This window comes from Nicotiana tomentosiformis, chromosome 6, assembly GCF_000390325.3.
Source record: "Nicotiana tomentosiformis chromosome 6, ASM39032v3, whole genome shotgun sequence".
Classification (NCBI taxonomy): domain Eukaryota; kingdom Viridiplantae; phylum Streptophyta; class Magnoliopsida; order Solanales; family Solanaceae; genus Nicotiana; species Nicotiana tomentosiformis.
In genome coordinates, this window is record NC_090817.1 from 92,147,531 (window position 1) to 92,219,619 (window position 72,089).

At 39.4% G+C, this 72,089-nt stretch overlaps 4 protein-coding genes across 4 annotated transcripts in view; 3 read left to right on the forward strand and 1 right to left on the reverse strand.

The window, feature by feature from the left end:
• Positions 1-17,864: 17,864 nt before the first annotated feature.
• Positions 17,865-19,670, reverse strand: LOC117273583 (cytochrome P450 89A2-like). Its single transcript, XM_033652758.2, has one exon. The coding sequence runs from the start codon at positions 19,507-19,509 to the stop codon at positions 17,995-17,997; it is 1,515 nt and encodes a 504-aa protein (XP_033508649.2). The 5' UTR covers positions 19,510-19,670; the 3' UTR covers positions 17,865-17,994.
• An 826-nt stretch (positions 19,671-20,496) lies between these two features.
• On the forward strand, positions 20,497-21,941 carry LOC138894978 (uncharacterized). Its single transcript, XM_070179689.1, has 3 exons — positions 20,497-20,841; positions 21,097-21,485; positions 21,575-21,941. Exons 1-2 carry the CDS (start codon positions 20,545-20,547, stop codon positions 21,262-21,264), a joined length of 465 nt encoding a protein of 154 aa, XP_070035790.1. The 5' UTR covers positions 20,497-20,544; the 3' UTR covers positions 21,265-21,485; positions 21,575-21,941.
• Positions 21,400-21,895, forward strand: LOC138894409 (uncharacterized). The gene is made up of 2 exons (XM_070179106.1): positions 21,400-21,411; positions 21,575-21,895. The coding sequence occupies exons 1-2, from the start codon at positions 21,400-21,402 to the stop codon at positions 21,893-21,895; spliced, it is 333 nt and encodes a 110-aa protein (XP_070035207.1).
• A 47,506-nt stretch (positions 21,942-69,447) lies between the features above and the next one.
• The window catches only part of LOC138894410 (uncharacterized), a 3,921-nt gene continuing 1,279 nt past the window's right edge, over positions 69,448-72,089 (forward strand). The window contains exons 1-4 of the mRNA XM_070179107.1: positions 69,448-69,727; positions 69,983-70,257; positions 70,811-71,194; positions 71,572-71,736. Of these exons, the coding sequence (XP_070035208.1) occupies positions 69,448-69,727; positions 69,983-70,257; positions 70,811-71,194; positions 71,572-71,736 (1,104 nt within the window). The remainder of the gene's footprint in view (positions 69,728-69,982; positions 70,258-70,810; positions 71,195-71,571; positions 71,737-72,089) is intronic.

Here is a 72,089-nt window from a genome sequence, read left to right on the forward strand (position 1 = left end):
AATTAGAAATTAGATAATTTCACAAACCTATTTTATTATTGACATGATTTATTGTATAGTATCTAAAATCTGTTGTAGTATAGCTGGAAGAAAGTTAATCGTACTACACGTCTAAACGTGGCAACATGTGTGGATACGCTAATTCCTTGATTAAACTGAGAGAAAAGGCAAGCACTATTTTAAATTGGTAATGTGACAAATCCCTATTTTGAAGGAAGATATTGGTCTATAGCTGGATGCACATGACTTTCATTTTCTACAGAAATGTTCAAATGTGTAGAGGTCAATGAAGGAATTGGGATAACCAGTTAACGCAAATGTGGGCATGCCAGGGAAACTATTGAAGGAAAGAATATTTAAAGCCTACTCAATTCCACTATTCTTACAATTATATATTATCTCTCGATATACTTAAATGGATCTCTCGAACGCTTACTAATCAATAAAACACGTGCAAATTAAATAGCACGCACCAAGTGACAATTGATGTTGTGGATAACACTCTTGTTTCCATGTCGTGAAGTCATGGCACTCGGTGGGATTTGCAAATCATTAGAATGTAGATGCTCCCTTCATTTCAGTTTATAACAACAACAAGATACACAGTCTTATCCCACACCGTGTGGTCTAGGAAAGGTAGTATGCATGCAGACCTTACCCCTCTCTTCATTTCAGTTTATTTGACATTATTTTCTTAATTACTAGTTCCTTCGAAAAGGAGTAATACATTTTTAATTTGGACACTCTAACTTTAATTTACGATTTTATTCTTAATGAGAATTTTTTATAAGCACACTATTAGAGTATCTGTGTTCGAACCAAACTCTATCAAGAATATTTTTTTTAATTAATCCAATGACCCAGGCTTTCACCTTATGTGGTGATGAGGGATCTAGCATTAATCCCTACCCTGTTTATTGTAAAATCAAGAAAAGATACAATAGCAGGGGAACATAAAACCAAAGCCTCCTGATAAATTATATAATTGGAAATCTACTACTAAGACATATCTAGTACATATAGCAAATCCATCAAAGAGCGCAAATCTGTTATATGTGCTTATATATCCAAAAAGAAAAAAAAAACAATTTCTCCACATTTGGGAAATAAAAGCAAATACAACTGCAGCAAGCTACCTTACAACAAAGAGCAGACTAGCTATCATCTCGCAACAAAGTGATTCTTGATAATTTTATGTCTTAGATTAGGCAACTGTATCCTGTCAAGTTTCTGCCACATTATTAGATTCCTTGTAGCAATGCCTAATAATAATATTGTGAGTTTATATGAGTTCTTGTGCCTCCTTGATGGTACTGTCGATGTGCCATTGTGATTTTAAATTATTATTTAACATATCAAAACTATCGTTTTGAGCCATATTCAAAGTATAATTCTATCATATCCATTTGAGTGACACCATTGAAGGCCTAATAAAGCAGCCTTAACTTCTGTCACGACCCAAAATCCATTGAAGGTCGTGATGGCGCCGGACACCACTGTCAGGAAAGCCAAAAATAAATACTTAATTTGGTTGTCATTATAATATTTTTAAAATCATATTTCCTTCAATTAAATAGTAAAAGATGGAATTTATAGAGTAAATAATAATATTTTTAACAATTCCAATACAGTGCAACCCATAATCGCCCCAAAACCGGGTGTCACAAGTGCATGAGTATCAACTAGGAATACAAAATAAAATACAACGTCCGTCCGGAATACAAATTGGACATGAAAAATATAAATACTCTAAGGGAGACTAAGTTGGCTGCGGGTCGTACTATGGAGTGCAGCTCACCTAAGTCTCTGCATGCCTACACGCCTCTGCTCTCACAAGGCCGCTAAACATAAATGCACCTGCACAAAATAATATGCAGCAAGTGTAGTATGAATACATAAATCAACGCGTACCCAGTAAGTATCCCGCATAACCTCGAAGAAGTAGTGACGAGGGGTCGACTTCGACACTTACTATGGACTATAAATAAAATGTCAATGATATAATTACGCATGGATTACATAAAACGGCTATAAGCTCAATATCATGAAATAAGTAAACAATTCTTGTGTTGATAAGAAATTTCTAAATTTATTTTCGTCATTTAACATTTTTTGTATCCCGGGCCAATGAAAGCAATATCAATTATTATCAATTCCAAAAATATATCATGCGCAAATCATGCTGAGGTCGTATGACCCGATCCAACATAATATTTCAATTGTGCACTGCCGAGGGTCGAACGACACGAACCATAGATGAATCTATCTGCTACTGAGGCGTTTGGCTCGCTCCACAAAAGAGAAAACACATTAAATAACCAATTCTAGATTTGTTAAGGGGAAATATTCCAAAATTTATAACATTTTCATTTAACGGTCAAGTAAATGAAGTTTAATTTTTTTACAATTCCTTTATCAAGTTTCTAAATGTCTTAAACAATTAAATTAACAAGTAGGGCGCAAACATCGCAAGTACAATATGATATAGGTCCTAAACTACCCGGACATAAGCATAATAGTAGGTACGCACGGACTCTCGTCACCTTGTGCATACTTAACCCCCACAAATAGAAACACATAATGATTTGATTCACCTATGGGGTTTATTCCCTCTTATAGGATTAGAAAGGAGACTTACCTCTCTCCGAAGTCCCATAACCGGCTCTAACGTCTTTCCAATAACTCAAGTCGATGCCCAATGCTCCAAAACTAGTTAATAAATGTGCGAATCCATAAATATATACTCTAATACTCCATATAATTCAGTTTATAACAATTCCTAACTCCGCTTGAAAAGCCGATAAAAATCACCTTCGGGCCCACGTACCCGAATTTCGAAAATATTCGAAGATAAACTTTACTCATAACACCACGAACTCAAATATATAATTTATTCCAAATTTCACGTCTAATTTCGTGGTGAAAATCCAAAAATACCAATTTCTAGGTTTTTCTTCAAAATCCCAAATTTTCACAAATTTTCAAGTCTAAATCCATATATAATTCAAGTATTTAACTTGCAATATGTGAGAATCACTTACCTTGACATAGATGGCGAAAATCTCCCTTCCAAGAGCTCCAAACATCGCCCAACCAAATGAAAAATGGAGGAAAATGGCCAAATCTCGTCTTTAAAACTTCACTAACCAGGTCCGCCCTTCTTCGCGATCGCGAAGGCCAAAGAAACACTGCCTCCAAATTTTCTCTTCACGTTCGCGACACTATGATCGCGTTCGCGTTGCCTTCTACGCATTCGCATTGCCTTCTACGCGTTTGCGTTGCCTTCTACGCCTTAGGCCTATCTCTTCCCTTCTTCTTCACGTTCGCGTCGCCTTGGCCGCGTTTGTGAAGGCCCACCCAGCTCTTGCCTTGCGTTCGCGTCCACTTGCTCGCATTCGTGAAGGACAACACAGCAGCCTCACAAATTTCCTCTACGCGAATGCGGGACTTCCTTCGTGTTCGTGAAGAAGGACACCAGACACCAGCAACAATAGTCCAAAACATCTCAAAATGATCTGAAACTACCCCGAAACACACCCGAGGCCTCTAGAACCCCGTCCAATCACACTAACCAGTCCCATAACATAACACATACCTGCTCGAGGCCTCAAATCATATCAAACAATATCAAAATCATGAGTCGCACCCCAATTCAAACTTAATGAACTTTAGAACTTCAAACTTCTACTTTCGATGCCGAAACCCATCAAATGACGTCCGATTGATCTCAAATTTCGCACACAAGTCACCTTCGACATTACGGACCTACTCCAACTTTCGGAATCAGAATCCAACTCCGATATCAAAAAGTCCACTCCAGGTCGGACTTCTTAAAAACCTTCAAATTTCTAACTTTCACCAAATGACCCCCGATATGGCCTACGGACCTTCAAATCCACATCCGGATGCGCCCCCAATACCATAATCACCTTACGAAGCTATTCCCAAACTTTAAATCCCAAACGAACATCGATAATATTGAAATATAATTCAACCCAAATTTATGAAAATCTTCCAAAATGCCAACTTCTACAATAGGTGCTGAAACGCTCCCAGGTCATCCAAAATCCGATCCGGATATACGCCCAAGTCCAACATCATCATACGAGCCTGTTGGAACCTTCAAGTCCCAGTTCCGAGGTCTTTTACTAAAAAATCATACTTTAGTCAATTCCTCCAACTTAAGGCTTTCGAAATTAGAATTCTTGTTGTGAACTTAATAGGGGGGGGGGGGTTGTGAACTTGTGATGGGATTAAGGGGGGCAATTGAGCTGCTAGTTCCCAGTTTGTTTAGATCATGTACCTGACATCTTTGGATAGAAACAAATAATGTTGACAGTAAAATGACAGATAACTAGGTTTATAACTGAAGAAACAAATATGATACATAACAATAGATACTCCAAGAAACCAAAGGCTAGCTTGTACTAGTAAATAATAAATAGAATTATGTACCTTACTACTTGATCATACTAAAGCTCCTAAGATACACTTCAATCTTTGACTAAAGAAAACAACATTATATATACTGTTTACAAGAGTGTGCTATCTCATGACAAACCACAATTTTTCTAACATTAAATCCTATGAGTCATTTGAAAGGCTTACTGTTCTAAATAGTAGCAATTGGAAAGAAAAGAGATACAAAAGATCCATTGATCCAATATATGGTATTCCTTATTTATTTGATAATGACACTTGACATTTTTCTGAGTTGTTAAGGTAGAATACATGGTTTAGACATTCATGCTTTAAAAGAAGTAATTGGAAGATGATGTAACTTATAGATTTACCCCATCATTGTTGTATTCTTCATATCTACTTATGTTTTATTATATTGTTTTATTGGACCTTTAGTAAGTGTCGATGTCGACCCCTCGTCACTACTTTTCCGGGTTTAGGCTAGACATTTATTGGGTACTCATTGATTAACGTACTCATGCTGCACTTCTACACTAAATGTGCAGGATCTGACAAGTTCATTCGATGATCACCTTGGCGCGTAGGTGCAGCTGTTGAGGAGACTTCATGTGAGCTGCATTCCAGGCTATGCATCGCGGTCCACCGAGCTGCATTCCAGGCTACGCATCGCGGTCCGCCGAGTCTCCATTGTACTAATTATTTTTTCTGTCTTATTACATTTAGGACAACTGTTGTATTATTTTTGTACTCCTTAGAAAAATGCTCATGTACTTATGACACCGAATTTTGGGGGTTCCTACGGGTCGTTGATGTAGTTGTGTAAATATTATCACTTACTTTGAAAATCTATTTCATATGATTTCATTAAGGAAAAGTTTTGATTTCAATTACTAAAATAGGTAAGTAAGTTGATAGATTACCGTTGGCTTGCCTGACGGCGGTGTTAGGCGCCATCACGACCTTTAGCAATTTTTGGGTTGTGATAGCTTGGGATCAGAGCGTTAGGTTCACTTAGGTCTCACGAGTCATGAGCAAGTCTAGTAGAGTCTTGAGGATCGGTACGAAGACATCTGTACTTATCTTCGAGAGGCTACAGGGCTATTAGGAGCACTTCCCTTCTTGATTTCCTCATCGTGCGGTTTGATTCAATTGAGGCTTGAGCCTTTATTTCCTTCATACTCAATCTTATAAGACACGAAGCACTTGCTGTCAATTGGACGTCGAGTAGTGGTATTGATACTGCAGACGTAGTGCCAGATATTTTCCCTGCGTGTTCGAATGAGTTATTATCGTCAATTTGCGGAAGGGTGTTCTATCCTTTCAGATCAGTATATGTACTTCCTATGGTTTTGAGGCTATGCATGGATTTCTAGGTTATTCATGAGTTGTTATCGCACCGTGTTGGTGTAATGGTAGAGTGCTTATGTATGGATAGCGGCAGTGAATGGCTCGGAATGAGGATTTCTCAGTATATGCTTTATAGGTTCAACATTTAATCTCAGCAAAAGAAAGGTAATCGGACGAGGGATGTTCAGGTTTTAGTTGATGGAGTAACGAGACTAGGTATCTTCGAGCGTGGTGGAATTTTCGTTGTGATTCGATGTCGTCGTCCTTGTTTGAACGCATTATGGTTTGTCGGCATTATGGTCTTCTTGAGTATTGCCTTCGGGGCAGGGTGTTGTGAAATGGTACCTGAGAAGCGGCTGTTAGAGATAGCGGGGTGTAGCGGTTTCGAAATTGAAGGAGTATTTCTAGTGTTGATGGCCCGAGAAAGATGATCTTCTAAGAGATTTAGAGTTGATAGCAATTCATTAGTTCCAGTGCTATAGGGTTGGATTTGATTTGAGGCAACATTGGGACAGTGAAGTATGAGGAAGGACACGGCGGAAGGTGTCTCGCAGCGGAGGAATTACTAGCAGGTCAAGTATGAGAAGCGGAGGTCGAGAAGTTACTTAAAGGAGATGGTTGACCAAAGTGGGAGTGTTAGAGTAGTATATGTATTATGTTGTAGGATAGCCACATATCTTGAGGAAGATTTGAGAGATTTGGGATGCATGGTAGAAAGTGACTAGGTCCACGGATTGTAATTTGAATGGTGATTACTGTGTGAAGAAAGATTGAATATGGTAGAAAGAAGTTTGCCTGAAATAAAGAGGGGTGTAAAGATTTGATTCTCATTTCGGATGCACCGTGGCTTTGATTTTGGAAGGTATTGTTGAACTTTCAGTGGACGCCAATGGGGAAGGAACATACTTATACAGCCGGTGGGCGAGCATGGGCTCAGGAAAGTTTACTGATTACGTGGTAGTTGTACCTAGTGTAGCGTCGTTGGAGTATGTCAGTAAGGAATTCCATAGGTGGGTTACTTCCTATGAGCAGGTTAGCAGTTGCGTGATGTTGATGAAGCTTCTACGAAGAATATTACTTGCTACCCGGTATGAGGTCGAATATGTGATTGAGACTGATTATTCAGAATGTTCATGAAAGGCTTAACAAGGGACTTCGAGGAATTTGGTGGGTTAATAGTATGTGATCATGGTAATTGAGAATGAGGAATCGTTATGGGCTCTACATTATGTGATGGTAGCTTAAAGCTAAGTGGGGGAGCCCCACCATCTACGATTGGATCGCGTGGTTGTCTGCTTGTGCGGTTTCTGGTTATCGGTGTATTGGTGGATTATTTATGACTAAGGAAAAGGAAATGTCAGGAGTAAGTCGAACAAGGAACTCGATGAATGTGTGTTATACTTTGCCTTATCGATTGAGGTGAAGGATTTGGGAAGACTGCGAGTCTATGTTTCTTATGGATGTAATGTACAAGGAAGAAAATTTAGCTGGTTACTTCTTTGAGAATGTGTTCATGTGCTAGCAGAGCATTGAAGTTTGGTGATATTCGGGATCAGGTCAGAGTGGGTGACTCTCAACAACGGTTCTAGTGGGTTCAAGAATTTAAGTGCAATGCCCAAGGATTTCGGGTTTGTCGTGTGGTTAAGGATCGAGTTTTCACAGTGGATTATGAATGGGACTTGGAACGTTTTTTGTTATCATCGGGTATGCAGTGCAGTATTGGAGGAAAGGAAAAAATAGCTTTGGATTCGCGGAAGGTCTTACAGAATGTGTGTACCCGTTGGAGATGTTATTGTGTGCATAAAGAGGGTATGCGATGGTTCATGAGTATTGAGACGATGTGGTCTCGTGATGCATGTCACTCGGGATGAGTGCAGATTGAGTTCGTTATGTTGCGAGTGGAGCTATTCTTATTTCTAAGACAAGTCAAGAGTAAATTGAAAGGAGTTGGGTTGGTTAGTAGTAGTTGAATCGACATGATTGTGGCAATGATCAGTCCCTTCGGTATATGAAGTTATACATGTGGTTTGGGACGTACGTGCGGCTTGACAGCCACCATAACTTGATTGATTTAGGAGGTATTTGATTCACATGGCCTTGTTGGGTAAATAGATTCCGGAAGAGTCATGGCGGTTTAGGTCACGACTTGAGGTTTGTATTTTCTGCGGTTTGGGAATTCGGTCGCGTGTTGCATCTGTTCTTCTGAAATGAGTTAAGTGAAAGGTTTCTAGCCAATGAAGTGTTTGTTCTACTGGTAATTCAGGGGTTATGATGAATTCTTATATTTTCTCGTAGCGGCATGATGGGTGTAGTGAGCAGCATGAGAATTTGAAAGTTGAGGATCAAGGTTGCGGTTCGGTGTTGATAAGAATGTTACGAGCTTGGATGAGCAGGGAAGAATTCAAATGTTTAGAGTGAGCTGGTGTTATCTTAGTATCGCCTGAGCATGGTGTTCTGTTGAAGAGGCATTGTGTATTGATTGGCGGATTGTGATTTGCCTAACAGAATTAGTACGGTTGGTGGTATGGATGTGCGGACTTTGCTACCTGAGCGGAAGGTCATGGGAGCGTACCCCACAGGGAGATTTGTATAAGTGTGGCATGTTAGTCACTTGATTGTTAAAGATTAAGACCAAGTGTGGAGGTTATGGTAACATCGCGAATGCGAGAGCTTATGACTGAGAGGCTCCCTATTCCTTGGGTTGTGGCCCTTGTGAGTTTGTTTCGGATTTGACGGTTGTTCTTATGTGTCATGAATAGGGCCATTGTGGATCTTTAGAAAGTTATTAGCCTAGTATGGTATGATCAGAATCGGTGTGAGATCCGTTGGTATGACTAACGTGAGTGTGTGCTTTACGTCAGGTCGAATGTTATTTCCGCCATCAGCTATTCTATGTAAATCTCTATTATTCCATGTGGGTTGTGAGACGGCTTGATTATTCGCACACGTGTTAATGTCCTATGTAGCTTGTGGTATTATGTGAGCAGGGTGGCACTCGAGATACAGGTCATTTATTGCACCTTAGTTGTGCTTGGGGTTCGTAACGTATGGCGCTATCCGTATCCCTAGGATTTGGTATTATGCACTTGGCGTGCTTGTGTTCGATATTCAGGCATTTCGTAAGTATAAGCATTACGGCTTGATATGTGTGTTTTATTCGTGATTGTTATGTGTGGATCAGGTGGGACGCAGCCACGGGCATGTTGTGTGGATCGGGTTGCACACCGCAATAGTGTCATGTCGGATCGAGTTGCACGCCGCAACAATGAAAGTTTGAGCATAGCTCCTTACACATATTTTGTGTGCCTTGTTTTCATCCCTGAGGTAGGTTCACAACATCTATTCGGCCGATTTATTCGTTACGTGGGCTTGGTAGTCCTTCTCCAGAGTTTGTTTTCCTTATGTATCGCATTCGAGTTGGAGCTTGTTGGCGCGTTATGGGCGTCATATAAGATTTTTGGCAGTGTCTGAGATGACTTATTTCCTGAGTAGCTTGTACTGAGTGAGACGAGGTTATTGGACCTGAAATTTGAGCAATCAGATTTATATAAGATTCATTAAAGAGAAAATATCGTTATTTAATTCAAAATGAGGTAATGGTTCTTGTCAGGAGGAGATACTCCATGAATTATTGATTCGGCAGATGGTTATGAGTTTCTACGCATCTCTTTTGTCGTGGCAACATTGCGAGAGTTGGAACAGGACTTACATGTGTCATGAGGTGTATTGTGGGCATCAGATTCGTGGAATCTCAGTTATTGTGGTCGGGGAATGTTATTATGGACAACGGACTTATGTGGAGCATGGTGTGATTTCGGCATAGATGCATGATCATGTTTTGGTACAGTATGTGGTGATTGGTACGGTGTCCGTGTGTTAGGATCAGGCCTTGTAAAGAAATTCGAAAGTCAGAACTTGGTTCTAAAGCTTGTTAGCTAAGGTTATAGGGAGAATTTTCAGTCTGGCTCGAGCTAATGTGTTCAACTGGAATGTGGTGGCACAGGTAGGTGCACGAGGTGTTAAATAGTGATTTTGGACAACTCACGAGAAGTCCTTAGCACATTCGAGGATGAACATATGTTTAAGTTGGGGAGAATGTAACGACCCGACCGGTCGTTTTGAGCTCTAGCGCGTTGTTCGGCGGTTTGAAGCCTAGAGTAGATTCACCTCAGGTATTATGATTTGTACGTGTAGTAGGAATCGAATCTTGGGAAGTTCGGAGTTGATTTGGAAAGAAAATTCTGATTTCGGAAGCTTTAAGTTGGAAGAATTGTCTAAGATTTGACTTTTAAGTAAACGACCTTGGAAACGGGATTCGAAGGTTCCAATAGGTTCGTATGATGATCGAACCCGGGTGCATTTCGACGCTTATTATGGGAGGTTGGTATTTCAAAAGTTTAAGAAATTCTTAAGTTTGATTTGAAGTGGATTTTAATATTATCGATGTCCGTTTGGGGTTCCAAGCCTTGGAATAACTTCGTTATGTCATTTATGACTTGAGTGCAAAATTTGAGGTCAATCAGACTTGATTTGCTAGGTTTCGGCATCGAATGTAGAAGTTTGAAGTTCTAAAGTTTATTAATCTTGAATTGAGGTGCGATTTGTAGTTTTAGTGTTGTTTGATGTGATTTGAAGGCCCGACTAAGTTTGTATTGTATTTTGGGTTGTGTTGGTATATTTGGTTAAGGACCCGAGTGCCTCAGGTGAATTTCGGATGGTTAACGAATTGATATTTTGGACCTAAGAAATGCTGAAGCTAGGCAGCAACTGGTGTGATCGCTTATGCGATGTCTTGGTCGTAGAAGCGACATCGCAGAAGCGAGGTCGAGCTTGCAGAAGCGGAATGGAAGGGGCAAGGCAGTGGTCACAGGTGCAAAGAAATTCCTGCACCTGCAGAATCGTAGAAACGAGAATTAAGACGCAGAAGTGGCGGATCCGCATATGCACGTTTGGCCATCGCAAAAGCGCCTGCGCAGAAGCGAAAATTCTTTTGCAGATGTGAGGTCTCAGCTGGGCAGTGTGCTCCGCAGATGCGTATTTTGGCTCGCAAAAGCGAGGCTGCAGATGCATAAATATGTCCGCAGAAGCGGAAACTGGGCAGAACATAAGGGGATCGAACTTGGTCATTTCGTCATTTTCATTTGGGATTTTTGGAGCTCAGTTCTTGGATGATTTAGAGGCGTTTTCATCATGTAACACAAGGTAAGTAATTTTCCACTTGTTGGGAGCATAATGTAAGGTTTATATGTGGATTTAAGGAGGAAAATTTAGGAAAATTGTGGGATTTTTGTAGAAGACCTAAAATTTATAATTTTGGATTTTGACCACGATTTTGGACATGTAATTAGGAATAAATCTTATATTTGAGTTTGTGGTGTCATGGGTAAAGTTATCTTCGAAAATATTTGGAATCCGGGCACGTGGGCCCGAAGGTTAGCTTTATCTACTTTTCGAGCAGAGTTGAAAATTGTTTAAATTGATTAATTATGGATATTAGAATATATTTTAATTGGTTGCACATTGTTTGAATAGTTTTGGATCGACAGGCTTGGGTTTGAGGTGTTAGAGATGCTTTGGAGCCGGTTATGAAACTTCGGAGCGAGGTAAGTCTCCTGTCTAACTTTGTGAGAGGGAAACTACCCCTAGGTGATATTTATTATTATGTGCAACTAGTTGTGGGTGCTACGTACGCACGAGGTGATGAGAGTCCGTACCTAGCTACATCATGTTATGTCCGGGTAGACTTAGGATCTCATCATGTAATATTTGAATTATTTGAACCCATTCTGTTGGCTTAATTTATTGAAGTTATAATTGAAATTGATTTAGAAGTAAATATATGTACACTAGGTCAAGCCTTAACACTTTGAGTTGTGGGCAAGTTATTTGAGAAACGGTAAGAGTTATATTCATTTTATGCTTGTGTGCTGTATTGTAAAAACGTGTCCCGTAATTCGATGACTTCCTTACTTTTCTTATGGAGCGGGCCGAATGCCTTGGTAGTATATAGATGCATCTATGAATCATGGCGCACGTCCCTCGGCAGTGTACACATTATTCTGGATCGGCCGAACGACCTCGGCGAAATCGTGTGTTATATCGTTAGTAGTCCGAATGTTCACGAGATAAACCTTTCACTAATGCCCGATATTTTATATGGTATTCCTTATTTATTTGATAATGACACTTGAAATTTTTCTAAGTCATTAAGGTAGAATACATGGTTTAGAAATTCATGCTTTAAAAGAAGTAATTGGAAGATTATGTAACTTACAGATTTACCCCATCATTGTCGTATGCTTCATATCTGCTTATATTTTATTATATTATTTTATTGGACCTTTAGTAAGTGTCGATGTCGACCCCTCGTTACTACTTATCCGAGTTTAGGCTAGACACATACTGGGTACACGTTGATTTACGTACTCATGCTGCACTTCTACACTAAATGTGGAGGATCTGACAGGTTCATTCGATGATCACCTTGGCGTGTAGGTGCACCTGTTGAGGAGACTTCAGGTGAGCTGCATTCCAGGCTACGCATCGTGGTCCACCGAGTCTCCATTGTACTAATTATTTTTTCTGTCTTATTACATTTAGGACAACTGTTGTATTATTATTGTACTCCTTAGAAAAATACTCATGTACTTATGATACCGGATTTTGGGGGTTCCTACGGGTCGTTGATGTAGTTGTGTAAATATTATCACTTACTTTCAAAATCTATTTCATATGATTTTATTAAGGAAAAGTTTTGATTTCAATTACTAAAATAGGTAAGTAAGTTGATAGATCACCGTTGGCTTGCCTGACGGCGGTGTTAGGCGCCATCATGACCTTTAGCAAATTTTGGATTGTGACAGCTTGGGATCAGAGCGTTAGATTCACTTAGGTCTCACGAGTCATGAGCAAGTCTAGTAGAGTCTTGAGGATCGGTACGAAGACATCTGTACTTATCTTTGAGAGGCTATAGGGCTATTAGGAGCACTTCCCTTCTTGATTTCCTCATCGTGCGGTTTGATTCCATTGAGGCTTGAGCCTTTATTTCCTTCATACTCAATCTTATGCGACACGAAGAACTTGCTGTCAATTGGACGTCGATTAGTGGTATTGATACTGTAGACGTAGTGCCAGATATTTTCCCTACGTGTTCGGACGAGTTATTATCGTCACTTTGCGGAAGGGTGTTCTATCCTTTTAGATCAGTATATGTACTTCCTATGGTTTTGAGGCTATGCACGGATTTCTAGGTTATTCATGAGTTGTTATCGCACCGTGTTGGTGTAATGGTAGAGTACTTATGTATGGATCGCGACAGTGAATGGCTCGGAAGGAGAATTTCTCAGTACATGATTTATAGGCGCACCTGTTGAGGAGACTTCATGTGAGCTGCATTCAAGGCTATGCATCGCAGTCTACCGAGTCTCCATTGTAATAATTATTTTATTCTGTCTTATTATATTTGGGACAACTGTTTATTGTAATAATTATTTTATTGTACTCCTTAGAAAAATGCTCATGTACTTGTGACAACGGGTTTTGGGAGTTCCTACGGGTTGTTCGTTGATGTAGATGTGTAAATATTATCACTTACTTTGAAAATCTATTTCATACTATTTCATTAAGAATTTTTTTTGATTTCAATTACTAAAATTGGTAAGTAAGTTGATAGATCACAGTTGGATTGCCTGGCGGCGGTGTTAGGTGCCATCACGACCTTTAGCACTTTTTTGGTCGTGACAATAAATGTCCTATAATTTATTCAACTAATAGAACTAAACCGATAAAGAATTCTTTTAAAATGCAATAATTTAGTCATTCCCAATGACCATCAATTATATTGTCTCTTTTCTCCACTGTTTTGCAATTTTTGCCTTTACCTTACGTAAAGAAAATACAAAAAAAAAAAAAAAAACTAACAAACTTGCGTCTTTTCCCTTGATTGTAGCTGCATGATATAAGGAAAAATAAATTTTACTGTCGCTTCTGAATTCTAATGGATGTGTTCCTAACATATACAACTTTTTCCTTTGGTTTATAAGACAAATGTGTTTCTAAGACAAATGCTTAGTAATATTTTTGCTAATTTATATGGAATAAATGCTTACCGTTACAAAAAGGTTTAAGTGCTTACCGTTATAAGAAGGCTTCGGCTTCTACCGAAAGGCAAATAACTTTGGCTCTCATGTGAATTCTCAAGAAACTAAACCAAAAATGGAGTTCCACTATTTTATTTGCTCATGGAGTACTCAACACTAAGTACTTCATGGCTTTCTTCGCTTCTTTTATTTTTTGCTCAAACATATCTAAGTTAAATATCAGATGATTTACTCAACGAAGGATTATATATGGATATATCTTTTGTTTAAGTATCTTGAGTTCATTATTGACATATTATATTTCTTGTAGCCTTGTGGGTGCGATTCCCGTATAATATTTTATGCTTTCAATGGGCAGGAATTGACACTATAAAAGGTGTGGAGTCCATAGCTTTTGTTGGAGAATGTAGAAACTAGAAAGTTTTGTGCTTGATCTTTTCTTTTATATTTTGCAAAGTTAGAGAATGTGGCAGTCTGGTAGATCCTGTTTTCTTCTTTAAAGAGCTTTACACGGCTTGGCGGCAAGAATTCAAATTAGTCCAATTACTAGATAATAATAGAAGTAAAATACAAAGGCAAACTAATAATATGTCCGAATGTTATTTTTATTTTATTGTTATATTAATTTCTGGACTTTCATGTTTTTCTTATTGTATAATAGTTAGTATTTGATCATTTAATAAATAAAAAAAATTAATGATTTGTCCAAAAGTCGAACCAAAGGATGAACGCAAATTCACCAATCGCCACAATCGACTTTAATGCAACTAACCTATATTCACGTTGAAAATGAGTTACTCCTTTCATGATATACGAATTTTATATCTTCAGACCGTATGATTAATTATGGAACAACAAAATTCAGTTATTTTATACCTAATTGCAAGTAAGACTAAATACTTTGATGGGATGGACTTGTCAAATCTAGAAGTAGTAAAACAAAAAATGAATAAGATGCTAGAAATAAATTTTAAAATAGCATATTACGCCTCAAAAAGTTATACAAAATCTTATAATAAGTCAAAAATAGCCGAAATTGTAAAAAAATACACTTCTAAATGTGATTCCATGGTAATCTCTTTTTTCGCATTTTTCAATAAAATAACAATTATAATTTCTTAAATACTCGAGAAAACCAAAAGTACTCACTTTTGACTACTTTATTAATCAAAACAACTAAGGAGTATATTTATGGGCGCATATTAAACTTACCGGAAAATATAAGGATCATTTTTATTATTTTCTCTCACATTTTAGGTGGGGTTTTAACAAAAAATGTCGAAAGTTATTTTTGTGAAAAGTGGAGCAAAGGAAAATGATTTTTATGTAACAAAAGAAAGAATAGCGACTTTTGTGTAATGCATACAAAGCTGGATGACCACCCATAAAATTTACTCTTTTTTTAGACCAAATGTCTCTTATTATGAATAATAGTTACCTCTAAATTATACATTTATTAATAACAAATGATATTGTTTACAATAATTAAAATTATTTGTGGACAAATATAAATCAAAGGCATGCTAGAAGAGTTATGTTACATATTCTTTTTCTATAAAATGAAAGCTAACTTTTCTCTATGTGGAACTTTTATTCATTTTTTGTTTTTTTATATATAGTTTTTTGTACATTTAATTTATATTTTGCATATGTCTTATATTATATTTTAATCATAAAATTTTATATAAACTTTTATATTTTCTATATCAACTAAATTTATAATGATACATGTATGTCCGCGCTTGTAACTTAACTAGTTTCTTTAATAGAGCGGAGGTGATTTTCCTCTCATATAACTGCTGTTGCTGTACCAAGGCTTCACAGTAAAGCCTTCGCTCTTTCAAAAGTTTCATGTAAACAAGAATTCAATACAAGAAATATGGTTTTCTGGAACACATTTAGTCGCCACATAAATTGATAGTGGCGACTCTCATATTTGACTTGGAAAGTAAACATTTATTGGCGAACTATAAGAAGTCGCCAAGAAAAAGCTCTTTTGCGACGATCTTATTTCGTTTATAGGAAAAAAGATAAAATAAAAAAATTACGCTCTTAGAAAAAAGCCTCCTGTCATTTCTTTTTTATTTCTATTTTCTTCCTCCCGTTTTTGTTGGGTTAAGTCTTCCCCCCCCCCCCCCCCAATTTTCACCAAAACAACTATAACACCCCTAGCCAAATGCAACCTCTCTTCTTCTTCCTTTGTTTCCCAGCAGCCGACTAGCATTATTCCAGTACTTGTGTTTGTCATCTAAATATTACCAGGACATATGTACTAGAGATAGAGACTTGCTACTTGTGGGTATCAAAGAAAGAAGAGTAGGATGATTAACAGATATTGAAGAAAGGAAAGTAGGAAGAGTAGAATTAAATGTTTCTTTATTATGACTCCCGCGTCCCCTTTCTGTTTGTAATCAAAGTATTTGAACAAGACTGCAAGGGACTAAATGTAACAGGAATTAGTTGGTCACGTAACTATATCTAATAATCTAACTTATTATTTATTTTTCTTACATAAATTATACTCTCTCCGTCCCAATTTATATGAAAGTGTTTGCCTGGACATAGATTTATGAAATAAAGGAAGGCTTTTGAAATTTGTAATCTTAAATAAATCATAGAAGTTTTTGGGCTAGAAATCATCTCATTAATGGTAAAAAGAAAAATCTAAAGTTGAATTGTTACCAAATATAGAAAGGGACTTACTAAAAAAAAGAGTCACTTATGTTTTCTCGGTTCTCCCATTTCAGTTGTGATGCAATCAATGTTAAATTTATTTAATTTTCTGTATGTTCATTAAATAATATATATATATATATATATTAAGGCCTCTTATTAATATTTTGCTTTAGGCCTCCGATGAGGTTGGGCCGCCCCTAGTGGCGACTCTCATATTCGACTTGGAAAGTAAATATTTATTGGCGAACCATAAGAAGTCGCCAAGAAAAAGTTCTTTTGCGACGATCTTATTTCGTTTGTAGGAAAAAAGATAAAATAAAAAAATTACGCTCTCAGAAAAAAGTCTCATGTCATTTCTTTTTTATTTCTATTTTCTTCCTCCCGTTTTTGTTGGGTGACTCGAACTCACAACCTTGCTGTTGGGGTGACTCGAACTCACAACCTTTTGGTTGGAAGTGGAGGATGCTTACCACTAAAGCAACCCACTCTCGTCATTTGTAATGAGTAATGAACTCGGTAATTTCTGTTTTGTGGCTTTAATGACTACACTCCTGTTCGGTAATTCCTATTTTTGACAAAACTTAAGTTTTATTTACTATTTTTATTTTTAGTTTGAAAATGCGTGAACTCGTTTGACGATTCATTTGCATTGTTCTGTTGTTACAATACCAGTTTTGATTGATCCTCTTTGCTTGATTAAGCTCTTGAAATCTCGAGTGCAATTTTTTGTACATAGCTAATACTAGCATTTGGTTATTATGCCTGAATAGCTGTTTGATAAAATGCCTAAGAGAGAAATTTCCTGGCCATAGGACATCCAATGAATTGGGTTCTCAAGGCAATATGCAATAAGCACGGGTCTAGTGTATGAAGATTGTCATTAGCATAAGTATGAAAGAATTTCAAGTTACGTGCGTGTTTAGGTTGGAAAATGCTGGTTTATGGGATATTCATATCCAAAAAGATTTGACTTTGTTGATATATCATCATATCATTCCAGAATCAAATCTCAACTTGCATTTTGTTATAACCCATTTCCGCTGCTTTTAAGACTCTACCTCTTGTGCTTTGTCCTCGGTTTTTACTGAGAAGAAGGCAGAAGAGTGAAAAATAAAGAACTTGTGTTGTTTGGTGGTGTTGAAGTATATTTACATAAAACCACATCCCTTGTTTTAATTCTTTTTTTACACTCCCCATACTTTGAAATTGTACATACATCTCTAGTTATTTTGTACATAGCTAATACTAGCATTTGGTTATTATAACCATAAGTTACGGGCAGTTATTTAATTCGTCGTTCAATCCAAAGACATACAGATGTTGAAACACCAAAAAGACATCTTCATAATAGTATGAAACAAAATGGTGCTGTATAGAAACATCATTAGCCAAAACACCCTTTCATTTGGTTACCGAATTATGAAATTAAACTGAATGGTACTTGTGGTTTCTATAAGCTCCCCGTACAACACCTGGGACTGATGCGAGCTCGCAATGGATTCTTCATTGTAACGGTAAAATCTGACCCTTCTGTTAGATCAACTTCATCTCCCTCCACAGGCTTCCATTCAAATTGCCAAATCAAATTAGCCACAAAGTACTGTAAATGGAGCATAGCAGATCCATAGCCTGGGCATATTCTCCTCCCTGCACCAAATGGCATCATCTTGATCTCTCGACTTCCTGTTATATCAAACTCTTGAAGAGTTCCATCTCCATCCACCAAGAATCTCTCTGGCTTGAATTCCATTGGATCATCCCACACATTTGGGTCCAAGCCCATTTCCCCCACCATAAAATTGATGGTAGCGTTCTTGGGTATAACATAGCCGTTCAACTCCATATCCTCTGTTACCCTATGTGGCAGAACAAAGTGAGTTGGTGGATGTCGCCTAAGACCTTCCAAAATCACTGCTTTCAAGTATGGCATTTTCTGTAAATCCTCCTCCTTCACTGCCTCCTCTATCACCTTATTGTTCTTAATTGATTGTAATAATGGTGTTGATTCCACAACTTGGCATATTTCTTTATACAATTTTTCCTGAATGGAAGGGTACTTTACCAAGCATGCCATAATCCACTGCAAGGCGGTGTATGTTGTATTGCTGGCGGCAGCAAGGAACTCGCCGCAGAGGCTGGCCATCTCTTGGTAATTGAGCTTCCTCTTTTCTTCTGGCAATTCCAAATTCACCAGCGTATCAACATAAGCAATATCGGCTTCCAGCTCCTCCTCTTCTTTGTGATGATGATCAACTCCAGGTTTAGGCGCTCCCACTGCTTCTAATTTGTATTTCACCCGATCTTGGATCAGAGGGATGAAGACCCCGTCCAACTCTTTTCGTAGTTCAATGAGCTCTTTCCAGCGTTTTCTAAATATTGTTTTTCCTAAAAATTCAGGAAAGTAATCTAGTATTCTGAAACGGTGAAAATTTTTAAGTGCTCGATGTTGTGCGTCTTTAATTTGCTCTATTTGAAACTCATCGAGCTTATTCCCGAAGCAAATGAGGACAAGGAGACAGAAGATGGCATACTTAAAATGATCAAGTAACATGATCGCTTCCGTGGCAGAATCAGCTGCGGCTGATTCATGAGCAAGAAGGAGCTTTTGAATGAGTATGCCTAGTACCCAAGCTCGGTTCTTGGAGTGGGACTTGATGATGCGAGAGGGATGGAGCATTTCTGAGATGAGGTTTCGACGAAGGAGCCGCCACGTGGGACCATAAGAGCTGGATGCTATTGTCCGCTGGTTAGAGTTGAAAATTTTACTGGTTGTTGAAGCAATTGGCCGATCGGAGCAAATGGCACCTTGCTGAACTAAAGCCTGGTAGGCTAACAAGTGGCTGCTGATGACTATGGATGGAGATGAGTAGCCTATTTTTATGGCGATGATAGGACCATATTTGCGTTTGAGATCTCGAAGCATGAGTTCGAGATCGCGACTGGTTTTTCTTAGCAATGGTAACATCCCAATCACTGGGAAGATAAAGGGACCTGGTGGGAGTTTCTTTGTTTTCTGGAAGAAAAGATTAAAGAGAAGTATGAGAAAGAAAGGAAAGTAGGAAGAGTAGAATTAAATGTTTCTTTATTATGACTCCCGCGTCCCCTTTCTGTTTGTAATCAAAGTATTTGAACAAGACTGCAAGGGACTAAATGTAACAGGAAATGCCAATATGACATTTTAGTTGCCTTCTGATCACTAATGTAGGAGATTATTTTAGTGCAATAACAAAAGGAGGATGACAGCTAGCGTATGGCTAGACTGATTGAAAAATTCTTAAGACTTCTTATTATTAAAAATCTCTATCTTCTCCCACTACTATGGTACGTTACCTTTATAATATTAGTGTTGTATTAAATCTGTTTTAACATGTTAGTTTATACTAGCAGTAATTTTTATGAGATACATGCAGGGAGGTGTGACAAACAAATAAAAAATTACTGTTCTATCTGGAAGTGACACTGAGCGTGAAAAATCAGTTTTCCCTGTAGGAACCAAAATCACTTATTTTGGGGTAAAACAGAGAGACTCTCGTCTTCTTTCTAAAACGTGCAGAGACGTAGGGTATTGTATTCCACGGCGATTTGATGAAGTTATTGAAAGAATACAGCTAGAGATATTGCAGATAAAAGGCTGATGAACACCACTCTCACATGTAAGCAGACAAAATGGAGACTCTGGCTGATGAGTTGTGGCACTATACAAAACGATTTTTCATTTTTTTAAAAACTCACTGAGCCAATTAATTTGGATTCTCCCCGGATAGGCCCGTTAAAAAGTGTAAAGCATTTCTTGTTGAAAGATTTTTTATTTCTAGGACTCGAACTCCAGACATCTAGTTAGAGAGAAAGAATATCAACCATCCCACTCACACCCTTGGATAAATATAGATATCGCAATTTTGTATCAGAAACACTGATAATACTACTTATAAAATAGCAACTTCCAAATCAATCCCACCATTGTTTTCCTCTGTCTTTCATTTCTTTTTCTTTCCAAGAAATGGATTTAAGGAAACTTGTTGGCTTGCTTCTATTAGTTTTCATATCCCTTCTGGAGATGCTTTTAAAGAAAATTGCAGTTTCGGTGTTAAGTTTCGTGGGGTTTTCTGATTCTCAAAGATCACCATCGAATAGCAGGGAAATGCAGAGAGTTGTTTCTTCACCAAGAATCAGACTAAAGGATGGAAGATGGCTGGCATACAGAGAAAGAGGAGTCCCAATGGACAAATCCCTTCACAGAATCATCCTTGTCCATGGGATTAACAGCTCCAAAGATAAGGATTTTCTTGCAACCCAAGTATGACTAGCTAACACCCTTTTCAACTTTACTAGTAATACAACATTTTACTTTCCTAATCTTGAAGAATTATCGTCCTAGTCTCCTAAGAATTAAAAGTATGTTTGATGCTCATTTTTTCTCTTTAATTGTTAACATGGTTGTTTTGATATTTCACATTCAGAGAGGGACATCCAATAATAGTTTATTTGTCTCTCCGCTTTTAGCTCCTAAATAATGTTTTCATTAGATTGATCTACTAACTATATTCTTTAGGAAATCCTAGAGGAGATGAGGATATATATGCTACAGTTTGATAGAGCTGGATATGGGGAAAGTGATATAAATCCTAAACGGTCATTAGAAAGTGAAGGTATCCTGCCTGGAATTGCCTCAGACGCATACCACACAGGCTATCAGGCGTGGCTTTTGTTGTTCCAATAATCAACTACAAATGGAACTCCCTTCCTCATGATTTGATCAAGAACGATCATAATAACAAGCTTTGGCGATTAGTAATTTGGCTCGCACGCTATGCTCCTGGGTTACTCTACTCATTTTTTACACAAAAATCGAACAATGTTTTCTCGGGCAATTCTGCATTGTTAAGCAAAAAGGACAGGGAAGTTGCAAAGAATGCAAATAGATCGGAAGTTTTTGACCCGGTAAAGCTCATCATCCACCTCTCTCAAATCAAACATGAGTTTTCGCGAAATGATTATCTTGAAAATTAATTGTCTTAATTAATTTGCAGAAACTTTATCCGAAGCAAAGTGATTTTGAGTCTCTTCTCCAAGACTTCACCTTGGCATATGGAAAGTGGGACTTTGATCCACTAGAATTTGGTAATCCATTTCCTGATGAAAAAGAAAGCTCAGTTCATATTTGGCAAGGTTATGAGGACAACATAGTACCTTGTCGCTTACAAAGATATGTTTCCAAGAGGCTACCTTGGATTCATTATCATGAAGTTAGTGATGGTGGACATGCGTTGTGGCATGTTGGTCCAATCGGTGAAGCTATCTTGAGGTCCCTTCTACTTCGTGAACAAGACACAACACCACAGAGTGCTTGATTGTAATCAAGAATATTATTAGGCCTAATATCATTTAATGAAATTAAATTGCAAGGATCTTTTAATTTTTAATGTGGGCATTTAATTCACTTTTGAGCTTGTTTTCCAATTACAACGCGTATGTTCAGTTTCAGATCTAATGAAGCACATTTACCACCAAAGGATAGTTCTCATAGTACTAACTAAATACCCTCTCTCGATCGAGCTAGTTGCCTTCTTTGATGTTGATGAGCCTACTACTTCAATGACTTCTTCCAATTAAATATTCAACAACTCAATATCCCAACAGTTAATATTCATTCATAACAAAAACCTATCTATAATCATATTAAACATTCAACACAACTAAAGCATGGCATATAGATATAACTAAAGATTAACACCTGGGATCGTCTCAAAACATTGTATGATCTAAACGTCTATTATAGTTAAGCAACTATTGAGGTCAATATATAACAACTGACGGATGGGCCTCACCTAGTTGCATTGGTAGCTCAACTTGAGCTTTAGAATCTCAAACATATACAAATTAAGGGTGAGTTTACTGACTCAAGGCGATAACTTTACCACATATGCATCAACTATCACTACAATAAAAGAGGTTTTGGCGACCATTGTAGGTTTCGTGGATCCCTGGATAATTATATTCATGATGACCCTAATAGTTGTCACGAGAAGTTTCAGTGCCGACTGTGATTAAGTTGCCACAAATATTTACTAAATTAAGTTTGCTGAAACCTATTTGCGACTATCAATCAGCAATCGCTACTAAAAGATCTTTTGTGAGCTCCAATGTAACTGCTAAACAGTTGTAGTTCTATTGTTTCAAGAAAATTGCGCGACTGACTATTTCTTAATGTGTTTAATTTGTCGTACCTAGTGGTTTCAAATTCAACTCAGTATTTACTTGCTTAAAATTTAAAAGGTATAACAACGGTGTTTGTGCCAACTTCAATTCGATTTCACCATTTTCAGATCCAAGTGATGATAAGCTATAATTACGTATTTTAGTCGCTTATTACACTCTAATTTACTGCATTTTAATTGAGTTTGAGCTTTAGTCGCTAGTGTTTTGCACTAATTGTGTGTTTTATGCCTTGTAGGAGTGATGCCGAGCTAAGTAGATGTTATGGAATGAATTCAAGTAATTTGAACTTTGAAATCTGAGTAAAAGCCCAAGGAATTAAGCTGGGATCGCGTTCGGGGATCAACGGATGATAGTTAAGAACGAACGAAGAATCGAGTAGGCATATTTCGCACTGTCTAGTAAGATGCACATAACTTTTTGTTCAGAATTCCATTTGGACTCCACAATATATGGTTGGAAATATAATTCAAAGAGCTACAACTTTCATGTTTTATATTTTTCCAAATTCCAAACAGAACAGGGTGAAAAACGCGGTCGAATCCGCGGCCGCGGATTTGTGGCAGAACACTGGGTAAAATTCGCGGCCAAATCCGCGGTTGAATCCGCGGCCGCGGACGTCCTGACCTAGAAAAGTATCCTTTTTCGCGTAGGAGAAGGTTTAATTATTTGGGTCCGACTCTACTTGGTATATATACATGGAAAAACGGTTTTTTGAGGACCTTTGACATACTTTTGACATAATTTAGACCTAAGGAGGGTAAGGAGACTAGGGATTCGACCTAAGGAGGCAAGAATACACTAGGAGCAAGGCGGAGAATTCTTCTACAAGTTTCTCACTTCCTTCTTCCTATTTCCATTATTGGTTATGAATTCTAGTATTGTAGTTATGCATACTATTATGAATAACTAATTTGTTATCTAGGGTTTTGATGGAACCTTTTGGAAGATGAATTCGTGTTATGTTTTAATATAATTGAGCCGTTGGATTTCTCTACTTGTTCAACTATGTGTTTTTTGCTGTTGATTGAATGGCCATCAATTGACTGTGCCTATTTAGTGTGTACTGCTCGAGAGAGAGTATATATTTAGGTAGTTGTTGAACAACATCACTCCTAACGTTTGTGAGAGATCAATACAGAAGGTTTAAAGGCGGGATTAGAGATAACGAAACCTTGGTGCGATCGTAGTGAGCGATGAAGTAAGTGCCAGCTAGTGTAGTTCGAGAGAATACATCTAGTAAATTGCGGTAATTTCTCGAGAGAGAATTACGACAACCAAAGTACTCACGATCGGTAGAGAATACTTAGGCGAAATTATAAAAGACACAGCGGGAAGGATTCCGACAATTGGGAAAATCATAACTCTAGACCTCCTTAGTCTTGTCTTCAATCCTTATCCTTGTTAATTGATAGTTGTACTGCTTTCTAGTATTTGTTAGTTAATTAGATAAGAATAAACATTATAATCTTTATAATTAGAAAATTGTTTGGACTTGTGTTTCTTAGCAATATTGAACAATTATAGCTAAGCCTTAGTTCTCTGTGGGATTCGACTCCGGACTTTTAGATCGGATTATATTTGCAGCGACCGCTTATCCTTTTTAGGACTAGAGTTGGGCGTGTTTACCGAGCTTTATGGAGATTCTTGCAACTCATACTCTTGTGGAGTTATTTTCCGACCCACAGCTGTCCGATATCTCTAATCTTTGAATTGGATGTCATGTTACTCATGCCACATCAACTCATTTTCTCAGTCAGAAGCTATGAGGAAGTTGAGTTCAACAGGTAATCTGCGTATGGCTACACCCCCAGCTGTGATTTGAAACAGTTAGCGTGCAAATATATACACTCCTAGTTTTTCGCAACTTCACATCACCATCAGCCGATCACAATCCTACTTGTTGTGGAAGTTATTTTCTTTTCCTTTTTCAGTTCATGTCCAGTTTCACGCGGGATAGGGCCACCAAGGGAATAAAGCATTTCCTATCGAAAGGTTCACCATTTCCAGAACTCGACTTCTCGTTAACGGTGGAGAAATTTCAATCATCTCAGTTGACCCCTCGGTGATGAAAGTTTTTATGTATATGCTTTCAATGATTGAGTGATGTGCGTATCTTGATTTATGTTTTCCCCACAAGGATGGTAATGTATTACTCCTTTAGTAATATTATATATCAATATGTCACGTTGAGCGACTTCATTTGACAATCGCTTGTGATGTTTGCCATATATCCTTTGCTTAGATAATAGGCAAAGAAAATTTATTTTGTTTCTTATATCATACTTATGTGAGGCTCTCTTATACTTGGCAAGGCCTCTCTTCTTCAACCTTCCCCACTCTATTTTTCATCCCCACCAACCCCCCCACACCTATCCCACCCCTACCCCATCCACCCCCACCATACCCACCCTCCCCCAAACCTTGCCCTACGCCCACCCTAAATAGAAATATTATTATTAAGAATACTTTCTTTTTATGTTGTAAATAGAGTACTTTCTTTTTTCATTTCAATAAAATGAGTATTTTTTTTCATGATATAAAAAAAGTATTTTGTTTCATTTCAACAAAAAAATACTTTCTTTTCATGATGTAGAAAAAGTATTTTCTTTCATTCCAACAAAATAATGTAGTAAAGGTATCTTCTTTCATTTCAACAAAAAGTACTTTATTTTCATGATGTTGAAAAAGTATTTTCTTTCGTTTCAACAAAATGATGTAGTAAAAAATATCTTCTTTCATTTCAACAAAAAAAAAACTTCCTTTTCATGATGTAGAAAAAATATTTTCTTTCGATTCAACAAAATAATATAGTGAAAAGTATCTTTTTTCATTTCAACAAAGAAGTACTTTCTTTTCATAATGTCGAAAAAATATTTTCCTTCATTTCAACAAAATGATGTAGTAAAAAATATCTTCTTTCATTTCAACAAAATAATGTAGTAAAAAGTATCGTCTTTCATTTCAACAAAAAAAATACCTTTTTTTAATGATGTAGAAAACATATTTTCTTTCATTTCAACAAAATGAGTATTTTTTTTCATGATATAAAAAAGTATTTTTTTTCATTTCAACAAAAAAATACTTTCTTTTATGATGTTGAAAAAGTATTTTCTTTCGTTTCAACAAAATAATGTAGAAAGAGTATTGTTTTTCATTTCAACAAAATGAGTATTTTCTTTTCATGTTGTAGAAAAAATATTTTCTTTCAGTTTAACAAAATGAATACTTTTTTCATGTTGTAAAAAAATACTTTCTTTTTCAACCAAAAAATGAGTATTTTCTTTTTAATTATGTAATACAAATTTTAACGTTGTTTTTGAGTGAAAAAGTAAAGCAGCACATTAGTCCCAAAATTTGTGTGAATTTTTAAAAAAATAATTAAATTCTTGAAGAAAATAGAGTCACTGAAAACGTCGAGTATTTAGAGTTTGGGGGAGGGAAGGGACAGGGGGAGCACAGGAAACATGGGGATTTGGGGGGGGGGGGGGTAAGAAAAGTAACATAAAAGAATATTTTCTAAAAAATATTTTCTACCCTCTAAACAAACACTAGAAATATTTCCGGAAAAAAATTTTTCACTCACCAATTAAACATGAAAAAATAAGTAATAAAACTACTCATTTTACGGGAAAACATTTTCTAGGAAATATTTTCCTACACACCCAACACACCCTATGTATTATCATTCTCTGAAGTGCTGTTTGAGGAAGTTGGTGTACTCTTTTACATGGCGACGTGAATCATGTAATGGTGTTGATCACATACAGCTAGCATTCATCGAAACAAACATAACTCTTTTATTTTTTTGGTAGTACAAACAAAACTTATATCTTTCTAGGAAAATTCAAGATTTGTTCTGAGTAGTTTGATTGTAAGTTTAGAGTTGAAGTTAGAGAAAGTAATTTCTTAATTTTAATAATAAACAAACAAGATCTTAGCCAATGTGGCTGCACGCTCTTCATTTAAAATGTTGAAATTTTGCAACTAAAAAATTGGCCAAAGATCTTCCTGTTACATTATCCTAATAATATTTCTTTGTCAACTTTAAAATTAAAATTCTAGCTTATTTTTCGACCTTTAGTTTTGGGTTTCGTTTCAAGTTTGGAAACTTTATGTTGCCTTTTGCAAGTGGTCGCGACAACTCTTCGAACTTCAAACAAGAAACAAAATCTTGAAGATACGAAATAAAATTCGTTTGTGTTACGATTTGGAATATTATACAGCTGTATATGTTTGCGGAGATATGTCAACTAGGTCACATTATGATGGCTAGTAACGATAACTCTCTTTTTATGACTATGTCACATTATGATGGAATATTATACAAAATCTTGAATATTTGCAAGGGGTCCCGATAACTCTTTTTTTTTTCTCTCTCCAACGGCTAGTAACGTCTCTTTCCACAGAAGCGCGTATCTCTCACGCTCCACTTGATGGAGCCGCCGGAAGGCCCTCTTATGGGGAGTAAATACGGATGAAACATCCCACCATCAGTCACGAATCTTAATAACGAGGCAATTCCAGGAAAACACTCTTATGCCACAACGGTCATTGCTCCTCCATCTTCAACATTGAACCCTACCCGTCCAGACAAAGAAAACGTCATTGCTAGACAAATGACTCACAGCGGGATGCCAGCTGTGATATTCAAGGCCAAAGATTATTATGGCCCTCGCAGCCATTTCGAAAAGGGTGGAGGGAATGGAGAATGGGAACAAGGCACTCCGAGATCAAATGAAAGAACACTAGGAAATGGTCGATAAAATATCGGGCGCCCCCAAGATGTTGCCAAAGAAGGATGACAACCGGTTCGTCGAACAACCATACAGTGATGATGTAGCCGCACAAGCTATACCAAAAACCTTTAAAATGCTGCCCTACCTAGGATATATGACGGCACAACCGACCCCGAAGATCATTTGACTCATTACATCACCAGAGTAAAAGGCAACGACCTTGCCAAGGAACAAGTGTCTTCTATTTTGCTGAAAAGGTTTGGCAAAACCCTCACTGGAGGAGCATTAACCTGGTATTCGCAGCTACCGGCACGCTCTATTGAAACCTTTGAAGAAATGCCCGACAAGTTTGTAACGGCCGACGCTGGAGCCAAAAAGGCCGAGGCAAGAGTGAACGACATATTAACCATCAAATAATCTCTGGGAGAGGGATTGAGGGACTTCCCCACCCGGTTCAACCGAGTAAGGATGACTTTACCAAACGTGTCCGAAGAGATGGCGGTCGCATCCTTTCAGAACGGGTTGAGCAGGGATGGTTCAAGAGAAACGAGGAAACCGTTAAGTCGGTTGATGAAGTATCCCCAACAACTTGGGACGAAATCCACAATGCTTATTGTGCCAAGTCCGTGCAGATAAGGACAACCTCAACAGGCCAACCCACCGACTAACCTCAGTACAAGCGGAGTTAAGAAAGGATCGAAGAGACAATGCCAGAAGAGATCACCCGATCCCACGACCTAACAGGGAATGACACCAACCATATATCAGAATGACCATCCAGACTAAGGACAGTAACTCATCGAAACGACAGAGGTATGCCCCTATTGTTTGGTCACAATTTTTGTGTGTCACTAATAAGTGGAGATTTTGACTACTTATTTGCACCTTTTGACTTTTATTTTAGTTCATAAATGTTTGAAGGTATTCCCGAAAACTGATAAAATATGCTTACTTATAGGAGTATTGGAAAATGAGCCATTACGATGAAATTCAACTCAAGAAGGAGTGCTTTTGAACAAAGACAAAAATCAAACACACAGGCTCAAGTGCGGACCGCAAAATTCTATCTGCGGCCGCAGAATATGAAGAAGAATCAATAGAGCTTCAGTGTAAAGTGCGGACCGCACAATAATTGTGCGGCCTCTGAAGTCAAAGTTTAGAGAGTTTTAAATTCAAACTTAACAAGAACTGCGGACCGCACTATAATTGTGCGGCCGTAGAAATCAAATGTTCGGCCGCACCCAGAATTATGCGGACCGCAGAACTCAAGAGGTGTGGCCGCAACCCAGAATTGTGCGGCCGCAGAATCCACTCCTGTCAAGAGCTGAAGAAAAGTGCAGTCCGCACACAAAATTGTGCGGCCGCAGAATCTCCGAAAGGGCAATTTTGTCCGAAAATTCCAGCTTTGTATAAATAGACTACTTTCATGAAATTAGGTCAAGTATTACAATACTAGAAAGTCTGTAGCCATTTTTCCTTACTCTTTTAGGCAACTTTAGTTTATATCGTGGATTTTACATTGGAGTTTCATCTATTACTCATTCAATATGAGTTATATCATCTTTTCTTCTTTATTTTCTTCATTACCCACTATGAGTAGCTAAATTTCTAGCTAGGTTTGTGACCTAACCCTAGTATGGGAATCAAATGGGTGTTTGACTTAGAGCTTGTTTATGGTTGGGTGTGTATTATTTAGCCTAGTTCTTGCTATAATTGTAGAATTAATATTTGCAAATATTGGTTCAAGCCTATTTGACTTGGTCTCTACTTGAGAAAGAGAGACTTAGTCGAGGAAAATTTGGCTAACAAGAGTTTGGGATGAAATCAAGAGATTGATAGTCCCAATTAAAGGGTTGAACCTAGAGATAGTAAAACCCGACTTGAGCAATTTATCCACTGTTTAGTTCAATATCCATTTGAACTAGAGAAAGCCAAATTGGGCAAAATCAGTCTCTTACCGAGAGGTATTGAGTGGTTATTTGAGAGTTGATTGCTATAATACACCCCGATTAACGAAACTCGCTCTAAAGCCTACACCCCGTTAGGCAAACACCTAAGTGGAAGTCACAGCCCTAGACCCTTTACAAATTTGAAAATGGTAAAGTGTCAAAATTGTCCCTGTACTATCGAATATTATTTAAAATTGCTCTCCGTTATACTATTTGGTCAATTATGTCCCTGCCGTTATACTATTGTTCGAATATACCCCTAATTTAGATGGTTGGCCACGTGTCACTCGCAAATTCAATTGACTCATCCCTAATTTAAAATACATGATTCATCTCTTATCTGCCCCATTACCCGACCCTAAACCCCTCCACCTCCGAAATAACCCACCAGACATGACTCCACCCCACTCTCTTCCCTCTTCTTTTCTCTTCCCTCGCATCACACCAAAACCGCCGGAAATGGCAGCTCACCGAAAAATTCCTCCAGGAAGCACTAACCTCCACTGTACCGACCCCCTATTTGTCCCCCTCTTCTTCTTCTTCTTCTTCTTCTTCTTCTTCTTCTTCTTCTTCTTCTTCTTCATCTTCTTCTTCTTCTTGTTTCGTCATCCAAACAGTAACCCCATTCCACCAAACCAGCAAACGGAACCGGTGAAACTCGTCGAAAAAATCAGAAAGCCACCACCATGATCTACTTCTGCTCTCTCTCACTGTTTTCCCTCTTTATTTTTTCAATCACCATGAAAACTGACAAGATCCATTGTAGATCTTGACTAAAAAATGGTGAAAATACCACAACCTCACCCCTTTCTTCCATTTTTTTAAAGTCATTTTCTCTTTCTTCTTGCAATTTGTTAGATCTAAAAACTTATGAGGTTCCGAAACTTTTTGAACTTAGCCAGAAAATGGATCCTCACCAGATTCCACTGAAAATCCTTGAATCTGCTTGTTATTTTTGGATTTCCAGTGACCTTTAGATATCTGCTCATGTTAATAAAAAATAATTCGGTGACCTTTAGAAATCTGATCGTGTTAATAGAAATCTTTTCGGCCACTATGCAAAAGTTTGCGTCAAACTTCAGCTAATAAGGAATCAAAATCACGTGATGTACTTGTTCAATTGTCCTTTCAACTTAATCTCATTTTTATTCATTTGTTCAAACAATAATTACTAGGAACAACGCCAAAACATTCTTTTAATGATTGCTTGGAACATCGGAAACCTGCTCGTATTTGGTGGAGTTATGTTAGTTAGGGGGTTTAGGGTCGGGTGACGGGGCGGAGAAGAGATGAATCGAGTATTTTAAATTGGGAAAGGGTATATTGAATTTGAGAGTGACACGTGGCATGTCATCTAAATTAGGGGTATATTCGAATAATAGTATAACGGCAGGGATATAATTGACCAAATAGTATAACAGAGGACAATTTTAAACAGTATTCGATAGTACATCGACAATTTTGACCCTTTACCGATTTGTAAAATAACAATAAAAACATTCTTCTCTAGTTTCATTTTCAATTGCAATCCTTAGTATAATTTTAGAAGTAAAATTAAAACAAAGTTTATGGAAGTGCAAATTAGACAATTAACGTGCTTAGACCAAATACATACCACTAATCCCATCTACGCTCCCTATGGATTCGATCCCGATTCCTAGTTGGGTATTATTATTGCAATCGACAGCTTCACAATCCCAATTTGAGGTGTGACTTGGGCGAGATCAGTCACATATAGAGATAGTCTCCGCCCTGGAGAAGCTCGGACCAAAAGTGAAGTAGCCGCCAAAGATGAGATCAGACCCTAATACTAGAAAGTCTGACGCCCTATGTGAGTTCCACTAGGAATGAGGGAACATAACGAAAGACTACATTGCCTTAAGGCAGGAGGTCGTGAAACATGCCTTTGGGGGATGTGGACATGGAATAAGACCAAGTTGAAGAGGTTTCTCTTGAACCTCAAGCAAATAGATGAGGCAGACCGCCTCAAGACAACGTTCCCGTTTCTCCCCCAAATCCACCAAGAGCGGCTCCACACCGGGTGTTGCCGAATGAAGGGTATGCAACTGCTATAGTCCCGTCCTGCATTAGGGAAGGCAACTTTCAAATCACAAATGTTATGCTCACATTGCTAGAGCAACGGGGATTCTTCATCGGGGCTCCGAATCAAAATGCGTACAAATACTTGAAAGGATTTGTGGACACTTGCTGGGGGCGTAAACAGAAAAATGTCTCTGAGGATGCTTTAAGGTTGAGGCTATTTCCTTTCTCTCTCATGGGAAAAGCCTTGGATTGGTTAGAAAGGTTGCCAAACCATTCCATCCATACATGGGATGAACTGGCGGAGAAGTTTATTTCCAAGTTCTTTTCTCCTGGGCATATGGCTACTCTTAGAGTCGATATTCTAGCATTCAAACAAGAACCCAATGAGCCTTTACATGAGTTATGGGAGAGGTACCGAACTATGTGAAAGAGTTCCCGAACAATGACATGATGAAGGCTATGATTCAACAAACGTTTTATAGGGGGATCAATACTACCAATCAATATGTGGTCAACCAACTTGCCGGTGGAAGTTTCATGACAACACCATATGCCAAAGCTTTTGAAATCTTAGATGAAATGTCAGATACTTCATTAGCATGGCAAAGTAGAGCAAGTGTTCCTCAAGGTGATCCAAAAGTGATTCACCTACATAAAGAATTGCATGATCATGGGCAAGCAATTGCTGAGTTGACCACTACAATGAATCAATTAGCCAAAGCTCAACTTCAACAAGTTCAAGGTCCTAAGCAAGTAAATACAATAGAGGGTGTCAATATGATGGTAAACAAGGGAAGACAAAAGGGTCAACAATTGCAAAACCGTGCGGAACAATATGTGCAAGAAGATAGTGGGTTTGACCAGGATGAATCTTACAATGAACTAGAGGATGAAGTACAATATATGTGAACAACTTCCAAGGGCAAAGAAACAACTCTCAAGGTCCAAATCAATAACAATGGCGATCTCAAGGTAATCAAGGGAATTGGAACAATCAAAACAACCAAGGTAATTGGAACAATCAAAACAATCAAGAAAATTTGAATGGTCAAAACAATCAAAGCAATTGGGATGGCAATAGTCAAGGATATTGGGGAGGCAATAACCAAGGGGGATGGAACAATAATCAAGGGAATCGGGGGACGGGCTTTCAAAGGCCCCCGATGTATCAACTACCAAACAACCCACCTCCTTATCCTTTACATGGTCCTAGCTCTTCCAATAATAAGATGGTGCAAATTGAGAACATGTTTAAACAAATGATGGAGGAGAATGCCAACTCCGAAGCTCGACTAGCCTCTCACAACACTTCAATTCGCAATTTAAAAATCCAATTGGGGAAAATCTCTCAAGCTTTGAACACTCGTCCTAAGGGGGCACTACCAAGTGACACGGTGGTGAACCCAAAGGGTGGGAACAACACGGGACATGCCATGGCCGTGACTACAAGGAGTGGAAAATGTGGGGATGCAACCACCTCAAGTCAAAGAAATATTGTGGATGATGAACTAGTGATTCAAGAAGATGAGATTCCAAACAATTTGGTGCAAGCCAATGATGAAGTAAGAATTGATATTGATGACAATGTGGAGGAGACTCAAGAGGAAGTGAACCCGTCTAGGAGAACATTGTAGACATACTGGAACCAGTAGTGCCAAAAGATAAGGCACCAATGCCAAGGCCTCCTCCTCCATACCCTCAAAGGCTTGCCAAGCAAAATGGCGAGAAAAAATTCAAAAAGTTCATTGACATGATGAAAAGCCTATCTATTAATGTGCCATTGGTTGAGGTTTTAGAGCAAATGACAGTTTATGCAAAGTTCATAAAGGATTTGGTGACAAAGAAGAGGACGCTGAATTGTTAGACTATAAAGATGACACATCAAGTGAGTGTAATTGTGCACTCAATGGCTCCTAAATTAGAAGATCCCGGTGTTTTCACAATCCCTTGTACTATTGGAAGCGTCGACTTTGCAAAAGTTCTTTGTGATCTTAGGGTAAGTATCAATTTGATGCCCTACTCGTTTTTCAAGACTTTAGGAATTAGGCAACCAAGACCCATATCTATGAGGTTACAAATGGCGGATCGTACTATGAAGAGACCATTGGGTTTTATTGATGATGTGTTGGTTCGTGTTGATAAATTCATCCTCCCGATGAACTTTGTGATTCTTGACTGTGAAGTAGACTATGAGGTACCTATTATTCTAGGGAAACCTTTCCTTGCTACGGGGAAGGCTCTTGTTGATGTGGAAGTCGATGAGCTCACTTTCCGGGTGGGTGATGAAAAGGTGGTTTTCCACGTGTTCAAATCTATGAGGAAACCGAATAGCAATGAAGTTTGTTCGTTTGTGGACTTGGTAGCCAATGTGATTATTGATGATACTAGTACCATGATGAATGTGGATGATAATTTTAAGGACATTTTTCTCAACCTTGATGATGATGAGAAGGATGGCTATGTGGAGTGTGTGAATGCATTGCAAGGAACGAGGTCTTACACTTATGAACCCCGCAAATTGTCTTTGGATCTTGAAAATCCGAAGACTCTTCCAACAAAGCCCTCAATAGAGAAGCCTCCCACTTTGGAGTTAAAGCCATTGCCTCCACATCTCAGGTATGAATTCCTTGGCCCTTGTTCTACTTTACCAGCTATTCTTTCCTCTTATTTGACTAACGTGCAGGTAGACTCCATATTGGCGGTGCTAAAAAAGAGAAAGAAAGCTATCAGATGGATATTGGCAGATATTCGGGGTATAAGCCCCACCTTTTGCATGCACAAAATTATTTTAGAGGAAGATGCCAAACCCTCCATTGAACATCAAAGAAGACTAAATGAAGCAATACAAGAGGTGTTCAAAAAGGAGATCATAAAGTGGTTGGATTCCGGGGTTGTTTACCCCATTTCCAATAGTTTATGGACCTCTCTGGTGCAATGTGTCCCAATGAAAGGGGGAATGATGGTGGTAACCAATGATAAGAACGAGTTGATTCCTTCAAGAACGGTGACCGGGTGGAGAGTGTGTATGGACTATCGCAAACTCAACAAAGTCACAAGGAAGGATCATTTCCCACTTCCCTTCCTTGATCAAATGCTTGATAGGTTGGCCGGCCGTGATTTCTATTATTTCCTTGATGGGTATTTCGACTACAATCAAATTTTTATTTCTCCGGAGGATCAAAAGAAGACTACTTTCACATGTCCCTATGGTACTTTCGCATTCTCGCGGATGCCATTTGGTTTATGCAATGCACCAATGACTTTTCAACTATGTATGATGGCTATCTTCACAGACATGGTGGATGATTCCCTTGATGTCTTCATGGATGACTTTTCAGTGGTTGGGAATTCTTTTGATGAATGCTTGAAAAATTTGGATAAGGTCTTGGAAAGATGTGAACAAATGAACTTGGTACTCAATTGGGAGAAATGTCACTTCATGGTCGAGGAAGGCATTGTCCTTTGCCACAAAATTTCAAAAATGGTATTGAGGTCGACAAGGCCAAAACAGAGGTGATTTCTAAACTTCCACCCCCAACATCCGTGAAGGGAGTGAGGAGTTTCTTGGGTCATGTGGGGTAACCCTACCGCCGTTTCATCAAGGATTTTTCCAAAGTGGTGAACCCTTTGTGTAAGCTATTAGAGAAAGATGCCAAATTCCATTTCAATGAGGATTGCATAAAGGCATTTGAATTGCTCAAGTTCAAATTGACAACCACTCCTATCATCACCGCTCTGAATTGGAGCTTGCCTTTTGAGCTCATGTGTGATGCTAGTGATGTGGCGGTCCGAGCAGTTTTGGGGAAAATTATCAACAAAATCTTCCATTCGTTCTACTATGCTAATAAGACCATGAACAATGCCCAAGTCAATTACACAATGACCGAAAAAGATCTCCTTGCTATTGTTTTTGCTATGGAAAAGTTCCGCCCGTACTTGATGGGTACAAAGGTGATTGTCCACACGGATCATGTGGCACTTCGGTACCTAATGAGAAAGAAAGATTCAAAGGCGCGGTTAATGAGATGGGTGCTTTTATTGCAAGAGTTCGATCTAGATATCCAAGACCGCAAAGGCAGTGAAAACCAAGTGGCGGACCACTTGTTTCGCTTGGAGGAGGATGGGAGGCCACATGACGGCCTTGAAATTAATGACTCTTTCCCCGATGAGCCACTTATTCAATGACCAAGATGCCATGGTTAGCTAACTTAGCAAATTATCTTGTGAGTGATATTGTACCGAATGTGTTCTCTTCAAACCAAAGGAAGAAACTGAAACGGGATTGCCTTGACTACTATTGGGATGAACCATACCTCTTAAGGATTTATACTAATGGTGTGATTCGAAGATGTGTGCCAGAGGAGGAACAAGTGGAAATTCTTGATGCTTGCCACTCTCACCATATGGTGGTCACCATGGTGGAGAGAGAACGGTGGCGAATGTGTTGAGTTGTGGATTCTATTGGCCTACTCTCTACAAGGACGCAAGTGATCTAGTCAAGCGTTGTGATGAATGTCAAAGGGCCGGTGGGATTTCTAAGAAAAATGAGATGCCCCACACCACCATCTTGGAAATTGACATTTTTATGTGTGGGGCCACTATAGGTTTGGTACTCCAAGGGCCATTATAGGTTTTGCAACAAAGCTTTTGATACCTTACTCACCAAGTATGGTGTCACTCACAAAGTCACGACCCCCTATCACCCTCAAGCAAGCGGATAAGTGGAAGTCTCCAACCTGGAGATCAAGAGTATTTTGTCAAAGATAGTGAATGCCAACTGGACGGATTGGTCGAAGAAACTTGATGATGCTATATGGGCTTATAGGACGGCTTACTAAACACCGATTGGGATGTCTCCATACCGGTTGGTGTTCGGGAAAGCTTGTCACCTTCCGGTGGAACTTGAGCACAAGGCTATGTGGGCATTGAAGAAGCTAAATCTTGAGTGGGATGTCGCCGCCAACTTAAGGGTGACACAATTGAATGATCTTGATGAATTCCGATACCATGCTTATACAAGTTCTTCCTTATACAAGGAAAGATGAAGTACATCCATGACAAGTACATTTAGAACAAGGATTTCAAAGAAGGTGATCTTGTGTTATTGTTCAATTCTCGGTTACAAATATTTTCGGGAAAGTTGAAGTCTAAATTGAGTGGCCCGTTTGAAATTGTGAGTGTAACACCCTTTGGTACATTAGACTTGCAGAATAAAAATGATGAAGTGTTTACAATCAATGGTCACCGGGTGAAGCATTATTTGGGAAAAGTTGATGATGGCCACGTCGTGGCATTGATTCATTTCAAGTGATTGATGGTAATCAGCGTTGTGCCACGACGTTAAATCTGGCGCTTCTTGGGAGGCAACCCATGTCTTTTTTTTTTTTTTCTTCTTCTTCATTTTATAGATAGGTCTTGTCTTGTGCTAATTGGTTTTGAAGTATGTTATAGGAATGAGTGTGCTTTGTAGGAACTGTGCACAGAAATAAATGCTAAGTATGGAAAAAAGTGCGGATTGCACATTTATTATGCGGACCGCACAATCTTGATGGCCACAACAGAGAGGAGTCTGCGGCCGCACAATTCATTGTGTGACCGCACAACTGGAGATCACAAAATTGCAAACTCTCTGAAGTTTGAATTGCAGAGAAAGAGCCGATATGCGGCCGCACAAGGAAATGTGCGGTCCGCACAAAAATCTGCGGCCGCACTCAGAAATGTACGGACCGCAGATCGTCAATAAGGGTAATTGGTAACAGGTAAGGAGTGTGGACTGCACACAAAATTGTGCGGCCTCACTTAGCTTAGCATTTTTGCCCTAGTTGGTCAAACTATAAATAGCAGCCCCCTCACACTGGTCAAACTTTACACACTCTGAATACTTAACACAAAAGCCAACACAGTGCGCTTAAATTGATTCAAGCATCTCACACCTATTTCATCTTTCTTGATCCTTCCTTGCATCGCTTCATCACTGATTGGTTCAATCCATCTTCAAAATTTTCAATTTTTTTTTAATTTTGTTCATAGTTAGCGTAGTTAATTTTAAGCCTAATGCCAAATTCATCATCATGTGTGCTTAACATTGTGTGGGTAACTTCCTAGTTGATAATTGGGGGATGGGTAAACTGTGCAAAACCTAAGTTCAGTGCCGTCTAATTTTGAAATGTACGACCGCACAAGAAATTGTGCAGTCCGCAGATCCTTAGGCGAGGGCAAAGTCTGTGCATTTATTGTACGGACCACACTCAAAATTGTGCGGTCCGCAGAAACTGAACTGCGGCCGCACTCAAAATTATGCGATCTGCAGATCAAAACTTCAGAGAATTGATATTTCTGGGACTTGAATTATGTTTCCGCACTCAGAATTGTGTAGACCGCACTACAATTGTTATGCCGCCCTTCCAAAATTGTGCGGTCCGCATAAGCTATTCTACAGACACACTTCCCCCTCCTGCCCACTGTTTTCTCTGCAACTATTTTATAGTCTATGTTTGAACTTTAATTGACTCATGTTGTTATGTATTGCAGAAAATTATTAGATCAAGAGGACGTGGTGATACTTCCAAAGGCCGAGGCAGAGGTATCCTACAACTCTCCGTGCAAAAAATGATTAGTAATAAGGCAACAGTAGTCCGAGATAGACATCTGTAGCCCTCCGAATCAAGTTCATATGCCCCGTCTAGGGAAGCATCAGAGGGCGACTATGTGCAAAGGCAACATGCTGTGCCATCACAGCCACAACTGCCCCAGGATAGATTCCGACTGAGAGATGAGCCTACCTGTTTTGAGAGTGCTTCTGACGGATCGGAAGGGAACAGTCAGGCTACAGAGCCCTCATCTACTCATGCCCCCTCCGCACCAGTCAGAATTGATGATGATTATGATATTCCAGATGACAGTCGGGGGGGTGGGGGTGGGGTGATACCAGAGTTGCAGGCCTTGAGAAGTCAAAGAAGAAGGAAGTTTGGGAAGATAGGTTTGTGAGCTTGACTACATTCAACAGGTTCCGAGAGTGGTGGCCGCAGAGATTGCTCACTCTTGAGCAACCGTTTGTGTTGAAAGATCTGGATAGATACAACCCGAATATGTTAAGATAATTTCGTGAAAGAAAATGGTGGAAATGGTTCACGAAAAGCGTATTGGATGCCAAGGAGCACTTAGTCCGGGAGTTTTACGCCAATGTGGTGCACATCAAAAAGGGGACTAAGGTGCAGAACTTAAAAGTACGATTTGATCAGACCACCCTGAACACTTATTTGGGGCTCGAGGATATGTAGCCAGTGTAGTAGTTAGAGAAGTTTGCACTAGGTGATACAGCTCGCCCTTGGCTAGCTGAGATACTAGCAGCTCCAGGACCACTACCACCATGGATCACAGCAGGGGTTCCTATTTTGCGGAACACCCTCAACTTTGAAGTAAAAGGGTGGCAAACATTTGTATGCAGTCGCATAGACCCAAGAAGGAATGAAAACAATCTTCCAATCCCCCGGGAAGTCTTAGTTGCATCTATCATGGCCGGGTACCCAATTAATATGGGTTCCATCATGTCGGCCAACATGTCTCTGGTTATCAGGCAGGGTGAAAGCTCATATCCGTATCCCAACACTATCACAAAGTATCTCACAGATGCGGGGGTGGAGCCCAAGAGCTTTGATACGAAGGTAAAGGCTAAGCATCCCTTCTCCTGGTACTCTTTGAAGGACCCAAGGAACCCGAAAAACAAGGGTAAGTGGACTACTACCATAGGCCAGTCTGACGATCCATCGGTGGTAGTTGCAGATTCTGCTGCTTTGCCTTATAGAACTTTCATGCCTTCCATAGCAGCCCGTCCTTCCACCGAGACAGTTTCCATGCTACCACCTCCATCTTCAGGGCCATCAGCATCAGTATCAGTACCTTCCTCTTCTACTTATCCACTCTTTGTGCTGCGAGTCTCCCAGACATTGGCGAGTTTCAACAACTAGATACAGACGACTACTGCAAAGTAGTCTGACCTATCCAGTGCTATTGCAGCTCTGACCTCTACCTCCGCACCCCAGATTCCTCCGTCGGTGGATGAAACATTGAAGAAAATATTGGAGAATCAAAAGACCATCATGTTTACCTTGGTGGCACATGGGGGAGCAATTGAGGAGCTTGGAAAGCAGGTGAAGAAGTTGAGGAAATCTCAGGCTTCGAGAAAATCAGTTGACAACTTGAGACGAGAAGTGACCAAGATAACAACCGTTGGGGATCTTCCATTTGACTTACTGATGGAGACAGATCCATAAGTACCAGCAGAACCAACAACATCAGTGGCACCAACTGGCTAGTTTGAGGAGCCACACTGCGCTAGCCACACCGCTGAGGCGATGCTACAGATGTTCATCAACCCAGCCACTCCCCGATCAGAGTATGATGAGATCCAGTTGGAGGAGCCTGAGGGAGGTGATGCTGCTATGGATACCGAGACCACATAGGGAGTCCTCTCTACTATTTCCCCTCATTATTTTGACTTTTGTTAAGTATTGAGTACAATGCTTATTCTTATTCAGGGGGTGGTCTATTTTGATTTGATATGACATTTGACATTGGCCTGTGATAATTATAATACTCTCTTTTTATTTTTATTTTCATTATGTATATATTCTTCTCTCTCTATTGATGTATATATTCTTTTATCCTTTTTCGATTTGTATATTCATTTTTGCTTTCAGTAGTTTATTTCATAGCTTCTTTATTCTGTTTTCTTAATAGTCTAGCTTCTTATTTACTTTAATAGCCTTTTTTGATTTAGTAGCTTATTTTCATATTTTAGTGATCAATAAGCCTTTGGTTTTTTTAACGCCACGGTTCTTTCAAAAGGTGGTTTTTGTGTGAACCAGGTGACTCTTCCAAACGATGGATGGCGTGATAACCTTCTTAAGGGATTGAGTCCATTTTTGATGTTTAGGTAAGAACAGTGGTAATAATGAATAAGAGGACCTAATTGAGTCAAACTAGAAAGGTCAAACATGCTTCACTTGGTACGAACACACTTAACTACATACATGCTTATGATTAAAAACAAGTTCTTGGAAAGATATAACTCTAGTTAGTAACCTTTTAACTATTGTGCTGACTTAAGTAATCATCGAGTGGTATAGTTGAACCATTAGTGATTTTCAATCTCGAATATGGTTGTTGTGGGCCCTCGACTCTATCCTCTTTGACAATCCAGTTGTGTGAGAGGTGAGATGTTCTGTTGCTAGTCCAAGTACCTGTGCGAATGGTCTAGAACATGCCCTGAATGTGTTTCTAGGCAAAATTTTAAGTTTTGCTAGGCTTAAGAAGTGATTGTAGGCTCTCCTTAACCCGTTTTGAAATTTTTCATGGCCCAACAATGATGTTATCCATAGTCAACCCTTTTGAGCCTAAAGCCTTTCTCATTTGATAACCATGTTACAAGCCTTTACCTGTTTTGTAGCGATCCTCTCTTGGCACCCGAGCTTTCCTTAGAACTCATGAGAAGTAATTGGATAAACCATAAGTTAGGGGGAGAGACGAGAAGTTTGAAAGTGGTATCAAGGTACAAAAAGAGAAAAGAAATGAAGAAAAGGAAAGGCAAAGAAAAAAAAATAAAGAAAGAACAAATGAAAAATGCAAAAAGAATGCGAATAAATTGAGGAGTTGAAGGGATTCAAAGAGAAGCAAAAAAAAACAAAATGCAAAGCGTGGAGAAAACAAAGAAGGATAAAAATGAATATCATGACCATGAAAGAGTGATGTCAAGTCTCTCTAGTTCCCCTAAGGAAGAAGTAAATGCCTCAAACAGTCGGCAAAGCATGAGGCAAAAAGAGAAAATGGAGTGCTTAAGGAAAGATGAACCCATTATATTCCAACATATCCTACCTTAGTCCAAAAGCCTTCATTACATACCGAAAATGCCTACGTGATTTCAAGCAGAGTGAACTTACATTAGTGGTGATTTACATGAGGGGCAAGCATATGGTACTCAGAGTCGTACTTGTGACATTCTTTTGAGAGAGATGAGCGATCTTTTCACAAATCCTTGAATTGAGTGCTACATTCTTAAGTGAGATAAGATAACAGAGAGTAGGGGAGGATGAATTTGGGATCCACAGTGACCTACATGAAAGAGCGAACTTCCTTGATGAGTAAAGTCAACTCTTGATGCTCAAGTGTCACATTAGAACTATTTGTGCTTAAAATATCAAAACATTGCCTTGTTGATAATTCATGAGTGTGTGGATAATTGTTGGTCCAAATTGATGTGTGTTTGATTCACCGTAGATTAGCTAGAATAGATTTATTTTGTGGAGGTGGGAATTACCTTATTTGCTTGAGGACAAGCAAAAGCTTAAGTTTGGGGGAGTTGATAAGTGGGGATTTTGACTACTTATTTGCGTCTTTTGACTTTCGTTTTAGTTCATAAATGTTTGAAGGTATTCCCGAAAACTATTGAAATATACTTACTTACAGGAGTATTGGTAAATGAGCCATTATGATGAAATCCAACTCAAGAAGGAGTGCTTTTGAACAAGAACAAAAATCAAGTACACAGGATCAAGTGCGGGCCCCAGAATTCTATCTGCGGCCACATAATATGAAGAAGAATCAACAGAGCTTCAGTGTAAAGTGCGGACCGCACAATAATTGTGTGGCCTTGGAAGTCAAAGTTCAGAGAGTTTTAAATTCAAACCCAACTAGAATTGCGGACCGCACTATAATTGTGCGGCAATAGAAATCAAATGTGTGGCCGCACCCAGAATTATGCGGACCGCAGAACACAAGAGATGCGGCCGCTACCCAGAATTGTGCGGCCGCATAATCCACTCTTGTCAATAGCTAAAGAAAAGTGCGGACCGCACACAAAATTATGTGGCCGCAGAACCTCCGAAAGGGCAATTTTGTCCGAAAATTCTAGCTTTGTATAAATAGACTACTTTCATGAAATTCGGTCAAGTTTTTGAATACCAGAAAGTCTGTAGCCGTTTTTCTTTACTCTTTTAGGCAACATTAGTTTATATTGTGGATTTTTCATTAGAGTTTCATTTATTAATCATTCAATATGAATTTTATCATCTTTTCTTCTTTATTTACTTCATTACCCACTATGAGTAGCTAAATTTCTAGCTAGGTTTGTGAACTAACCCTAGTGTGGGAACCTAATGGGTGTTTGACTTACGACTTGTTTGTGGTTGAGTGTGTATTATTTAGCCTAGTTCTTGCTATAATTGTAGAATTAATGGTTACAAACATTGGTTCAAGACTATTTGACTTGGTCTCTACTTGAGAAAGAAAGACTTAGTCTAGGAAAATTTGGCTAACAAGAGTTTGGGATGAAATCAAGAGATTGATAGTCCCAATTAAAGGGTTGAACCTAGAGATAGTAAAACCCGACTTGAGCAATTTGTCAACAGTTTAGTTCAATACCCATTTGGACTTAAGAAATCCAAATTGGGCAAAACCACTCTCTTACCGAGTGGTATTGAGTGAGTATTTGAGAGTTGATTGTTATAATACACCCCGACCAATGAAACTCTCTCTAAAGCCTACAACCCATTAGGCAAACACCTAGGTGGAAGTCACAGCCCTAGACCCTTTACAAATTTGAAAAACAACAACAAAAACATTCTTCTCTAGTTTCATATTTTTCAATTGCAATCTTTAGTATAATTTTAGAAGTAAGTTAGACAATTCACGTGCTTAGACCAAATGCATACCACTAATCTCATCTACGCTCCCTGTGGATTCTATCCCGACTCTTAGTTGGGTATTATTATTGCAATCGACCGCTTCACAACCCCAATTTGAGGTGTGACTTGGGCGAGATTAATTTTTGGCGTCATTGCCGTGCAGCAAAGAAACAGATTTAGCTATATATTTGGCTTTGTGTGTGAATTGTCTTTTCTTCCTTCCGTGTAACTAATCTTTTTGGTGAAACAATTGTAGGTGAAACAATGGCTCTCAACAATAATGTTCCTCTCAGAAACATGCATTTGGGGGATGTGGATGTGGAAGAACACCAAGTGGAAGAGGTTTCTCTTGAACCTCAAGCAAATAGATGAGGCCGACCGTCTCAAGACAACGTTCCCCTCCACCCCTAAATACATTAAGAACGTCTCCACACCGGGTGTTGCCGAATGAAGGGTATGTAAGTTCCATAGTCCCGGCCTGCATTAGGGCAGGCAACTTTCAAATCACAAATGTTATGCTCACATTGCTAGAGCAACAGGGATTCTTCACCGGGGCTCCAAATAAAAATGCGTACCAATACTTCAAAGGATTTGTGGACACTTACTGGGGGAGTAAACAGACAAACGTCTCCGAGGATGCTTTAAAGTTGAGGCTATTTCCTTTCTCTCTACGGGGGAAAGCCTTGGATTGGTTAGAAAGGTTGCCAAACCATTCCATCCATACATAAGATGAATTGTTGGAGAAATTTATTTCCAAGTTCTTTTCTCCCGGGCATATGGCTACTCTTAGAGACGAGATTCTAGCATTCAAACAATAACCCACAAACAATGACAAGTAGCAATTAATTATAGAAATCAGGGATAAAATAGGCAGTTTAATATTTAATATTCTAAATGTCAAGTAGCAATTAATGCACATAATTCAAATGAGCATATAACAATTATTACAGGAATTCAAGAATTAATATATAACACAGAATATGAGAGAAACTATTATTACAACAATTAATTAGTGTATTAACATAATTTATCATATTTAATAATTATGCAAATAATTAATTTGACAAAGTATAGGCACTCGTCACCTTGCCTATACATCGTTACACATGAAATATACATAGCAAATAATTCAAGGGTTCTATTCCCTCGAGTCAAGGTTAACCACGACACTTACATCGCTTTGCAACCAATTTCAAGATTTTAATAAACCTTTGCCTCGTGAATTCGTGTCTGAAAGCTTTAAATCTAGTCACAAACAATTCAATATACTCAACACAAATCAGTAGGCCTGACACTTACCAGTACATGGGGTCGGTTGTACTAATACTACACTCTGCACCTCTTGTGCAGATTTCGGAGTTGGTCCCAGCGGCGTACTGTAGATCTGCCCGGATACAACTACTAGTGTAGACTTGAGGTATAACTGCACCGCGTTCGCAGTTCTGAAGTCCCCTTCTATATTATCTCAGTTATGTACTATATTTCAAACAACTTGAATTTTATTCAGACCTTTATTTATATTATTCTAGAAGCTCGTGCACTTGTGACTCTAGTTCTGGGATGGTATTTAGATATCGCGACTATTATGCATTATTCACTATATTTCAGACTTTATTTCCGTATTTCTCTTCTTGTTATTTAATTAATTTAAAATTTTGTTAAAATGGTTAATTATATTCTAACGTTTACTTGACTAGCAAGTGAAATGTTAGGCGCCATCACGGTCCCGAAGGTGGGAATTTTGGATCGTGACACTAAAGCAATGCGGTAGCATTCCCGGGATGTACGCTGCTCTCCTCGTATGCTGAATATCCCCCATGGAGTTGGGAATTTGATGACTTGGTATAAGCTGAATGAGACGGCCTTCATGGGGTGTATCTACGGTCGTCCCACTATGGCGTTGTACGTAGTGCCTTGGTCCATGATGTAAAATGTTGTTTCTAGAGTTACGCCGCCTGCCAAACCACAGAGAGAAATTTCCTCGGATGTCCGTTCAACTGAATTGTTAAAACCAGTTAGCGTGATGCAGCGCGACACTGTCTTATCCTCGAGTTTCATTTGGGTAATTACTCGAGGATGAATAATGCACGCTCCACTTCTTTCAACAATCATAATACATTTACCATCAATATCCAAAATTCGTACAGTAATAACGAAAGCGTCATGATGAGGAAAGACCAAATTGTCGGCGTCTGACTTGTCGAAGATGATACTTTCTTCGAGTTCGTCGTACCGTTAACGGGTGATGGATCTCTTGAGTTTGTGTGTAGTGGTGAACTTCACACTGTTGATAGAGATGTAGTCTCCGATGATCATGTTGATGCTACGGGCTGGTGATGGTGGTTTGGGTGGCCCTTGATGTTCGCTCCCTCTGGCGAAATTAGTTCTTCCCTTATCGCTTAGAAGCTCTTTAAAATGTCATTGTCGTAGCATATTCATGACCTCCTGCTTTAGGGAAATGTAGTCTTTTGTTTTGTTCCATCGTTCCTAGTGGAACTCATATAGGGCGTCAGACTTTCTGGTATTAGGGTCTGATCTCATCTTTGGAGGCCACTTCACTTTTGGTCCGAGCTTCTCCAGGGCGGAGACTATCTCTATATATGACTGATCTCGCCCAAGTCACACCTCAAATTGGGGTTGTGAAGCGATCGATTGCATTAATAATACCCAACTAGGAGTCAGGATCGAATCCATAGGGAGCGTAGATGGGATTAGTGGTATGTATTTGGTCTAAGCACGTGAATTGTCTAAGTTTGCACTTCCACAAACTTCGTATTGATTTTACGTCCAAAATTATACTAAGGATTGCAATTGAAAGATATGAAACTAGAGAAGAATGTTTTTGTTGTTGTTTTTCAAATTTGTAAAGGGTCTAGGGCTGTGACTTCCACCTAGGTGTTTGCCTAACGGGTTGTAGGCTTTAGAGAGAGTTTTGTTGGTCGGGGTGTATTATAGCAATCAACTCTCAAATATCCACTTAATACCTCTCGGTAAGAGAGTGGTTTTGCCCAATTTGGCTTTCTCAAGTCCCAATGGGTACTGAACTAAACAGTTGACAAATTGCTCAAGTCGGGTTTTACTATCTCTAGGTTCAACCCTTTAATTGGGACTATTAATATCTTGATTTCCTCCCAAACTCTTGTTAGACAAATTTTCCTAGACTAAGTCTCTTTTTCTCAAGTAGAGACCAAGTCAAATAGGTTTGAACCAATCTTTGCAACCATTAATTCTACAATTATAGAAAGAACTAGGCAAAATAATACACACCCAACCCTAAACAAGCCCGAAGTAAAACACCCATTAGGTTCCCACACTAGGGTTGGGTCACAACCCTAGATAGAAATTTAGCTACTCAGTGTGGGTAATGAAGAAAATAAAGAAACAAGATGATAAAACTCATATTGAATGATTAATAGATGAAAATCCAACGTAAAATCCACAATATAAACTAACGTTGCCTAAAAGAGTAAAGAAAAATGGCTACAGACTTTCTGGTATTTAAAAACTTGACCTAATTTCATGATAGTAGTCTATTTATATAAAGATGGAATTTTCGGACACAATTTCCCTTTCGGAGGTTCTGCGGCCGCACAATTCTGTGTGTGGTCCATACTTTCCAATTTCCTTGATTGTTTCGATTACCTTGGTTGTTTTGATTGTTCCAATTCCCTTGATTACCTTGAGGTCGCCATTGTTGTTGATTCGGTCCTTGAGAGTTTTTTCTTTGCCCTTGGAAGTTGTTCACATATATTGTACTTCATCCTCTTGTTCATTGTAAGATTCATCTTGGTCAAACCCACTATCTTCTTGCACATATTGTTCCGCACGGTTTTGCACTTGTTGACCCTTTTGTCTTTTCTTGTTTACCATCATATTGACACCCCACATTGTATTTACTTACTTAGGACCTTGAACTTGTTGAAGTTGAGCTTTGGCTAATTGATTCATTGTAGTGGTCAACTCGGCAATTATTTGCCCATGATCATGCAATTCTTTATGTAGGTGAATCACATTTGGATCACCTTGAGAAATATTTTCTCTACTTTTCCATGTCGATGAAGTATCTGATATTTCATCTACGATTTCAAAAGCTTTGGCATATGGTGTTGTCATGAAATTTCCACCGGCAAGTTGGTTGACCACGCATTGATTGGTAGTATTGATCCCCCTATAAAACGTTTGTTGAATCATAGCCTGCGTCATGTCATTGTTCGGGAACTCTTTCACCATAGTTCGGCACCTCCCCCATATCTCATGCAAAGGATCATTGGGTTCTTGTTTGAATGCTAGAATCTCGTCTCTAAGAGTAGCCATATGCCCGGGAGAAAAGAACTTGGAAATAAATTTCTCCACCAATTCATCCCATGTATGGATGGAATGGTTTGGCAACCTTTCTAACCAATCCAAGGCTTTCCCCCGTAGAGAGAAAGGAAATAGCCTCAACTTTAAAGCATCCCCGGATATGTTTGCCTGTTTACTCCCCCAACAAGTGTCCACAAATCCTTTGAAGTATTTGTACGCATTTTGATTCGGAGCCCCGGTGAAGAATCCTCGTTGCTCTAGCAATGTGAGCATAACATTTGTGATTTGAAAGTTGCCTTCCCTAATGCGGGGCGGGACTATGGAACTTACATACCCTTCATTCGGCAACACCCGGTGTGGAGCCACTCTTAGTGTATTTGGGGGTGGAACGGGAACGTTGTCTTGAGGCAGTCGGCCTCATCTATTTGCTTGAGGTTCAAGAGAAACCTCTTTAACTTGGTCTTCTTTCACGTCCACATCCCCCAAAGGCATGTTTTCGAGAGGAACATTATTATTGAGACCCGTTGTTTCACCTACAATTTTTTCACCAAAAAGATTAGTAATACGGAAGGGAAAAAAGACAATTCACACACAAAGCCAAATATATAGCTAAATCTGTTTCTTTGCTCCACGGCAACGGCGCCAAAAATTGATCTCGCCCAAGTCACACCTCAAATTTGGGTTGTGAAGCGGTCGATTGCAATAAGAATACCCAACGAAGAGTCGGGATCGAATCCACAGGGATCGCAGATGAGATTAGTGGTATGTATTTGGTCTAAGCACGTGAATTGTCTAAGTTGCACTTCCACAAACTTTGTTTTGATTTTACTTCTAAAATTATACTAAGGATTACAATTGAAAAATATGAAACTAGAGAAGAATGTTTTTGTTGTTGTTTTTCAAATTTGTAAAGGGTCTAGGGCTGTGACTTCCACCTAGGTGTTTTCCTAACGGGTTGTAGGCTTTAGAGAGAGTTTCATTTGTCGGGGTGTATTATAGCAATCAACTCTCAAATACCCACTCAATACCACTCGGTAAGAGAGTGGTTTTGCCTAATTTGGCTTTCTTAAGTCCAAATGGGTATTGAACTAAATAGTTGACAAATTGTTCAAGTCGGGTTTTACTATCTCTAGGTTCAACTCTTTAATTGGGACTATCAATCTCTTGATTTCATCCCAAACTCTTGTTAGCCAAATATTTCTAGACTACGTCTTTCTTTCTCAAGTAGAGACCAAGTCAAATAGGCTTGAACCAATGTTTGCAACCATTAATTCTACAATTATAGCAAGAACTAGGCTAAATAATACACACCCAACCATAAACAAGTCCTAATTCAAACACCCATTAGGTTCCCACACTAGAGTTGGGTCACAAACCTAGCTAGAAATTTAGCTACTCGTAGTGGGTAATGAAAAAAATAAAGAAGAAAAGATGATAAAATTCATATTGAATGATTAACAGATGAAACTCCAATGTAAAATCCACAATATAAACTAAAGTTGCCTAAAAGAGTAAAGAAAAATGGCAATAGACTTTCTGGTATTCAAAAACTTGACTGAATTTCATGAAAGTAGTCTATTTATACAAAGCTGAAATTTTTGGACACAATTGCCCTTTCGGAGGTTCTGCGGCCACACAATTTTTTGTGCGGTCCGCACTTTTCTTTAGCTCTTGACAGGAGTAGATTCTACGGCCGCACATTCTGGGTAGCGGCCGCATCTCTTGAGTTTTGTGGTCTGCATATTTCTGGGTGCGGCCGCACATTTGATTTCTGTTGCCGTACAATTATAATGTGGTCCGCAGTTCTTGTTGGGTTTGAATTTAAAACTCTCTGAAGTTTGACTTCTGAGCCCACAGGATTATTGTGCGGTCCACACTTTACACTAAAGCTCTGTTGATTCTTCTTCATATTCTGTGGCCGCAGATAGAATTCTGAGGTCCGCACTTGCTCTTGTGTGCTTGATTTTTGTCCTTGTTCAAAAGCACTTATTCTTTAGTTGGATTTCATCGTAATGGCTCGTTTACAAATACTCCTATAAGTAAGTATATTTCAACTATTTTTGGGAATACCTCCAAACATTTATGAACTAAAACGAAAGTCAAAAGACGCAAATAAGTAGTCAAAATCTCCACTTATCAACTCCCCCAAACTTAAGCTTTTGCTTGTCCTCAAGCAAATAAGGTAATTCCCACCTCCATAAAATAAAAGCTATTCCAGCTAATCTACGGTGAATCAAACACACATCAATTGGGACCAACTATTATCCACACACTCATGAATTATCAACAGGGCAATGTTCTGAAGTTTTAAGCACAAATAGTTCTAATGTGACACTTGAGCATCAAGAGTTGACTTTAGTCATCAAGGAAGTTCGCTCTTTCATGTAGGTCACTATGGATCCCAAACTCCTCCTCTAGTCTCTGTTAGCTTATCTCACTTAAGTATGTAGCACTCAATTCAAGGATTTGTGAAAAGATCGCTCATCTCTCTCAAAAGAATGTCACAAGTACGGCTCTGAGTACCATATGCTTGCCCCTCATGTAAATCACCACTAATGTAAGTTCACACTGCTTGAAATCACGTAGGGCTTTTTCGGTATGTAATGAAGGCTTTTGGACTAAGGTAGAAAATGTTGGAATAGAATGGGTTCATCTTTCCTTAAGCACTCCATTTTCTCTTTTTGGCTCATGCTTTGCCGACTGTTTGAGGCATTTTCTTTCTTTATTTTTTTTTCTTTGCCTTTCCTTTTCTTCATTTCTTTTCTCTTTTTGTACCTTGATACCACTTTCAAACTTCTCGTCTCTCCCCGAAACTTATGGTTTAGCCAATTGATTCTCATGAGTGCTAAGGAAAGCTCGGGTGCCAAGAGAGGATCGTTAAAAAACGGGTAAAGGCTTGTAACATGGTTATCAAATGAGAAAGGATTTAGACTCAAAAGGGTTGACTAGGGATAACATCATTACTGGGCCATGGAAAATTTCAAAACGGGTCAAGGAGAGCCTACAATCACTTCTCAAGCCAAGCAAAACTTAAAATTTTGCCTAGAATCACCTTCAGGGCAAGTTCTAGACCATTCGCACAGGTACTTGGACTAGCAACAGAACATCTCACCTCTCACACAATTGGATTGTTAAAGAGGATAGAGTCAAGGGCTCACAACAACCATATCCGAGATTGAAAATCACTAATGGTTCAACTAAACCACTCCATGATTGCTTAAGTCAATACAAGAGTCAAAAGGTCACTAACTAGAGTTATATCTTTCCAAGAACTTATTTTTAATCATAAGCATGTATGTAGTTAAGAGTGTTGGTACCAAGTGAAGCATACTTGACTCTTCTAGTTCGACTCAATTAGGTCTTCTTATTCATTATTACTACTGTTCTTACCTAAACATCAAAAACGGACTGAATCCCTTAAGAAGGTTGTCACGCCATCCATAGTTTGGAAGAGTCACCCGGTTCACACAAAAACCACCTTTAAAAAGAACCGTGGCATTAAGAAAACCAAAGGCTTATTGATCACTAAAACATGAAAATAAGCTACTAAATCAAAAAAAGGCTATTAGAGTAAATAAGAAGATAGACTATTAAGAAAACAGAATAAAGAAGCTATGAAATAAACTACTGAAAGCAAAAATGAATATACAAATCGAAAAAGAACAAAAGAATATATACATCAATAGAGAGAGAAGAATATATACATAATAAAAATAAAAATAACAAGAGAGTATTATAGTTATTACAGGCCAATGTCAAATGTCATATCAAATCAAAATAGACCACCCCCTGAATAAGAATAAGCATTGTACTCAATGCTTAATAAAAGTCAAAATAAAGAGGGGAAATAGTAGAGAGGACTCCCTATGTGGTCTAGGTATCCATAGCAGCATCACCTCTCTCAGGCTCCTCCAACTGGATCTCATCATACTCTGATCGGGGAGTGGCTGGGTTGATGAGCATTTGTAGCACCGCCTCAGCGGTGTGGCTAATGCGGTCTGGCCCCTCAAACCGGCCAGCTGGTGCAACTGATGCCGTTGGGTCTACTGGTACTAGTGGATCTGTCTCCATCAGTAAGACAAATGGAAGATCCCCAGCGGTTGTTATCTTGGTCACTTCTCCTCTCAATTTGTCAATTGATTTTCTCGAAGCCTGAGATTTCCTCACTTCTTCACCTGCTTGCCAAGCTCCTCAATTGCTCCCCCATGTGCCACCAAGGTGACCATTATGGTCTTTTGATTCTCCAATATTTTCTTCAATGTTTCCTCCACTGATGGAGGAATCTGGGGTGCTGAGGTAGAGGTCTGAGCTATAACAACACTGGATAGGTCAGACTACTTTGCAGTGCTGTTATATCCAGACTACTTTGTAGCTATCCAGATCTTTCAACACAAACGGTCGCTCAAAAGAGAGTGATCTCTGCGGCCACCACTCTCGGAACCTGTTGAATGCAGTCAGGCTCACAAACCTATCTTCCCAAACTTCCTTCTTCTTTGACCTCTCAAGGCCTGCAACTCTGGTATCACCCCCCCCCCGACTGTTATCTGGAATATCATCATCATCATCAACTGTGACTAGTGCGGCGGGGGCATGAGTAGATGAGGGCTCCATAGCCTGACTGTTCCCTTCCGATCCCTCAGAAGTACTCTCAGAAGAGGTAGGCTCATCTCTCAGTCGGAATATGTCATGGGGTAGTTGTGGCTGTGATGGCATAGTAGGTTGCCTTTGCACTGAGTCACCCTCCGATGCTTCCCTAGACGGAGCATATGAACTTGATTCGGAGGGCTCCGGATGTCTATCTCGGCCTAATGTTGCCTTATTACTAATCACTTTTTGCACGGAGAGTTGTAGGGTACCCCTGCCTCAGCCTCGGGAGGGTTCACCCCTCCCTTTGGAGGTATCACCACGTCCTCTTGATCTAACCATTTTCTGCAATACATAGCAATATGAGTCAATTAAAGTTCAAACACAGACTATAAAACTATTACAGATAAAACAGTGAGCAGGAGGGGGAAGTGCGGCTGTAGAATGGCTTATGTGGACCGCACAATTTTGGAAGTGTGGCCGCACAATTGTAGTGCGGTCCACATAACTCTGAGTGCGGCCACATAATTCAAGGCCCAGAAATATTAATTCTCTGAAGTTTTGATCTGTAGACCGCACAATTTTGAGTGCTGCCGCAGTTTAGTTTCTGCGGACCGCACAATTTTGAGTGCGGTCTGCACAATCAATGCATAGAATTTGCCTTCGCCTAAGGATCTGCGGACCGTACAATTTCTTGTGCGGCCGCACATTTCAAAATTAGACGGCACTAAACTTAGGTTGTGCACAATTTAGTCATGGTATTGGCAAATTAAACATGATGCACAATTTACCCATCCCCCAATTATCAACTAGAAAGTTACCCACACAATGTTAAGCACACATGATGATGAATTTGGCATTAGGCCTCAAAATAACTACACTAACTATGAACAAAATTTAAAAAGTTGAAAATTTTGAAGATGGATTGAACCTACCAGTGATGTAGCAATGCAAGGAAGGAGCAAGAAAGATGAAATGAGTGTGAGATGCTTGAATTAATTTAAGCGCACTGTGCTGGCTTTTGTGTTAAGTGTTCAGAGTGTGTAAAGTTTGACCAGTGTGAGGGGGCTGCTATTTATAGTTTGACCAACTAGGGAAAAAATGCTAAGATGAGTGCGGCCGCATAATTTTGTGTCGGTCCGCACTCCTTACGTGTTACCAATTACCCTTTTTGACGATCTGCGGTCCGCACATTTTTGAGTGCGGCCGCAGATTTTTGTGCGGATCGCACATTTCCTTGTGCGGCCGCATATCGGCTATTTCTCTGCAAGTCAAACTTTAGAGAATTTACAATTTTGGGATCTCTAGTTGTGCGGTCGCACAATGAATTATGCGGCCGCAGACTCCTCTCTGCGGTGGCCATCAAGATTGTGCAGTCCACGCAATAAATGTGCAATCCGCACTTTTTTCCACACTTGGCATTTTTTCTGCGCACAGTTCCTGCAAAGCACACTCATTCCTGTAACATACTTCAAAACCAGTTAGCACAAAACAAGATCTATCTAAAAAAAATGAATAAGAAGAAGAAGATGAATAAAAAAAGACATGGGTTGCCTCCCAAGAAGCGCCTGATTTAACGTCGCGGCATGACGTAGATTACCATCAATCAATTAAAATGAATCAATGCCACGACGTGGCCATCATCAATTTTTCCCAAATAATGCTTCACCCGGTGACCATTGATTCTAAACACTTCATCATTTTTATTCTGCAAGTCTAATGCACCAAAGGGTGTCACACTCACAACTTCAAACGGGCCACTCCATTTAGACTTCAACTTTCCCGAAAACATCTGTAACCGAGAATTGAACAATAACACAAGATCACCTTCTTTGAAATCCTTGTTCTGAATGTACTTGTCATGGAGGTACTTCATCTTTCCTTGTATAAGGAAGAACTTGTATAAGCATGGTATCAGAATTCATCAAGCTCATTCAATTGTGTCACCCTTAAGTTGGCGGCAACATCCCACTCAAGATTTAGCTTCTTCAATGCCCATATAGCCTTGTGCTCAAGTTCCACCGGAAGGTGACAAGCTTTCCCGAACACCAACCGGTATGGAGATATCCTAATCGGTGTTTTGTAAGCTGTCCTATAGGCCCATATAGCATCATCAAGTTTCTTCGACCAATCCGTCCAGTTAGCATTCACTATCTTTGACAAAATACTCTTGATCTCCAGGTTGGAGACTTCCACTTGTCCGCTTGCTTGAGGGTGATAGGGGGTCGTGACTTTGTGAGTGACACCATACTTGGTGAGTAAGGTATCAAAAGCTTTGTTGCAAAAGTGTGATCCCTCTTCACTTATAATGGCCCTTGAAGTACCAAACCTATAATGGCCCCATACATAAAAAATGTCAATTTCCAAGATTGTGGTGTGGGGCATCTCATTATTCTTAGAAATCCCACCGGCCCTTTGACATTATCACAACGCTTGACTAGATCACTTTGGTCCTTGTAGAGAGTAGGCAAATAGAATCCACAACTCAACACATTCGCCACTGTTCTCTCTCCACCATGGTAACCACCATATGGTGAAGAGTGGCAGCAATCAAGAATTTCCATTTGTTCCTCCTCCGGCACACATCTTTGAATCACACCATTAGTACAAAACCTTAAGAGGTACGGTTCATCCCAATAGTAGTCAAGGCAATCCCGTTTGAGTTTCTTCCTTTGGTTTGAAGAGAACTCATTCGGTATAATACCACTCACAAGATAATTTGCTAAGTCAGCTAACCGTGGCATCTTGGTCATTGAAATGGCTTGAAGTTGCTCGTCGAGGAAGGAGTCATTGATTTCAAGGCCGTCATGTGGCCTCCCATCCTCCTCCAAGCGAAATAAGTGGTCCGCCACTTAGTTTTTAATGCCTTTGCGGTCTTGGATTTCTAGATCGAATTCTTGCAATAAAAGCACCCATCTCATTAATCGCGCCTTTGAATCTTTATTTCTCATTAGGTACCGAAGTGCCACATGATGCGTGTGGACAATCACCTTTGTACCCATCAAGTACGGGCATAACTTTTCCATAGCAAAAACAATAGCAAGGAGATCTTTTTCGATCACCGTGTAATTGACTTGGGCATTGTTCATGGTCTTACTAGCATAGTAGAATGGATGGAAGATTTTGTTGATACGTTTCTCCAAAACTGCTCGGACCGCCACATCACTAGCATCACACATGAGCTCAAAAGGCAACCTCCAATTCAGAGCGGTGATGATAGGAGTGGTTGCCAATTTGAACTTGAGCAATTCAAATGCCTTCATGCAATCCTCGTTAAAATGGAATTTGGAATCGTTCTCCAATAGCTTACATAAAGGGTTCACCACTTTAGAAAAGCTCTTGATGAAACGGCGGTAGAACCCCGCATGACCCAAGAAACTCCTCACTCCCTTCACGGATGTTGGGGTGGAAGTTTACAAATCACCTCTGTTTTGGCCTTGTCGACCTCAATACTATTCTTTGAAATTTTGTGGCCAAGGAAAATGCCTTCCTCGACCATGAAGTGACATTTCTCCCAATTGAGTACTAAGTTCGTCTCTTCACATCTTTCCAAGACCTTATCCAAATTTTTCAAGCAATCATCAAAAGAATTCCCGACCACTGAAAAGTCATCCATGAAGACATCAAGGGAATCCTCCACCATATGTGTGAAGATAGCCATCATACACAGTTGAAAATTCGTTGGTGCATTGGATAAACCAAATAGCATCCGCGAGAATGCGAAAGTACCATAGGGACATGTGAGAGTAGTCTTCTTTTGATCCTCCGGAGCAATAAGAATTTGATTGTAGTCGAAATACCCACCAATAAAACAATAGAAATCACGACCGGCCAACCTATCAAGCATTTGATCAAGGAAGGGAAGTGGGAAATGATCCTTCCTTGTCATGCCCCCTTTCTTTGGGACACATTGCACCGGAGAGGTCCACGAACTATCGGAAATGGGGTAAACAACCCCGGAATCCAACCACTTTATGATCTCTTTTTTGAACATCTCTTGTATTGCTTCATTTAGTCTTCTTTGATGTTCAACGGAGGGTTTGGCATCCTCCTCCAAAATAATTTTATGCATGCAAAAGGCGGGGCTTATACCCCAAATATCCGCCAATGTCCATCTAATAGCTTTCTTCCACTTTTTTAGCACCGCCAATGTGGAGTCTACCTGCACGTTAGTCAAACAAGAGGAAAGAATAGCTGGTAAAGTAGAACAAGGGCCAAGGAATTCATACCTGAGATGTGGAGGCAATGGCTTTAACTCCAAAATGGGAGGCTTCTCGATTCAGGGCTTTGTTGGAGGAGTCTTCCGATTTTCAAGATCCAAAGACAATTTGCGGGGTTCATAAATGTAAGACCCCATTCCTTGCAATGCATTCACACATTCCACATAGCCATCCTTCTCATCATCCTCAAGGTTGAGCAAAACGGCCTCCAAAGTATCATCGACATTCATCATGAACACATGGAAGACCACCTTTTCATCACCCACCCGGAAAGGGAGCTCACCGGCTTCCACATCAACAAGAGCCTTCCCCGTAGCAAGGAAAGGTTTCCCTAGAATAATAGGTACCTCATAGTCTACTTCACAGTCAAGAATCACAAAGTTCATCGGGAGGATGAATTTATCAACACGAACCAACACATCATCAATAAAACCCAATGGTCTCTTCATAGTACGATCCGCCATTTGTAACCTCATAGATATGGGTCTTGGTTGCCTAATTCCTAAAGTCTTGAAAAACGAGTAGGGCATCAAATTGATACTTACCCTAAGATCACAAAGAACTTTTGCAAAGTCGACGCTTCCAATAGTACAAGGGATTGTGAAAACACCGGGATCTTCTAATTTAGGAGCCATTGAGTGCACAATTACACTCACTTGATGTGTCATCTTTATAGTCTAACAATTCAGCGTCCTCTTCTTTGTCACCAAATCCTTTATGAACTTTGCATAAACTGTCATTTGCTCTAAAACCTCAACCAATGGCACATTAATAGATAGGCTTTTCATCATGTCAATGAACTTTTTGAATTTTTTCTCGCCATTTTGCTTGGCAAGCCTTTGAGGGTATGGAGGAGGAGGCCTTGGCATTGGTGCCTTATCTTTTGGCACTACTGGTTCCAGTATGTCTACAATGTGCTCCTAGACGGGTTCACTTCCTCTTGAGTCTCCTCCACATTGTCATCAATATCAATTCTTACTTTATCATTGGCTTGCACCAAATTGTTTGTAATCTCATCTTCTTGAATCACTAGTTCATCATCCATAATTTTTCTTTGACTTGAGATGGTTGCATCCCCACCTTTTCCACTCCTTGTAATCATGGCCATGGCATGTCCCGTGTTGTTCTCATCCTTTGGGTTCACCACCGTGTCACTTGGTAGTGCCCCCTTAGGACGAGTGTTCAAAGCTTGTGAGATTTGCCACAACTTAATTTCTAAATTGCGAATTGAAGTGTTGTGAGAGGCTAGTCGAGCTTCGGAGTCGGCATTATTCTCCATCATTTGTTTAAAAATGTTCTCAATTTGCACCATCTTATTGTTGGAAGAGATAGGACCATGGAAAGGATAAGGAGGCGGGTTGTTTGGTTGTTGATACATCGGGGGCATTTTAATGCCCGTCCCCCGATTCCCTTGATTATTGTTTCATCCCCCTTGATTGTTGCCTCCCCAATATCCTTGACTATTGCCACCTCAATTGCTTTGATTGTTTTGAACATTCAAATTTTCTTGATTGTTTTGATTGTTCCAATTCCTCCATTGATTCTGACATTTTTTCTGATTCTGAAAATGTCACCATATATGATCGGTATGGTGGACGATCCCAGCCCGATCGCCTGGACCCCATTCTTGTGGTGCCTCACAGTTCAAGGTTCTAGCATGCTCGCGTTCTTGTGCCTTACCATGGCACTTCTATCATAGTGCTCGAATCAACGGTACACTAATCTCCTATTGTGGTTCGAGTAGTTTTGGGGTAACAAAAAGCAGTAGAGGCTATGAACCCTTCTCGGAGATCTAATGAAACTCCGAAAATATTATTTTAAGTCATTCTTGTATCAAAAAATTTAAAACAATGATATATCTCCACAGTTCTCATCAAAACAGTCCCATAAAATCATGTAAAATAAATTTCAATAGTTTAAACATTAAAAACAATATATGCAAGTCATGGATTCATGAGACATGATTTATGGAACAGCATACTATTCTTGAGTTATTAACCATGATAATCATCTAAGATCTTTTATATAATTCTAATGGATAATGTGAGTCCAGTCGTTCCATTCAGAGCCCACATTAACGTTCTATACAGTCCAACAAATACTTATGTCGTGATCTTTGTGAGAAGACAATTTTAGTAAAAGCATTGTCTCTACTCACCTTGATTCCTTACTTTTGAATACCTTCGTTTTCTCCAATCCAATGGGTTTAACTCACCAAAAAAATCTATACATAGTTAATATAAAAATTAATGCTAGAACTTCCAAGATTTCCAAAATATAGAAACCCTAGGATTGATTCTTCTCTCCTTCTAGGGTTCATCATTAATCTATGTTTTTGTAGTAGTTTTTAGGAACAAATATCAACCATAAACCTCTCTAAAAATTGTGGTTGGAGGCGGTTACGAAACTCACCTTAAATCGCGAAACCCAAGGTTAGAGAGACCTTGTTCTTGAGTTCATGTTGAGAATCTAGTGAGTTTGAGATGGAATATTGTTAGAATTAATATTTGGAAGTAGTATTCTAATGTTAATCGCATTGAAAATGAACCTTAGGAAGTATGAGAACCCTTGGATGACCTGAGGATGAGAGGGGAGGTTTAATCTTTAAAGAATGAGGTTATTTTCTCTCTCTCCCCGTCCCTTTTATTTAAATCTCATGTCTTCGACGTCACGGTCCACGCCCAGCGCTACCCAAAATGCCCAAATAAAATTATTTCTGGTTTTGGAATTCTGATTGGCGCATGACGCTCCCCCGGGTACCCAAAAACGCGGCCTATTTTTCTGACATGATAGTATTAAGTAAAATGCCTATAACGTTTTATAGGAATATCAAAATGATGAACTGTTTAAAGTATTAGAAACTAGACTTCAAGATCTTTCTATTGATATATAGCTCAAATATCAGTTCATTATATAATGATAGATATGCTCATTGAAACTTAGGTCATGTGCGGCTAAGGTCATGTTCATCCCTTAAACATCTCCAATATGTTCCAATTTACCCCTCTCCTCTTATAACTATCCATTCAACCTTATAACATAAGATTTATGTAGTTTATACCTTTATAATGTTTCATACACCTTTGTTTCCAACTTAGAGCTTGATCAAAACTATAATACTTGGCGAAAATTCTTCGGGGCTTTACAATCTTCCTCCTTATATGGCATTCGTCCTCGAATGTCGAATGAGTCACTTACAGTTACAACTCCTATTATTAACTCTCTATCACTTGGAATGGTTTCCTAAGACGCGAAACTTGACCAGCACTTTGAAATTTCTTATAAACATCTATAGTGCCTCCTTTGGAACTAGAACAACCACAAAATTTTTAACTTGCCAAATCTCAATATTTATTTCCCACATTGTTATCCAACTACAATCCAAAATCCAGGCCACTCATGATCACACATAGCTATCAAAACTTGTACATATATAGGTAGGAAAACTTTTCAAAACTTGAAACAGTACATGCCTCTTCCTCAAATAAATGATGGTACTTTTTCTTCAAGTCCTCTTCGGCTTCCCATGTAGCCTTTTCTAAGTCTTTTTTAAGTCTATAATTTCTTGAGGATAACATGGAGCATGACTTTATATATATAGATATTTCGTGACTTTTAAGAGAAATTATGTAATAGTAAATTCCCTTACATATCATATGAAGCTACCATACAATTATAGTTTCATAATAACCTCCTTCGCTTGTGATTCAGCCTCTATGTCCGAATTAGCTACCCTTACTATTTTGGTTTGCGACATAACCGTACTCACTATTCCACTTCTATTCTAATTATTTCATCATGAAAAGACACATATATGTTAGGAAATGCACCCTCTATTGTAGGTTGATAAGTGGGGATTTTGACTGCTTATTAGTGCCTTTTAGCTTATGTTTTAGTCCAAAAGCAATTGAATTGTGTTCCCGAAATTAATGAAATTGTGCAAAATTACAAGAATGCTGGAAGTTGGTCTCCTGAGATGAAATCTGACTTAAAAAGGAGTAGTCCGAAGCACAAGGCAATAAAGGGCGTAGAAGCACAATGTACGATCCGCAGAATTCCATTTGCGGCCGCAATCCAAGAGGAAGAATTTAGGAGAAATGTGCGCAAACTGCAGACCGCACATGAATTGTGCGACTGCAAAACTAGGCTAAGAGTCGAAGATCAGAGAGTATGCAAAAATACCAAGTCCAGAAGCCTCTGTGAATTGCCGACCGCACAAGAGTTGTGCGGCCGCAGAAGATTTGCCTTGCGGCCGCAGAAGATTTCTTCGTGGCCGCAGTTCAGAAATGTGCGGCCGCAGAACTCCACTTCTTGCCAGATGAAGAAATAAGCAGACCGCACATCTAATAGTGCGACCGCAGAACATCCTGAGAGGTATTTTTGTTCGCAATTTCCAGCCTTGTATAAATAGACGAGTTTCACAAAATTAGGTCAAGTTTCAACGTATGAAACTGCTGTAGCCATTTTTCTTTACTACTTTAGGAAGTTTTACATTACTATGGTGTATTTACATTAGATTTAATCATTTTAAGCTTCCATTATGAGTTTAATTAGTTTTTCTTCCTTATTTTCTTCAAATCTCATTATGAGTAGCTAGACTTTTACTAGGGTTGTGACCCAAACCTAGTATGTAAACCTTATGGGTATCTAATTTATTGCTTATTTATGATTGGGTGTTGATTATTTAGCTTATTTCACGCTTTAATCTTAGAATTGATGGTTGCAAACATTAATTCATGCCTATTTGATTTAGTCTCTACTTGAGAAGGAGGGACCTAGTCTAGGATAACTTGGCTAACAAGGAATTGGATCAATTGAGATATTGATTAACCCAATCAAAGGGTTCAACCTAGAGATAGTAATAACCCGACTTGATCTCTTATCAACTATTTTGGATGATACCCATTTGGTCTTGAGAAAACCAAATTGGGCAAAACCACTCCCTGACCGAGAGGTATTGAGTGTATAATGTCTAGTTGAGAGATATAATATACCACAATTAATAAAACAAGCATTAACATTTTATCCTATTAGGAAAACACCTAGGTTATGGTCACAACTTGGGTTGTTCAAAACCGAACCATAACCGTTAACCGAACCGAAAAACCGCTTATTGGCTTATTGGTATCGGGTTATCGAAATAATAGTTGGTGAACGAATTGAGATTTTATAATTAACGGCTTAACGGTTTGGAGGCGGATTACTCAATTTTCTTAGTAGATAAACCGTTAAGCCGTTAAGAATTTTTATATTTGTACTTTTACCCATGTATATAAAGTAATTTTTTAAACCCTAAGGTACTCTTGGGAACTTCAAGGTACTCTTTCTTGAATTCCCAACTATTGTTTCCCCTTTCTTTTGCAATCAAAACATGTTATATTTACAGTATATTGAAAAGCATGTACTCGAAATGATGTACGTTAAGAAGTTACGTGCATCTCTTTCTTTCTTCTTATGTTGTTGGTATACATATTCCTTAATTGTTAATTAAATCTGACAATATACAGGAAAGTATTCTTAGCTATGCAACCAAAAGAACTAAGGTTCAAAATTTTTCTATTTGATTTAGCTGATAAACCGCCCAATAATCATTAATCTGATACCAATCCACCTGTTGTCTTATTGGATGGCTAGCAGATTACTACATTTATAATCCGATAACCGATAAACTGAACCATTAAGCGTAATAATCCGCTCAATCTTCCCTATAAGCACCCCTTGTCACAACCCTAGGCCTTTAACCCATTTGGAAAAACCTTATAAACAATTATCTTTAGTCTACTTTATTTATCTTGTAATTATTATTAACAGTAAAAATGGAAAACAAATCCCTGTTGTGGAACTGCAATTGAGATAATCCAATTGTTCATTTGAAATATATACCCCTAACTCTCATCTTAGCTCCAGTGGATTCGACCCTGACTCCTAGTTGGGTATTTGTTATTGCATATGACCGTTTCATATCTCTATTGAGGCGTGCATTGGACGTGATCAATTTTTGGTGCCATTGTCGGGGGAGTTAAAATGGTGTTAGCTATATATTTGGTTGTGTTTTTGAAATATCTTCGTTTCCTTCCATGTTACTAAATTATTTGAGAAATCATAGGTACAACCATGGCGAACAATGAGCTCGAAAAGTTACCTTTGGGGGATGTGGACATCGAGGATGACCAAATTGATGAGGTTTCTCTTGAACCTCAAGTCAATAGAACAGGTTGAGTGCCTCATGATAATTTACCCGCTCCACCTCCACCTCCAACACGAGCGGCTCCACACCGGGTGTTACCCAATGTAGGATATACTAGTGCAATAGTCCATCCCCATATTAGGGCGGGCAACTTTCAAATCACCAATATGATGCTCAGTTTGCTAGAGCAACGAGGTTTCTTCACTGGGGCTCCAAATCAAAATGCATACAAACATTTGAAGGTGTTTGTGGACACGTGTTGGGGGAGAAAACAAACAAATGTCTCCGAGGATGCATTGAGGCTAAGGCTTTTTCCCTTCTCTCTACGAGGAAAAGCTATAGATTGGTTGGAATATTTGCCGAACCATTCCATTCACACTTGGGATGAGTTGGTGGAAAAGTTTATTTCTAAGTTCTTCTCTCCGGGAAATATGGCTACACTTCGGGATGAGATTTTGGCATTCAAGCAAGAGACAAATGAACCACTACATGAGATATGGGAACGTTATAGAAAAATAGTTAAGGAATATCCCAACAACGATATGATGGAGAATATGATTCAACAAACTTTCTATCGTGGTATTAACACAACCAAACAATGTGTAGTGAATCAACTTGCCGGTGGGAACTTCATGACTACGCATTATGTGGAGGCATGCGAGATTTTAGATGAAATGGTGGAAACATCATCGGCGCGGCAATCCCGGGCTAATGTTCCACAAGGTGATCCGAATGTGATCCACCTTCACAAAGAGTTGCATGACCATGGGCACGACATTGCCAAATCGACTGCCACCATGAATCAATTAGCAAAGGCTCAACTTCAACAAGTGCAAAATCCTAAGCAAGTCAATGCCATGGAGTGAGTGAACATGATGGTGAACAAAACACTGACCAAGGGTCCACAAGTGCAACATCGAGTGGAGAATTATGTTCAAGAAGATAGTAGTTTTTATCAAGATTATTCTTACAATGAACAAGAAGAGGAGGTGCAATATGGGAATAACTTCCACGGCCCATACCGACAACAATGGCGACCTCAAAACAATCAAGGCTGTTGGATTTCTAACAACCAAGGATATTGGAGTGGCAACAATCAAGGGAATTGACATAACAACATCAATCAAGGAAATTTGGGGGGGGGGGTTTAATAATCAAGGCAGATGGAACAATAATCAAGGAAATCGGGGGTCGGGTTTTCAAAGGCCCCCGATGTATCAACAACCGATCAACCCGCCTCCTTATCCTTCCATGGTCCAAGTTCTTCAAACAATGAGATGGGGAGTATTGAGAACATGTTCAAACAAATGATGGAAAATAATGCTGATTCGGATGCCCAACTTGCCTCACACAACACATCGATCCGCAACTTAGAAGTTTAAATTGGGCAAATCTCTCAAGCTCTAAATTCTCATCCTAAGGGGGCACTACCAAGTGACATGGTAGTAAACCCAAAGGGTAGAAACAACATGGGGCATGTCATGGCCGTTACTATAAGAACTGGAATAGGTGGGAATGCACCACCTCAAGTCAAAAGCAACTTGTGGATGATGAGCAAGTGGTACAAGATGAAAAGGTCCCGAACACTGTGGTGCAATCGAATGATGAAGTTCGGATTGATATTGATGAAAGTGTAGAAGAGATTCAAGATGCGGTAAACCCGTCTATGGATCACATTATTGACATACCGGAGCTGGTAGTACAAAATGATAAAGCACCATTGCCTAAGCCTCTACCTCCATACCCTCAAAGACTTGGAAAGCAAAATGGCGAGAATCAATTCAAGAAGTTCATTAAAATAATGAAAAGTCTCTTAATCAATGTGCCATTAGTTGTAGCTTTGGAGCAAATGCGTGGTTATGCAAAGTTTATGAAGGATCTCGTGACAAAGAAGCGGTCAATGACTTTTGAAACTATTAAAGTCACTCATCAAGTGAATGCAATTGTGCATTCAATGGCTCCTAAGCTAGAAGATCCCGGTGCTTTCACGATTCCTTGTACAATTGGAAATGCCGAGTTTGCTAAAGCTCTTTGTGATCTTGGGGCAAGTATCAATTTGATGCCCTATTTGGGTTTCAAGACCTTGGGAATTAGGAAACCAAGACCCACCTCTATGAGATTGAAAATGGTCGATCGTAATATAAAGAGACCTTTGGGAATGATTGAAGATGTCTAGGTTCGTGTTGATAAATTCATTCTTCCAGCGAATTTTGTCATTCTAGATTGTGAAGTTGATTATGAGGTGTCGATTATTCTTGGAAGACCTTTCCTTGCTACGGGGAAGGCTCTTTGTGATGTTGAAGCCGAAGAACTCACTTTCCGGGTTGGTGATAAAAAAGTGGTGTTCCATGTGTGTAAGTTCATGCGCCAACCAAATAGCAATGAGGTCTGCTCTTTTATGGACTTGGTGACCGATGTTATTGTGGATGACACAAGTGCTATGATTAATGTTGGTGATATGTTGGAGTCCGTCTTGCTCAACTTTGATGATGATGAGATGGATGGCTTCATGGAATGTGTGAACTCTTCGCAAGGAATGGGGTCGTACAATTATGCACCCCGAAAATTATCTTTGGATCTTGAAAATAGGACAACTTCTACAACAAAGCCTTACATTGAAGAGCCTCCTACCTCGGGAATTCAAACCATTACCTCCACATCTTCGGAATGAATTTCTTGGCCCTTGCTCTACTTTACCAGTTACTCGTTCCTCTTGTTTGACTAACGTGCAGGTAGATTCTACATTGGCAGTGCTACAAAAGAGGAAGAAGGATATTGGGTGGACATTGGCGGGTATTCGGGGAATAAACCCCGCATTTTGCATGCATAAGATTAACTTGGAAGAAGGCGCAAAATCATCTATTGAACATCAAAGGAGACTCAATGAGGCTATGCAAGAAGTTGTCAAAAAGGAGATTATCAAGTGGTTGGATGTCGGGGTTGTCTACCCCATATCTGATAGTTTATGGACTTCTCCGGTTCAATGTATCCCGAAGAATAGGGCATGACGGTGGTCACCAATGACAAGAATGAGTTGATTTCTACAAGAACGGTGACCGGCTTGTGATTGTGTATGGACTATCGCAAGCTCAACAAATCACAAGGAAAGATCATTTTCCACTTCCTTTCTTAGATCAAATGCTTGATAGATTGGGCGCCCGTGATTTCTATTGCTTTCTCGATGGATATTCTGGCTACAACCAAATCCTTATTGCTCCGGAGGATCAAGAGAAAACAACCTTTTCATGTCCCTATGGTACTTTCGCCTTCAAGAAAATGCCATTTGGTTTATGTAGTGCACCTGCGACTTTTCAAAGGTGTATGATGGCTATCTTCATGAATATGGTGGAGGACTATCTCAAAGTTTTCATGGATGACTTCTCGGTGGTTTGAGATTCTTTTGATGATTGTCTTTCAAATTTAGATAAAGTGTTGACAAGATGTGAAGAAAAACATTTGGTGCTCAATTGGGAGAAGTATCATTTCATAGTCAATGAAGGCATTGTCCTTGGCCATAAAATCTCAAAGAATAGAATTGAAGTTGACAAGGCAAATATTGAGGTAATTTCAAAACTTTCACCTCCATCTTCGGTGAAGGGTGTGCGTAGTTTCTTCGGACACGCAGGGTTTTACTGGCATTTCACCAAAGATTTCTCTAAGGTGGTGAACCCGTTGTGCAAGCTTCTTAAGAAGGATGCTAAGTTCAACTTCGATGATGATTGCGTGCGAGATTTTGAATTGTTAAAGTTCAAGTTGACAACTACTCACATCATCACCGCTCCAAATTGGAGTGTCCCTTTTGAACTCATATGTGATGCAAGTGACGTAGCGGTTGGGGCTATTTTGGGGCAATGCATCAATAGGATTTTTCACCCGGTCTACTATGCTAGTAAGACCATGAATATTTCTCAAGTCAACGACACCGTTACGGAGAAGGAGCTCCTTGCCATTGTGTTTGCAATGGAGAAGTTTCACTCGTACTTAATAGGTGCAAATATCACTGTCCACACAGATCATGCAGCACTTCGGTATATTATGAGAAAGAAAGATTCCACATCTCGGTTGATGAGATGGGTGCTTTTGTTGCAAGAGTTTGATATTGACATCCAAGATAGAAAAGGGAGTGAAAACCAAGTGGCTGACCATGGCTACACTTCGGGATGAGATTTTGCCATTCAAGCAAGAGACAAATGAACCACTACACGAGATATGAGAACATTATAGAAAAATAGTTAAGGAATGTCCCAAAAACGATATGACGGAGAATATGATTGAACAAACTTTCTATCGTGGTATTAACACAACCAACCAATGTGTAGTAAATCAACTTGCCGGTGGGAACTTCATGACTATGCCTTATGCGGAGGCGTGTGAGACTTTAGATGAAATGGAGGAAACATCATTGGTGCGGCAATCCCAAGCTAATGTTCCACAAGGTGATCCGAATGTGATCCGCCTTCACAAAGAGTTGCATGACCATGGGCAAGCCATTGACAAATTAACTACCACTATGAATCAATTAGCAAAGGCTCAACTTCAAAAAGTGCAAAATCCTAAGCATGTCAATGCCATGGAGGGAGTGAACATGATGGTGAACAAAACATTGACCAAGGGTCCACAAGTGCAACATCGAGTGGAGAATTATGTGCAAGAAGATAGTAGTTTTTATTAATATGATTCTTAAAATGAACAAGAAGAGTAGGTGCAATATGTGAATAACTTTGACGGGCAACGAAAGAACTTCCACGGCCCAAACCAACAACAATGGCGACCTCAAAACAATCGGCAATTAGAGTTCTAACAACCAAGGAAATTGGAGTGGCAACAATCAAGGGAATTGGCATAACAAAACAATCAAGGAAATTGGGGGGGGGGTAACAATCAAGTTAGATGGAATAATAATCTAGGAAATCGGGGATCGGGTTTTCAAAGGCCCCCGATATATCAACAACCGATCAACTCGCCTCCTTATCCTTCCATGGTCCAAGTTCTTCAAACAATGAGATGGGGCGTATTGAGAACATGTTCAAACAAATGATGGAAAATAATACCGATTCAGATGCCCAACTTGCCTCACACAACACATCGATCCGCAACTTAGATGTTTAAATGGGGAAAATCTCTCAAGCTCTAAATTCTCATCCTAAGGGGGCACTACCAAGTGACACGGTAGTAAACCCAAAGGGTGAAAACAACACAGGGCAAGTCAAAATCAACTTGTGGATGATGAGCAAGTGGTACAAGACGAAGAGGTCCCGAACACTGTGGTGCGATCAAATGATCAAGTTCGGATTGATATTGATGAAAGTGTGGAAGATACTCAAGAGGAGGTGAACCCGTCTATGGATCACATTATTGACATACCAGAGCTGGTAGTACAAAAGGCTAAGGCACCATTGCCTAAGCCTCCACCTCCATACCCTCAAAGACTTAGGCACTACCAAGTGACACGGTAGTAAACCCAAAGGGTAAAAACAAAACGGGGCATGCCATGGCCGTTACTATAAGAAGTGGAAGATGTAGGAATGCACCACCTAAAGTCAAAAGCAACTTGTGGATGATGAGCAAGTGATACAAGACGAAGAGGTCCCGAACACTGTGGTGCAATCAAATGATGACATTCGGATTGATATTGATAAAAGTTTGAAAGAGACTCAAGAGGAGGTGAACCCTTCTATGGATCACATTATTGACATACCGGAGCCGGTAATACAAAAGGCTAAGGAACCATTGCCTAAGCCTCCACCTCCATACCCTCAAAGACTTGCCAAGCAAAATGGCGAGAATGAATTCAAGAAGTTCATTCAAATAATGCAGAGTCTCTCAATCAATGTGCCATTAGTTGAAGCTTTGGAGCAAATGCCAGGTTATGCAAAGTTTATGAAGGATCTCGTGACAAAGAAGCGGTCAATGAATTTTGAAACTATAAAAGTCACTCATCAAGTGAGTGCAATTGTGCATTCAATGGCTCCTAATCTAAAGGATCCCGGTGCTTTCACGATTCTTTGTACAATTGGAAGTGCTGAGTTTGCTAAAGCTCTTTGTGATCTTGGGGAAAATATCAATTTTAAGAACTTGGGAATTAGGCAACCAAGACCCACCTCTATAAGATTGAAAATGGTGACCTTTGGGAATGTTTGAAGATGTCTTGGTTCGTGTTGATAAATTCATTGTTCCAGCGGATTTTGTCATTCTAGATTGTGAAGTTGATTATGAGGTGTCGATAATTCTTGGAAGACCTTTCCTTGTTACGGGGAAGGCGCTTTGTGATGTTGAAGTTGAAGAACTCACTTTCTGGGTTGGTGATAAAAAAAGTGGTGCTCCATGTTTGTAAGTCCATGCGCCAACCAAATAGCAATGAGGTGTGCTCTTTTGTGGACTTGGTGACCGATGTTATTGTGGATGACACAAGTGCTATGATTAATGTTGGTGATATGTTGGAGACTGTCTTGCTCAACTTTGATGATGACGAGATGGATGGCTTCATGGAATGTGTTAACTCTTTGCAAGGAATGGGGTCGTACAATTGTGCACCCTGGAAATTATTTTTGGATCTTGAAAATAGGACAACTTCTTCTACAAAGCCTTCCATTGAAGAGCCTCCTACCTTGGAGTTGAAACCATTGTCTCCACTTCTTCGGTATGAATTTATTGGCCCTTTCTCTACTTTACCAGTTACTCTTTTCTCTTGTTTGACTAACGTGCAGGTAGATTCTACATTGGCAGTGATACAAAAGAGGAAGAAGGCTATTGGGTGGACATTGGCGTATATTCGGGTAATAAGCCCTATATTTTGCATGCATAAGATCAGCTTGGAGGAAGGTGCAAAATCATCTATTGAACATCAAAAGAGACTCAATGAGGCTATGCAAGAAGTTGTCAAAAAGGAGATTATGATGTAGTTGGATGTCAGGATTGTCTACCCCATATCTGATAGTTCGTGGACTTCTCCGGTTCAATATGTCCCGAAGAAGGGGGCATGATGGTGGTCACCAATGACAAGAATGAGTTGATTCCTACAAGAACGGCGATCGGCTGGAGGATGTGTATGGACTATCGCAAGCTCAACAAAGTCGCAAGGAGAGAACATTTTCCACTTCCTTTCTTAGATCAAATGCTTGATAGATTGGATGCACGCGCTTTCTATTACTTTCTTGATGGGTATTCGGGCTACAACCAAATCCTTATTGCTCTGGAGGATCAAGAGAAAACAACCTTTACATGTACCTATAGTACTTTCGCCTTCAAGCAAATGCCATTTGGTTTGTGCAATGCACCAACGACTTTTTAAAGGTGTATGATGGCTATCTTCACGGATATAGTTGAGGACTACCTCGAAGTTTTCATGGATGACTTCTCGGTGGTTGGAGATTCTTTTGATGACTGTCTTGCAAATTTAAATAAAGTGTTGACAAGATATGAAGAAACAAATTTGGTGCTCAATTGGGAGAAGTGTCATTTCATAGTCAAGGAAGGCATTGTCCTTGGCCACAAAATCTCAAAGAATGGAATTGAAGTTGACAAGGCAAAGATTGAGGTGATTTCTAAACTTCCACCTCCATCTTCGGTGAAGGGTGTGTGGAGTTTCTTAGGACACGCAAGGTTTTACCAGCGTTTCATCAAAGATTTCTCTAAGGTGGTGAACCCGTTGTGCAAGCTTCTTGAGAAGGATGCTAAGTTCAACTTCGATGATGATTGCATGCGAGCTTTTGAATTGTTTAAGTTCAAGTTGACAACTATTCCCATCATCACCGCTCCAAATTGGAGTGTCCCTTTTGAACTCATGTGTGATGTAAGTGACGTAGCGGTTGGGGCTATTTTGGGGCAATGCATCAACATGATTTTTCACCCGGTCTACTATGCTAGTAAGATCATGAATAGTGTCCAACTCAACGACACCGTTACGGAGAAAGTGCTCATTTCCATTGTGTTTGCAATTGAGAAGTTTCGCACGTACATGATGGGTGCAAATATCATTGTCCACATAGATCATACAACACTTCGGTATATTATGAGCAAGAAAGATTCCAAAGCTCGGTTGATGAGATGGGTGCTTTTGTTGCAAGAGTTTGATATTGACGTCCAAGATAGAAAAGGGAGTGAAAACCAAGTGGCGGACCACTTGTCTCGTTTGGAGAAGAAGGGGAGGCCACATGATGTGAAATTAATGACTTCTTCCCTGATGAGAAATCTTGGCTATTTCAATGAAAGAGGTGCCATGGTTAGCGGATCTAGCAAATTTCCTTGTTTGTGGAATCATCCCAGATGAGTTCTCTTCAAACCAAAGGAAGAAGTTCAAATGGGATTACCAAGAATATTATTGGGATGAACCATACCTTTTCTAGATTTGTATGAAAGGGATGTTTAGAAGATGTGTACCGGAAGAAGAGCAAGGTAAAATTTTTGGGGGTTGTCATTCTTCGCTATATGGTGGTCATCATGATGGAGCAAGAACGGCGGCCAAAGTGCTAAGTTGTGGTTTCTATTGGCCCACTCTTTACAAAGATTATAGTGAGCTAGTGAAAAGATGCGATGAATGTCAATGGGCCAGTGGAATCTTAAAGAAAAATGAAATGCCTCTCACTACCATTTTGGAGATTGATATTTTTGATGTGTGGGGTATTCACTTCATGGGTACTGTTGTGAGTTCTTGTAGAAACACCTACATCTTGGTCGCGGTTGATTATGTGTCCAAATGGGTTGAGGTCGTTGATCTACCTAACAATGAGGTGAGAAGTGTGGTGGTGTTCTTAAAGAAGAATATTTTCACAAGGTTTGGTACTCTGCGGGCTATTATAAGCGATGGGGGTCATATTTTTGTAACACGGCTTTCGACACTTTACTTAGCAAGTATGGTGTTACTCATAAAGTTACGAGTCCCTATCATCCACAAGCTAGCGGTCAAGTGGAAGTCTCTAAACGGGAGATAAAGAGTATTTTGTCCAAAACGGTGAATGCTAATCGGACGGATTGGTCCAAAAAGCTTGATGATTCATTATGGGCTTATCGAACGACTTACAAAATACCTATCGGAATGTCTCCATACCGGTTGGTGTTAAGAAAAGCTTGTCATCTTACGATGGAACTTGAGCACAAAGACATGCAGGCTCTAAAGAAGTTGAATTTTGATTGGGATGTAGCCGCTAACTTGAGGGTTGCACATTTGAATGAATTAGATGAGTTCCGATATCATACGTATGGAAGTTCGTCCTTGTACAAAGAAAAGATGAAATGTCTTCATGACAAATACATTTGGAACAAAGAGTTCAAGGTGGGCATTCTTGTGTTGTTGTTTAACTCAAGGTTGAGAATGTTTTCCGGGAAGTTAAAGTCTAAATGGAGTGGTTCTTTTGAAATTGTGGGTATGACACCTTTTGGTGCATTGGACTTGGAGAACAAAAACAAGGATGGTCATCGGGTGAAACACTATTTGGGAAAAGTTGGAGATAGCCACGTCGTAGTGGTCATTCATTTCAAATAATGGTATTCTGCATTGTGTCGCGACGTTAAATCAGGCGCTTCTTGGGAGGCAACCCATGTTCCTTTTTCTTTTGTAGTTAGTCGTTATTTTTGTGCTAACATGTTTTGAAGTGTACTACAGGGATGAGGGTGACTTACAGGAAT

Excerpts from the sequence above, each read along its gene's own strand:
- LOC117273583 (XM_033652758.2), bottom strand. The coding sequence starts at position 19,509 with ATGTTACCATTGCTAAGAAAAACCAGTCGCGATCTCGAACTCATGCTT.
- LOC138894978 (XM_070179689.1), top strand. The coding sequence starts at position 20,545 with ATGGATTTAAGGAAACTTGTTGGCTTGCTTCTATTAGTTTTCATATCC. Across the intron at positions 20,842-21,096 it reads AGGATTTTCTTGCAACCCAA|GAAATCCTAGAGGAGATGAG; the intron begins GTATGACTAGCT and ends TATATTCTTTAG.